The 72,089-nt window shown below is 37.4% G+C and overlaps 2 protein-coding genes across 4 annotated transcripts in view; one reads left to right on the forward strand and one right to left on the reverse strand.

Moving 5' to 3' along the window:
• Positions 1-4,296: 4,296 nt before the first annotated feature.
• LOC134541702 (EH domain-containing protein 1-like) lies at positions 4,297-55,598 on the forward strand. Of its 3 annotated transcripts, none has more exons than XM_063385345.1 (8): positions 4,297-4,578; positions 8,435-9,220; positions 11,704-11,812; positions 23,471-23,635; positions 29,120-29,273; positions 35,177-35,347; positions 39,342-39,580; positions 50,780-52,700. In XM_063385345.1, the coding sequence occupies exons 1-7, from the start codon at positions 4,514-4,516 to the stop codon at positions 39,569-39,571; spliced, it is 1,680 nt and encodes a 559-aa protein (XP_063241415.1). In that variant the 5' UTR covers positions 4,297-4,513; the 3' UTR covers positions 39,572-39,580; positions 50,780-52,700. The 3 variants fall into 3 exon arrangements, with proteins under 3 accessions (XP_063241415.1, XP_063241414.1, XP_063241413.1); XM_063385344.1 differs by lacking the exon at positions 50,780-52,700 and adding an exon at positions 52,708-55,598 and having other exon boundaries at positions 4,298-4,578; XM_063385343.1 differs by lacking the exon at positions 50,780-52,700 and having other exon boundaries at positions 4,298-4,578; positions 39,342-49,553.
• Positions 55,599-68,169: 12,571 nt separating this feature from the next.
• Positions 68,170-72,089, reverse strand: part of LOC134541701 (nuclear pore membrane glycoprotein 210-like) — a 125,489-nt gene continuing 121,569 nt past the window's right edge. Inside the window, exon 15 of the mRNA XM_063385342.1 lies at positions 68,170-70,268. Within this exon, the coding sequence (XP_063241412.1) occupies positions 70,123-70,268 (146 nt within the window). The 3' untranslated portion in view covers positions 68,170-70,122. The remainder of the gene's footprint in view (positions 70,269-72,089) is intronic.

Consider the following 72,089-nt stretch of genomic DNA (forward strand, 5'->3'; position numbering starts at 1 on the left):
ATCCAGTCAGTCTCCTACGTCTCACTCAGATCACTCACCCCCTAATAGTCGTCCCATGTCCCCATCTGACCATCAGACACCTACAACTCATCCCACATCTTGTTCGGGCTGCACGACACTCGAGAGTCTGATGGAATGGCTGGACCCTTCGGAGGTGTCAGTAAGGCCATACGATAGGAACGACCCCACTATGCCCGGTTCCAGGTCGAACCATAGGCGTGCGCAGGACTTCAGTAGTGGTGGTGCCAGATTATACAACAGTCATATCATTCACGGACCCCGAGACTAAAGTGGGGGGCCCGTGGGTCCTCCCCTGGAAAAATTTGGATTTGAAAGTGCAAAATGGTGCTATTTAAGGTGTTTCAGAACAAAAACATTAAATACACAGATGTAAAATTTTTAACATTTTTTATGACAAGTTATGGCTTTGAATGTTATAATCGCCAGGAAAACTACTAAACTATTTACAGTTTTAAGCTTTGTTGAGCCATAAAGAAAATTGCACAAATTGTTTGCACGGAATTCATTTTGGTGGCTTTGAAAAACTGTACTTACATGTTTTCTGAAGACGCCAAATAAAAGCTAGAAAAAACATTCTCAAATGTTAAGTTTTTAAATCAACAAAACAAGGGAGTTTTTGTAACATACCTTAAATATGTAAAATATTAAAATAATAAAAATACACAAATAAAAGTGGGCAAAAGTTTTAACTTTTGGAATACAACAAAAATGTTTTGTCGGCGACTGCATATAAGTCATCGAGTAAGCCTATCATTTGAACTAACTAAATTCTCTCTCTTTTTTTAAATAAACCCTGGCGGACGGCTGCTATTATTCCGTGCGCCTGCCGAGTGGAGTGAACAGTGGACACCGAGCGCGCATTCTATGTAATTGGAGGAGAACTAAGAGACGTTTCGTAGCCGCGACCCGCGTGTACAACACAAGTAATTGCACCTGGCTTGTTTCCGTGTGTATAGTTGGTTCGATTGATAAATGATATAGCCTACTGATAGTGTTATGAGCATAAATCTGTAACTCGACACGATTGGTAAACATATTTTTTTTTTGGAAAAAATACGGTTTTTTGTAAGTATGTATTATTTCTGCTTGTAAAAAACAAAATAACGTTAACCCTAATGGTGGTGCCAAGGCACCTGTGGCACCTACCGTGCGCACGCCTATGGGTCAGACCCCATCATCACATTCCCTGATAAGACAGGCAACTCCCAGTCCAGCTCGCCAGGGTGGCCAGGCTGAGAATAACCACAGTGGCCATTGGACCTAAGCCTAAACAGCGTGTCGTTTATAATAAGCGTGGAGGAACAAGAGGAACCTGAGACTGAACCACCTCAGCTGGCAAACTCGATCATCTCCCCAGGTGCAGGTCAGCCTGAAGGACTAAGATGCTCTGCCCAATCCCATGTAGCCCTACGCCACCTTGGAGACTACAAGTGGCGATGCCTACCTGGGAATGCGAACCGAACACTGAACCCCAATGCACCCCACCTGGACTTCTCCTCTCTCGAGGGGAGTGCATCGCGACGAATACCAGCCATCGTTGGCTAGTCGATTGTCGCCCGCACGAAAATCGACTGTGTGACGATGTTCGCCAGTTGATCATCAGCACTCGAGAGGGAAGAGTGGAGCGGAGGATGCAACCTGAATTATACCAGCGTGAGTGCTTCGCGGATCCCTTCATCTCCATAAGATAGCAACCATCACTCCTGCCATCTGCTGCAGCCATGCAGCGACATCACGCCCTGAAACGAATCTGTGCTCACCCTGTGGACTGGCCCGCAAGTACAAAATCAAGGTCAGTTGGTGCTCCTAAAGAAACCATTTTAAATGGCAGAGGCAGTATGACAACGATATGGAGCCGAACACCATCTGTGAATAAAAAAATTTGTCATTTGAAACTAGATTTATTTGAGGCTTTCCACTGGCTTATTGAAAATCCCATACAAGCCGAATTAAACTTGCAACATTTTTCCTTAAATTTCTTCAAAACTTAAGTTATTCCACATCAGCTGGTTCTGATAATGCAGACATTTTGAATTCTTTTCCCGAGTCGAGTTTGAGTTTACTTGGAGCCTAGTATCAGGTATTTTCTAACTATGCTCAGAGAATATTTCGGTTTTACTCGGCTCCAACTTAACTCACAACTATGCAATGAAAAAAACTCCGCTTTGACACCAAGATTGCTCCGAGTTTTCTCGGCACGACTCTGCAAGCGGGCTTAAGGATGGGATGCGCAATAATTCTTTCCAGAACATCTCCGGATCATAGCCCGAATTCGCGGATTTAGCACTTCTAGAGCGCAGCACTGCATATAACAAAATGGAGGGCAAAGACGGCATTGAGATTGTTGATTTGTAATGGATATTTGTGTTATCGTGTGTCTGTAGGTGATAATTATAAAATGTTTGAACCCGTAGTTGAAATACACGAAATCATGAACTATGTACTTAAGCTGGGTTTATAATTGAAAATTAAGAATTATGAATTATGAATCGTAATTAGTTGTGTACTTAATATGACTCAATGCATGGTAGTGGAATGGTTTATGATTTTTGTGTAGGAATTTTGACGGGTCGTGTGCAAACCACATGATGACTTAAGATTTAACAGAAATGGTTATATTTTATATTTTTTTCTTAATACTTATGATAAGTGCTAATAGAGCACAGTAGAAGGTGGTGTTGGTGTGAAAAATGATTTGCTGGGAAAACAGGTTACAATGTAGTGCAAAAGGAGTTCAAAATACAGAATTATTAGTATCCTGTGAGAAATGAGAAGATACTTGAGAATAAAACATGTTCCTACAAAAAATTAAAATAATTAAAAATAAATAAACATCTTTAGTATTAAATTTCCTATATAGATTATTCTTAAGTGTTTTAAGTTCGCTTTTATACGAGTCTTTAAAAATATATATTTAAAATGTCATGAATGCTTACAGTTTTTAAATGTAAAGCCATTTTATGGTGGCCTGGATTAGATGATATTATCATTTAAAAACTACTTTCTATTTTATATATGTACCTATATTCAAGTTAAATATCTCATTTTTATGATTTGAGTATGAATTATAGGTTACGAGCTGTAGTATGGTAATTATTTAGTTTTGCCCCTCTTCTTTAAAACAAAAGTAAAAAATTCTGTAAAAATTGTAGTTATTAATATAAACCTTTTTGAATTTATTGCAAAAGGCGGAGATAAGGAATTCCTTACCATTTTGGTGAAATTGCTGTTTATAGTACCCACTATTGATAAGAGCCTAGTAAGTAAGAAGAAAAACAACAATTACCTACCTCTATAAAAGATATCCTCTTTCGTAAAATGATGTTGACATACATACATATAGTTGGTTACTGGTTTGCCTATTCTTAAAACATGCGCCCATCGTCTTCTCAACTTCGCGTCCTTAGGAAAACGATGCATTGAAACATTTTTTCCTGAATAAACTCTACAGTCCGGAACTGAGCAATACATTACACAAATTTCTTGTATCTTCCGAACTTAAAACATATATCATACACTGCTTAATTCAAAAAAATTTACTCAAACCACGAATCCAAAACATCTTGCCATCCTTTAACGCTCCTTGAAACCAAGCATACGCTCCCTTTGTTTATACCATCTTCGGTGATTCAAAATCAAACCACCAGATGTCAGCCACTTTGCCTGAATGTGCGAATGGCCTGTCATCCTGCGTCATTAGTTTGAGGCTTTTCTACAATGATCTGGCACCAGGCAAAACCTACTTTCCGCACTGTTTTTCAAAGTGGAAAAAATGTTCTCAATACATTCAACCTTTTCAAACTTTTGTTTGAAAATTGGTGTTGTTTTTATAGTTTTGAGGGAACTTTTTTTTAAATCTAGTTGAAACTATTACACAATTACTTTTATTGTGATTTATTTTGCAATATTACTGTGTCTGTTGTGGTATTTGGTATTTGATAGTGATTTATTTTTACTTTATCATTTTTGTGTTTTATTTTAAAAATTTTGTGTAAACAGATTAATAATTTAGTGGAATGCATGAAGCTAATAGTGACTGGCTGCTGAAAATATATTCCCATATCAAGTCATTAACGTTTATTATATAATTATTTTTTGGCAATGATGAAGACAGTAAAAACAATGTTACTAGATACTATATTATGATATTTAAGGTCTACTTTTGTGTGATCCCCGCTTAAAAAGGTACATTTATAAAATCAAACTTTGAAATATGCTATAGCATAGAACCTTTCGAAACAAATATGAAGTATTTTGCTTTCTATTTCCCTCCAACATTTCATGGGATCGATCTAATATTGTCGGTCAAGTAGGTAAATTTTGGTTTGGAGTAATGTGTAATTGGTGTATCTGTTTTCGTCTGGACATGCAATAACTTGTAAATTTTGTAAACAGAGAGTTCGTTTATTACAATAGTCAATCCTGAAAATGGTGCTAATATTTTAGGAATTTATTTATTTTAAACTCAAACGGAAAACATTTCTGCCGAAATATGTTTTCGAAAAGAATTTATTTTAAACCGTTGCTTGTAACTAGACTAGACAGATTTATCAGTGGGTAGGTTTATTTATTTATCTATCTATTTATTTTTGTGTGGAATGTATTTTCGCGCATGCGTGGACTTTAATTAAATTAAAATTTATTCTAATACTTGGATAATGGCTCTGTACCAATACATTTTTGAGGTTATCTTATTTAGTAGAGAGTCCATGGTAAGTTTCCAAAGGCCCTGTCACATTCGCGCAAACGAGTATATCTAATGTTTCGGAGCTGATGGTGCAGTTGCAAATATGGAATTTTATTGGTTCACGTGACCTATGATGTCAGGTGTTGATGTTTCAGTCGCGCTGAGGGGATGTGTGACTAGAACTAACGAACTTGAACTATCGATGTCAGACAGATCAAACAGCACCATCTGCATGAATAATATTCACTAATTATAAGACATGAGTAGAAACAAAGGGAAAGAATTGTGTGAAAAAAATAATTTCCAAACAAATATTTTTATTATATACATATTTTTATTGTCTTATTGAGCACTATTTTGTTGCATTTGTTTTCTGTTAAGTAACTATGAAACGGAAAATGAAGTACTGTAGGCCCAGTAATCTTTCGGACTGGGGGCACAATTTTGGGACAGAGAGTAATTTCTAGCTTTCGAATTTCCGAGCAGTGTTATTTATTTTGAATTGGTGCACAATCACTGCTTCCATATTCACTGTTATGTGCTGCTACCTGGTAGCATTCATTTGAAGCTGTAGTTGCACTTGGATAAAGGCATTTAATTTGTTTTCAACCACGTGTTGCTAAGTTTTTGGTTTTTTTGGTAAACTTTTGTATGCCTTTTAGAAAGGCAAATACTTAAATAAAGACAGGTATGCATTTTGAGAAATACATGCTTTGACATCTATTTACGTAATGTGATTGTAATGTTTTTAATACGTACATTTTATTTTATTCCTCAACATAGTAAATTTTCAGCACTTGGTGGGGTAACATTAGGACTGCCCCAAAGTTGCCTCAAAGTTGACCTTGAAAGTTTTACCATATTTTTTCCTCATATTTTTAAGAATCTAAGCAACCTTCCATTTTGAGGAATTCTAAACGTGCTCTTGGTACACTGCCATATAAAAATTTCACAGAGGAAAGTTTGAATGAAGCTCTGCAAGCTGTATGAAACAAATCATTGTCGATTCACAAAGCTTCATCAAAATATGGCATTCCGAAAAACACCTTAACAAATGAAAAGCTGCAGTTCATAGGTGGTAAGGTTCTATTGCAGCCTGCCTTGTCCTGAAGCTCATGTTTCTGGAGGCATTGTAGGCACCTTCGATTTCCAGGGCATGAACAATAGCATTGTGGATTTTTTTTGGGTGGCCCAGACAAAGCGTTTGTTGAATACCTGCATTTCTGAGTCGGTCTATAAATGCACTGGTGGCTAGCTGCTGTCGAAACTCTGCAGGAGCTTCTGGGGGGGCAAGGTGCATGAGTGGCTCAATGTCAGCTCGCCTTTCACCTTGATTTCCCCGAAGAAACTCTTCCGATTCGTAGCCGTAGAAGCTTCTTTGATCATCCGTTGACACTCCTTGGTTACAGCTTCTACACGTCGTTCAGTGTCCTGTTTGAGCTGAGTTAGATGTTCCTGTTGTGTGAGATGCTGCTCCAAACACTAATTTACCCTTGAGCTGAATTCTGATTTCATCACTTCTCTTCTTCATTTCTTCTTGGGCAGCAACTATTTCATTTTGCATCTCTTTTTAAACCTTTTTCATTTCTTCTTGGTTCTTCTTCATGTCCTCAATCTCAGTCTTCACAGCATTTTTCACCTCTTCTTGGCTGATCTTTACTTTATTCATCTCTTCTTTGCAGTTCTTCATTTCAAGCATCTCCTCTTGGCCAAACGTTATCTACTCTTGACCACACTTCAGTCTCCTGATTTCATCCTTTATTTCGGCCAAGACAGCCAGAATGTTTTCAAGTTCTTCGGCCACCATCTTCCTCGTCCACATACACTTTTAATCTGTCACTATCACTACTGTCTTATTACTGCACTATAATTTCACCTACGAGCTAATCTGAAGTTCTACTCTAAACTAATACTAACTTTACTACCACTACACTCAAAACTAACTACAATTCCTAAAACTAATTTGAATCTGAAAAATATATTTTCTAGTTTTTTTTAATGATTTTTTTATTTCACTGTAAATTAAAACTAAATTCTTTAATTAGGGCTAGCTCACTTCTGACACCAAATGTTACGAGAGGGGAAAATGTGTTCGTAAGGATAGCACAATTAATTTTTATACAGTTTTATTTATTACTAATATTAACATTACTAATTAAAACACCACACTTAATGTCTGTTCACAAATCACTAAGTATCTGTCCAGTCCACAGTTCACACTCCTCACTGGAGCTAGTTATCTGTCCGCGCACACTGTCTCATGCCACTCGGTCACACTCGTACAGTCCCGTCACTGTGTCATGCTGCTCTCAAAGGGGGTCTCTCATCCTCCTCACTGAACTCTCACTTCACTCCACTCGCCTGACTCCACTCACCTGTTGAACTCACGGAAGCCGGCATCGCTGCTTTTGTACCCTTGGTAGTCTTTCTGGAACTGACTGGAGTGGTTTTGATGTATTGCGTTATCCCGGGCCGACCTGACGCTCAAAGCATCCAGAACAATGTCATATCATTTACACCACTTAATGCAGTAGCCCGCGCCATTCCCAGGCCGCTAAGGCATAGACAACAGTGCTGAGGAAGTAGGGCGCAGGGGAAAGAGGGGTAGCAATGCCAGGCCTCTATAATCCCAGAAGGAATGTGTGTGATGTCAGTTAACATATGGGACTGCCAAGCAGCAAAAGTAACTTATGCGCATCGCTGTCTTGTCTCCCATGTTTGTAACAATATATTCGAGGATAGTTTTGCTATCACAAAGATCTATTTGGCACACACATACGCTTGGAATGTCCCTTGATGTTCATATAAACAAATATATACAGGTTAATACCGGCACACGCGGTTGGCTATCTAGACGACTTTGGCTCATGCACAAACACATTATAGATTTCACCACGTCTAATCTTTGATGCACACGCTAATATTTCTATTTTCATTTAATGCTAAAATTTCACCCTTAATCCACCTTGGGAAATATAACTTCAAAAACTATTTGTTTTTTTTCAGAACCAATAACCAACATTACCATCATCCAATACATTAATATATAAACTCTATAACTACCCAATAATATTCTTTCAAATTAAAGGATATGTGCATGATGTAACGGATCACTGAATTAAATTCAGTATCATATTCATATTAAATAAATCTTATCACTGAAGTATTTGAGTACACCAGTGCATTCCAATATAAAAACTTCTGGAAGTACACATTTACAGTTTATGATCTAGAAATAACACTTAAAGGTCTTTGCTTTGGAATGTTTGGGTTTACTGCCGTACCAGATTAGTGACTTAGATTACCTAGTGATTATGCTGGATTATTGAACGCAAACATTGTTTTTTAACAGGATTACCAAAGAAAAGTAACATTATTTAAAAAATACAACCCGCAAGCAAACAGGAAACAATGAACTGAAATGAAAACTGACATTAAGGATAAACTCTGAGAGAACTCAAAATGCCGGCAGCGCAGTAATGCGGCAGGCAGTCCAGTTCAACTCGAGTAATCTAAATGCAAACTGTGTGATTGGTGCTAGACTACAGTGTGTGCTGTATCATAATCCTGGATTTAAAACCTTTCTCTGTACTGCAATTACATGATGAAAAAATTTTCAACTCAATAAACCTAACCATCGAAATTGTAAAATAAAGAATAACCACTTTGTAAGGATAGAATATTTTCATACTACAATTTTTACTACTGTTTTTTTTTTTTTTTCAGTTGGTTCAAGAGAAGTAGAGAGCTTGATGTATATGAAAATGTAACTGAAGGCTTGAAGAAAGTTTACAAAACAAAACTTCTTCCTATTGAGAAAATGTATTTTTTCCATGATTTCCACTCCCCGGAACTGAACGACCAAGACTTTGAAGCAAAGCCTCTAATATTGCTGATGGGACAGTACTCCACAGGGAAGACCACACTGATAAAGTACTTATTGGATTGTGACTTCCCCGGGGGCAGAATCGGGCCGGAACCGACCACAGACCGGTTCATCGCGGTGATGCACGGGGAACGAGAGCAGGTGATTCCGGGAAACGCGGTCGTAGTAGATCCGAAGAGGCAGTTCCGGTTTCTGACAAAGTTCGGCAATGCTTTCCTCAACCGTTTCCAGTGTTCGCTTGTGAGTTCGCCCGTCTTGAAGTCAATCTCGATAGTCGACACCCCCGGGATTCTCTCGGGAGAGAAGCAGCGCATCGACCGCGGGTACGACTTCTCGGGGGTGCTGGAGTGGTTCGCGGAGCGTGTGGATCGAATCATCCTGCTGTTCGATGCACACAAACTGGACATCTCGGACGAGTTCCGGCGCTCGATAGAGACCATGCGCCGGCACGACGACAAGATCCGGATAGTGCTGAACAAGGCGGACATGGTGGACCACCAGCAGCTGATGAGGGTGTACGGGGCCCTCATGTGGTCGCTGGGGAAGATCCTCAACACCCCCGAGGTCGCTCGGGTGTACATCGGCTCCTACTGGGACCAGCCCCTGCGCTTCGATGTCAACAGGAGGTGAGTCCACTTACCCAGTACAACACACAACCACTGTAGCTTCCATAGGTCACCAGGCTATCCTCCAGATATTATCAAAGAAGCTGAGGAAGCATCATTTCTGTAGATATGATATATGCATGCAGAACAAGCTGTGCTCGTAAAATGGTTACATACAATATTTTGTAAATTTAATACTGTAATACGTACCTATTTAATTCATAATGCATCCAAGAATCTGATAAGTTTAGACTTGATAGAATCCATTTTCCTAGAGGTTTTTATGAATCCAGTTATAATTATTCATAAACACATATTTATAGCTTGACAATAATGTATCTAGTTGCTTGGTTTCCGCATAATTTATTAGCTGTCAGTTATTTTTTAAATGTGACTACAATGCATTTTTAATTAAGGTTGGAAGAGTTTAGAACTTCTTATGGTGTTTAGAACATGTAAAAATTTAGTGTGATAAATAAAAATTTAATAAAAATATAATACCTAATATTTATAACATCTGTGGTATCCTTAAATTGATTGATTTACTCAATATATTTTTTAAATTTAATTTGTTGCATTTATTAGACACTATAGGATGTCACTATGCAATAAAATTACTTTATACAAAATAGTGAAAATTAGCACAACCAAATGCAAAGAATAATCATAATTATTATAGGTACTGCAACGTGGGAAATAAAATACGTAATAAATTTTTATTATTATGAATAACTCAGTTGAGTATTACTTGCACTCACAGAACTGTATCTCTCTCTGATTATTACATACCTGGCAAATTATTACATCAGCCAGCTTTCAAACAAAGAAGTACTTATGGCAAAAAAAATACAAAAGAAAATTACGTGAACACACATAAAGGGTTTGTCTGTAAAGTAATGAGACTGGCCGCTCCACGGAGGGTGGATCTCGGCGGAGGGATGTGTGGTGGGGGGTCTGATCTAAGCCAGTCGCGTCCGAGCTCTGACGCAGTGAGGATCATGCGTGGCGCACAATATGTATTTGAGTTTTTGTCACGGCAGAAAACGTCCCAAATGGAGCGTTCACTGGAGCAGCGCTACGCAATTAAATTTTGCTTTCACCTGGGCAAAACCGCTTCCGAGACACTTGTCAAGGGCCCAGGTTTTCCGGTGGTTCAGTGAGTTGAAGAATGGGACAGGAGACAGTTGAAGACATGAAGTGATCTGGACGCCCTTCAGCGAGTGCTTTGGACTAAAGTGTGGCCGAGGTAAAAAGTCTCCTGGACTCGGATTGTTGTTCGAGTATAATATTAATTGCCAAAGACCTAAACATGTGCAAAACAACAATTCACAAAATTATTTCTGAAAATTTGAATATGTGGAAGGTTTGTGTGAAATTGGTGCCAAAAGTGTTGTCTCATGAACCAAAATAATGAGTTAATGTTTCCAATGAGATGTTGGAGCAGTTAGAAAGTGAACCAGACTTTGTAGACAACGTAATAACAGACGATGAATCATGGGTGTTCCAGTACGACCCTAAAACCAAACGCCAAAGTTCAGAGTGACACACCTCGAACTAACTCCCCGTGCCCCAAGAATTGAGAATGTTGAAGTCCAAGGTAAAGACAAAGTTCATTAACTTTTTTGACAAGTGTGGGATGGTCCACAAAGAATTTGTACTTCCGGGACATACCATCAACACTGTTTTCTACTAAGAAGTCCTTGCATGCATGCACAGGGCTGTCAAACGGAAACGACCGGAGATGGCAGATTGCTGGAAGCTCCACCATGACAACGTTATGAGCGCCAACCTGGCCCGGATAGGGATTGTAACCTTGCCACAGCCACCGTACAGCTTGGATCTGAGCCCGCCAGATGTTTTCCTGTTCCCAAAGCTCAAGAGAATCAAGATGTTCCCACCATCCAATGGGCTGTCACGGAGTCTCTGAAAGAGGTTACGGCAGCTGACTTCCAGGGAACATTTTCTGCATGGGAAACACATTGCCAATGGTGTATCGACGCCCAAGTAGACTTTTTTGAAGAATTTTAACAATATGTACCGATCAGATCAATAAATTCATTTTACCAGACATAGTGTCATTTCTTTATGGACAAACCCTGTAAAACTTAACCAACCAGTAAAACTTAAATAAAAAGAACTACTAATGACCTTTTCACAATAAAGTAAGCAAATGATCAGGAACAACTGCAACATGAAATAATTTAAATTATAATCATACAAAATGCTGCATATGTACAAATACTTCCAAGCGAACAATCAGCTGGTATTTAAATATCAAAATCCTAACCATAGTACTGTATATGATCTGAAAACATAATAACTTGTTAATTAAACTGTTTAACAAGAGGGAAGTGAAGTTGTCTGGGATGTTACAAGATGAACTTTAATCATTTCAAACTAACAGAAATAGTATATGTAATTTAACAGTAAAATAATTATATATAGCATAAAAATGCTGCAGTTTCCTAAGATGGCATGAATATATGTGAATTTTCTCTTAACAGATTATTTGAGGACGAAGAACAAGACTTATTTGCAGATTTGAAATCCCTCCCCCGAAATGCAGTACTTAGAAAATTGACAGACCTTAGTAAAAGGGCACGCCTAGCAAAGGTAGGATAAATTGATTGCATCACATTTACTTTAGTTATCAAGATGAAGTAGTTTTAAAAAATACTGGGCTATAACACATAAATCTGTCCACATACTGTGGCATATAAACAGGTGTTACAGATATTTATTTGTTGTTTTAATTTTAACTCTAGTTTGTAAAAACATACCGAAAGATATTTTATGTGCTCACCTGTAATTTTGTCAAGTTACAATTTTATTTTATTACTATAAACTTTTTTCGACAAAGCTGGAATGTATACTAGGCCTTTAAGGATTATCATTGCTACATATTAACATAAATTTTTGTGTAATTTATACTTATTATTTCATCATTTATTCTCATAACTTTTTAAATGTCTGTTTGTTGGTAACAGTATGTTGAATTTGAGGCAAATTAGAACATACATGATAATAATGGGCTTGTAATAAAAACTCAAAAACTATTTTCTGTAAACGGAAAGACTAGTGGTTGAATAAAAATAATTTATTTCCTGGATATTCTGGGTTTACTGTTTGAGACATGTCATGTGATGACAAATGACATGTCACTGGATTTATGGATGAGAACCTACTCATATAAAATCTAAGGTTGATCTAATTAATTAATTAATCAATAAGGTGTAATGTCTCGTTGACATGGGGGTCATTGTGACAATGAGGGGTGAAGTGATGTGGATGGAGCGAGCAGTGAGAAACCCCACGGGCTCATTGCAACATCCACCACGTTTCGCACTTGAGAAAAATTTAAAGTCAACATTGCAGTGTACATATCACTAATATATTATATAAATCTGAATCACTGCTTTAATTACTCAACCGATTTAGATTAAATTTGAAACAGAGTTAGCCCATATAGCCTACTGGATTAATATTAATACATTCAATACTAATTATGAATGAACTTGAAATTTTGAATGTCTGGATGCTTGTTACGTAATCACTTATTTATTTTTGAACCAACTTAAACTAATTTTAAATAGAGGTAGCAGATATTGATTAAAACACTCGGTACATTTATCTCAAAAAAGGCACAGTTTCTAAGGGAAAGCTATTGAAATTCATTTGAAAATATAACACGCAACGATATAGGCTGCAGTAGCAGTATGGATAAGCCTATTATAATATGTTTAAAGTTCCAATATTATATTCATTTAGATTATATTCACCTTAAATTTTATATTAATTAGATATATGTGAAAAAAAAATGTTTTCCTATCACTATATAGTGTTGGATATCAGTTATTATAATAGTGATGTAACAGATGTCAAACCTGTACCACACAGTTACCACAGCTAGTATTTTATATTACAAAAACAGGATATTACATCAAATATGCCAACTGTAGAGTAGTTTTATGACAGTAGAAACAGACTTTGTACATATTAACTACGAAAAATTATGAATTAGACCAAACAAAAATTAATAATTAATGCTTAGTGAAATTAATTCCACTTGATCTTACTGAAACTGTATTAAAGTATCTAGGCCATAACTAAATATTTAGTTCAGATCTTCCAAACAATAACTTCCCAAATGATTTTCTTGAGATGAACTTGTTACTTTATCGTGTCCCTTACAAACAGGCTAAAGAGAGCACCAAATATAACTATTCATGTGTTTTATATTTTAAGATATATTTTTTGTGTTTTATTTGTTTCATGGTCAGTGGTTTTTAAGAAACTTTTAACTGTAGTATTTTTTTTTTTCCAGTATGCATAAAAATTTTGGTGTTTAGTTTTGTTATATTTACATATTTTACTTTAGAATAAATTATAATTTTTAAAACATATAAAAAAACCCAGTTGGTTATTTTCAGTAATCGGTAACTATGCTTTTTGTAAAAGTTAGCAGCTACCTAACAGTTTTTAGTGTGAGAACTCGGTATGTGTCCGGATAACCTTGAACGGAGCACCCTGGAGGCGGAGTTTGTAGCTGGGGACGTCACCGTTCTGGGCTCGCCGCGTATCTACAGTAGGTAGGGAGGGGATGACGGCGCGTTACCCCCCCTCTCACGCGGACAGTCGTCTGTACGCGCCATAGAGGAAGGAGGGCTGGTCTCCACCGCCAGTTCTGAGAATGTACCTGTGTTTGGCTTTCGTCCCAGCACAGTCGTATTCTACTACGTATGCTATGCACATTAGACCTAGCCCAGGAATATAGGCAAATGACTCTAACCTATGGCAAATTTGTTGAAAGCTTAACTATTGCACAGCTGTACAATTTAATTTGTCTAACAACATATCAAAAATTTACCGCTTAAAACTGAGTGCGTAATGTCAAAAACGTGCAATGAAGACATTGTTGAAATTTGTACGCAGTGTACTGAAAAATTATTTCCTGCTCACACAATTTCTGTCACAGAAATTGAACAACAATAATAATACAAATTGAAAACGTCATGATAAGGACGTATACATAAATTGACCGTAATTTTTATCTAACGCTACTCTGTAAAGCGATAAATTCCTTAAATTAAAGTTTTTTGTAATGGTTACTGGAAATTAAATATTATTTGAAAATATTTGTACGTCCTTGCAAAATACATGCAAAAGACACACTTCTAAAACTGTTTTTGAGATTTTCCTCTGCTTTACCTTTGTGTGACATGTAGCTGACCTTGCATTATATTAAAAATATTCATGTTTCTTATTTATAACGACAGAATTCATTTTATCATCGGAAAACGTCAGGTACTTCAGTTTTCCTTCTTTCGTGGTTTCTCTTAGATCCTTTTCGTATGCTGATGCTGGGCACTTTATTTTCACTATTGTATTACTTCCAATGAGGCCATCAGGTGCAGCACCGATGAAGGGGTGATTTTACTCTGCTTCAATTAATTAAAACTATTATGTGGAAACAACAGAAACAATAGGTGAATATTCACTAATTCATTTGTGAAATATTGACACTTTTAAACGAAATCTGTTAATATTCACTGTTTTAACATATATTATTTTCACAGATTCAAATAGTTGAAACTGCTTCATCCATCTTTGTGAATTAGTGAATTTTCACTAATTCAGATTTAGAGCATATGCTGTCAAAATCATACTGGTGCAAAATTAGAACTGTCAAAAATTAGCGTTTTTTTGAAACTGATGCAGAGGTAATACATATATTTTTGGATGTCTGTGTTCTGGCCATCACATCTATATCCATGCTGATAAATTGAAACTGAGATAGACGCAATTGGATATTTAGGTATGTTAACTTATACGAATAGATTACAATACGAAGAATAAAAACGGATATAGAACAAATGTTACACTACTGTTACAGAATGATAGTAGTGAAATGTAGGCCTATATTTACTTAGCTACCTACTGAAAGTGAGGGAGGGTAAAAATGTCACAGTGAAAGTATGGGACGTGGTCAGGAGGAAAGGCTAATAAAAAAGAAAGCAAGTTAATGATATGATTATCTGTGCTCCTGCGAAACTTACTTATTACGAGAGGTTACTTTTGCCTGTGCATACTCAGTCAAGTAAGATATATAAAATTTAATTTGTATATGTAATTTGGTAAATTAGGAAGTTATTTTTTAATTTTATTAAATAGTTTCAGATATCATAAATCTGTTACAAATAACCAAGGTAAAAAAGGATTTAGTTTATGATGAATTAATATGTTCAGATTTTTGTAAATTTCTGATTTTTCTGCAATTATGTAATTTGCAGAAACTTTATATTTTATGCCTTACTTCATTTTTATGTGTGTGTATATATATATATATATATATATATATATATATATATATATATATATATATATATATATATATATATTTATACAGTAGAATCACGCTAATCCGGACGCCGCTAGTCCGGACATCCAGTTAATCCAGACGAATATTTAAAAAAAAGTGTTGTGACACAGAAAAATGAGAAAATACAATTCTAAGAGAGGGTCCGCTTGCTCTCAGTCGCCTGAAGTCTTATATACATATGTAGGTACTTTATAATGAATAAATGTTAGTTTCATCAATAACATATATATATATATTCCTTTTGGCTATAAAGATTGTTTTTTAAACATTTTAAAGTGGTTTTCGTTTCATCCGGACATTTGGTGATCCAGACAGGGTCCGGTTCCAACAAGTCCGTATTAGCGAGACTCTACTGTATATACTAATATTTTTTTTGTTATGGAAGTTGTACTACCTGCGATTAATCTGAGACTACATAGTTTTAAAACGTGGACACACGCTTTTTTTTTTTTTCCAGAAGAGAGCAGATTTGTTTTCAGAACTAGAATTATATCATAGGTTATGAGCATGTTATAGATAACATCAATATTATGAAATACTTCATTTTGAATTATGCCCTGAAGTTTTTGACGAGTTACAAAAACACGTTTTAATGGATTTCTGGCATACTGCAAACTTTAAGGTTTTGGTTACATCAGATTTCGGTAAAAGTTTTAGGTGTACTAACGGCCCTGAGTAACAGGGAAGGTATATTACAAGTATTTACCAGTGATAATTCCAGTTGTTTACAATATAAAATAGCTGAACAAAAACATTGCATTTTTTTAGCGACTGAAATTAATTGCAGTAGGTTATTGCAAAACCACATTCTAACTCAAATTATGTAGGAAGAAGGTATGCACAGAAGCTTATATTTTTGCAACTTCAGTTTTTATTTGGTTTGAGAAATACTTTAAAATGTGTTTGAAAACAAATAAGAAAAAAAGGTTGGCAATTATATGTAATGTGCCAAGTCCAGCAGGCTGTGGTGGAATTCTACCACGCCATCACATGGGGAATAATCATTGAGAGAAATGTTTACCAAAATTAATGGCAATCCTAAACAGAACAAACATGAGACGTAATATTTTCATCCTAAAATATCACGAGGAACATTTTCATAAGACCTTGTTTTAAAAAATTCATAGGCCTACCTATATACATAGTTCTCTTATTGTTGCTGATAATAACTACCCCATCGCCACGAGCACTGTTCCATTAACTGCTCATGTGCTGACCAAATAATTAGCCAAAACATTGAAATTGTTATTGCAACTACGGTAAAAGGATTATTTTATATGGTAGTTAATTTTTTAGATTCCCCATTTTTGCTTTTGAATAGCTATGGTAGGCAGAGAAGATGTTTAACAGACAATTATGTCCCATGGCCTCTTTAAATACTTATCCACATGTAAATAGTAGGCCTTACATACTCTACACGGTTGATGGTCGAGAAGTTACACATCAGTTTCCATATTTTTTCCCCCTTATAAATTATCATCATTTAAAATGCAACAAGTCAGTACAAAGATGTAGGTACGCAAAGTAAAACAACAAAAGGGTAATGTGGTGATAAGTCAGCAAGAATTAGGCCTGCAACTGCATAAAACTTCCACTTTATGTTTATACAGTAATTAAATCTTCACTATTTCTGAAACTGTGTGACACAATAATTCCAATAAACAACAATACCTCATCTTACAATATGAGATGCAGACAAAGTTTTAGAATACACATTGTACTACTTATCACACAATAACAACACTAAATGTCTGCATAGTTACAGCACTATCGCACATAAATTGGCATACTATTGATAAATTACAATATTAACTTAGCCTCCTAATGCTAACGCTTTGTAACAGATTATTTTGCGTTCGGCTTCTCTCTTATCACAACACTTGAATACATGGTTATTTATTCATATCCGTAGGCCTATTCCTATAGCAAATGTAGCCAAATTGAAGAAACATTTCTTTCTGGCCTGCATATTCAAGGAACATGATTCTTTTTCTCTGAGCGTTAATTTAACTTTAATGATTTGTTTGAAGTTAAATTCAAAGTAGTTTTAATTATATGCATAAGCTTTTGCAGAGATGTTATGCTGACTTATTGTGCCAACATATAATGCTTACAGAATGCCCTGAAACGGCAGTATAATAAGCACACCACGATATTCCTGGATAAAATTGGAGACAAAAATGTTAGTGGCAAAATGTTGTAGGGCAACATTTTTTGAACACAAAGTGACAACACAGCATGCCGGTTATTCCTCTCTTGCGCTCAACAAATATAATACAACTACCGTTCTAGCGAAAGATAAGTTTTTGACTGACCATAATTTGAACCCGCGTACATCAGTTAGTATGAAACCTATTGAGTGCAAGAGGCGACAAACCGCATGCTGTGTTGCCACATTGTGTGTAAAAAAACAGAAAAAATTGGTTGTCTGTAAAGTCGGTTTACGGACGATAGTTTAACGTGACATCATAACAAAACATTGATGAAATGATTGATCCAGAAGAAAATGAAATATCATATTCGGCCTGAGACTGAGCCGTAATAGGTTTTTGCATCCAAACCATTTAGGCATTAAAAATATTATATCCTTTGAGGAAGAAATTTATTTTTAAATTTTTCTATCTTTTGTATGATAAATTCTACCTCTGCATACTTTTATGAATAAAATTGAATCATTTTTATTGAATTATCACTATTTTGTATGGATACAAAGAAGGAGTGAAATGTAATGTACAATTTAATTAATAAATTTACTTTTATTTGCATTCATTAATTCAAATATATTTATTACTTTTGAAGTGTCGTGCGCACCGTATTTATTTTTACAAGAACAAAAAAAAATTCAGGATGCTAACCGCACAGCTACGAGGCCATATTGGAAACAATTGTTTCAGATGTTATAGATCAATAATATTCCACGCACGATATTTGTTTGAATTTCTTTTAACTAGCATATTCTCTGTTGGACTCGAAATATTTACACGCTCGTGGGCTCATAACTATAATACGGTGTGTGATTTAGTTGATCAAATAATAACTCATGACAAATAATTACCAATGTCAAACTAAAGCGTGTAAAGTATCATACCAGCAATAAATATTTAGTTACACAGCTAAAACAATACTCATACAACACTGTTTAAATATACTGATTTACACTAGTAATTAAAATAATACGTACTTGTAAGAACGCCATTTCCTTGCGAATATACTCCCGTGGCGCGGTCGCCTGAGACGCACTTAGGTCCCTCCCTAACCCGGACCCTTCCCAAACACACTTAGTTTTTAGTTAGGTTAGGAAAAAAAAAAAAAATAGGATACATCTGTAGTGGGACAATTTTTCGTGCGTGCTGCCAGCGTTCATCGATTTATTAGACGTCACGTCAAAAATGTTGTCATTCCCCATTTAGCCACTAAAATTGTCGTCTGCAATTTTGCCCACAATTCACGTGTGGTGTGCGTAATTTACGGCCGTTTCAGGACATCCTGTACATAGTCTATAGTTTCTATATAGTCTATAATTATTAATTCACACAAAATATAGCCTAGCCTACTCATTTATGAACATGTAATCATACAATTGATAGTTATAGCCACCTAATACTATAATCCAGTTTAGAATACTGATTAATGCATCACAGGATTTGCATCAAAATGCAAAATTAAAAAACTAATTGATATATTTGGAGGAAGGATAAATTACTCTTGTTACATGACATCGGTGAACAACATTCAAAATCCAACAATATTGATTAATAAACATTTACTCCTTAGAAACACAGTTCTGTTAAGGCAGTTGTTTGTGATCCACAAATAATGTAATATTATAAACTTAATCAAGTAAAATGACTTATATGTCAGTCTACTACTTTTCCTATGCGCAGCATGTTGTTGCAGTCCCGCAGACTGTTACGGACTTGTTTGCATAATTTATTTCTTGTTGAAAAATGGGTCCCTAATCTCCATATTTCGTGTATGTCTGGGGTCGACAAGTTCTGGGAGCAAACATTCTTCATAGAACTTGAACAATTTAGGTTCCATTTCATTCTTCCAGAATATATCATCTATTTCTATTCTTATAATAACCATTTCTTGTTCTTTTGATGTCCAGATACCGAAAAGGCATACATTTCGATCTGTTATGTGGAGCTGTCCTTGTATTTGGTAATAATATTCGTTACATTTTTTCAATTGTAATTCGTCTCCAACAAGTGACAGATATTTTATTTTCCCTTCGGCAACTGATTCCGCAACGTTTCTGCCAGCTGCTGAAGAAGGAAATTTAATTTCTACAAGCCCATATTGTCCTTCTAGGGCGTCAGGTGTTGTTCCTAAAAAGATTCGTCCCAAGCCGAACGCTCCGCACCCTCGCTTGCACGCTCGGCTCAGGCGGAACGTGACAATGAGTCATGCTTTTTCGTGCGTGCAGCCGGCGTTCATCGATTTATAAGACGTTATCACGTCAAAAACATGTAAGCAAATATTTATTTTTTATTTTTATTTTCAAAAGAAAAGTTATATCAATATTTAAACCCAGTTTAGCACAGTTTAGTTAGTTATTCGGAGATAAAAGCATATTTTATTTATAAAAATTGGTTTGCGTTATAAAAAAAGGCCTATGTCTTGACAATGCCCGTTTGTAACATCAAGTGTATCCCTAAAGTTACTCTTCTTTTTAGGAGTGGGTACACTTATTTTCTTCACAAATTCAATACGTGAATTCATACCTTTCAGTGTTTAAATTTGTGCTTTTATTTTACCTTTTTTTTAAACTAGTTTTCCACAGATTCCCGATGAAGAAGTTTTGGACAAATTAAATGGGTGAAAAATCAGTCAATCTCTGAATGTTCAATGGTTCCGATTTGGAGTGTAGCATCAAATATTTTTTTTAAATAATACAGGTACTCACATACATGTAACAGTTTAGAAGTAAATGCCATACCTTGCTTTCCTTTCGAAAAGATATAGCTGCTGTTTCATCTACTGTATTTGAGCTGATATCAGCGCAATTTTCGTCTATTACTTTGTTGTCAGTAACATGTGTGGACCAGTACAAAGCGCCTTCCTCTGTCTCCAGTAGCTGCAGGGGTGACTGAAGTAACGCGAAGGATTTAGGAGATGTCATGTACACACATTAAATAGTGATCTGAAGATGGGAATTTATTTCAGATTAAAAGGTTTGAATAAAAACCAGTTTTAAGTTGATTTAACCAGTTAGAATGTCCAACATATGATATGAAAAGTATTTGAAGAAGATACATGCTGAATTGTTTGTTTAAAACAGACAAAATTATTTTAAAAAATTTAAACAATATCAAACCTTACTTTCCATGCGACAGATTTTGTAAAATTTTGATTACAGCCAAAGTTGCTATTTGTTTCGAAAATAAAAATGCTGTAACTTCATTCAGTTCATAGATGTCAAAGTTGCATGGTTTTTTAATTGGGAAAATTACTGATGATAAAATGAAAGCCAAAAATAACAAAGGCGAAAAACAGCACCTCTAAACAGTGTTAACTTATAGTTTATCAACTATTTTGAATCTCATTGCATATTAGATTTAAAGAAAGTTAAATTAAAAATTAACCTTGGTTTTTATTTGTTTGCTCAACTCACCATTCAAGGCATAGTATATATCATTTAATGTCTGCATGCTATTGCTCCACATTTATGATAGTATTCATAAGTGAAATTAAATGTACTGTACAATTTTTATGTACAGTTCAATTTGGTTGTTCATAATACGGGAAAATCTAATTACCTACCTACTTGCGGATTTTGAATCAATTTTTTGTTTTTCAAATGTCTAAATAAACCCAAATTTTAAACTTTCATTAAAATTTTTATAGTTGAACGAGTATTGGAGAATACATTTTTTAACAGGAAACTTCTTATCCGTTTTTTGTGCCTGTATTTCGTTCTCTGTATAACTTGTTCCTGGTCGTGAACCTAACTGAATTTCTTCGTGCTCCTCAGTCAAACATTTTTCAGCATTCTGCCAAGTATCCTCTGTTACTGTCAGATTTTCTGGTATTTTTTTGCACTTCCTGAGCAGAGAAATATTATTTTTCATGTAAAAAACCTATAATTACCATATATTACAAATTACAGTTTTATCCAGACGTAGACGTACACACTAACCTTTGCTTTTGATATGCAATCAAAGCAGTTGCTTTTCGTTTTCTTCGGTGTGCACTCAAATTCAATTGGCCCCATTTCCCCTTCCTTTTATCACATTTCTGTTCCATAGTCATTCTTCTACTTACATTCAAGGAACACCAATGCGAACTATTTGTATAACAGCAAGCATTTCAAAATTACTTACTATTTTTTCGAGCTAAACCATAACCATTAGTCGGACACATCACGTCAATGGAATTCATTCGCTCTAGCATAGGCAGACAGAAGCCTTGAGCACTGAAGATACCGGGGGTTTCCCGGAAAGCCACACGCTTCCCCCTTTCACCCTCCCCCCTTGCCAAGCTCCCCAAACATCACTTCCCCTACAGCGGCTTCAGGCTTCCCCCACCAACCTTGGTTTCTTGGAAGCTTCATGCCTTCTCCCGCACAGGCAGCACAAAGCAGGCCCTAGCAGCACGAAAAATGACCATCTGCGATTAAGAATTTCTAAACTATTGACGCGGTAACCATATACTTTTAATATACCATTTTATTCGCAATAATGCGAACTTTAGTCCTATAGTTTTACTTTTGTAAAAATAATAATAAGTTACTCGTAAATTGAAGTTATTGTTTCTTACTTTTATTATTTTTTTAATATTTTAATAAGAACATATACACAATTTTGAAACTGTAGGTGGAATTTTATAAGTATCTTCTTGTGGCATAAAATCATTGAACTCTGTGTCTTGCATGGTTTACGAAAAAAGCTTTAGAAAAAAAATATATGTTCTTAGAGTTATTATGGGCCGTAGATACAGCCCTTAACCTCTACGGAACTGAAAAAGGGTGAGCACGCAAAATGGGTCCTTGGTCGCTGTGATCGCTGAAGCGTCATGGTTACGTGTAGATGGTCGTGGGTTTTAAACTACCTCTTGGCATGAATCAACTTATGAGCACCAAGTCTGTATCAAACATTGTTCACACAAAAACTTCCAAAGTCTTAAAAAATACCGAAAAGGAAAAGTTATGTGATGTCCCTTGGAAGTCCAGGCTTCCCTGAGAGTCTGAGACCTCAACTCCCAAGGGCCATTTTAGGGCCTTGGGAGCTTTCTTTTTCCCTCACCCAATTTTCAGAGAAATATGAAAAACAAAGTGTTCTGTGGAGTCGAGGTCTTTCCTAGGTTGGGACATCTGTAAAAGTTTCTCTGCCACATTGATTTTTTCTCCTCTGTCAAAGGGTCCAGGACTTTGAAAATGCAGTGTTCAAACCACTGTAATTACCTACAAAGATTCCATCTGCACATAGCGAACTGTGCGACGTAAAACATTATTTCATTCCATAGCTTGGTAGATAAGAAATTTAATCTCGCTTCTAAGAGTTGTGCGGCTGGCTAGAGCTCAGCGGTGACATAGTTCGTGGATACAAAGTATTAGTGTCATGGCCAACCCTTATTTGTTATTTCTCTACCCCTCCTCTTCATTATTGGCTTGAAGGTTTAAAGTATCACAGCAGTGTAATCAATATTAATGTATATCATAATTCATACCATTTTTCATCATACATTTTTCACATTTTATTTAATTTGGAAGATACCTAAAAAAAAATTTAGGTTCAATATTGTGGGAGACAAAATGAAATATTTAATTATTGGGGGTAGGGGGGTTGTGTTCCCCCTGTTCTCTCCCCCCCTCCCTTTGGCACCCTTGTAATAAGTTATGTAACACTTATTTGACCATATCCCCAAAGTACCTCTAATCTATTTTGCAGGTTCACGCTTGTGTTGTCGGAACCTTGGCCAGTCAAATGCCATCTCTTTTTGGCAAAGAAGCCAAGAAAATGAAGCTTTTGGCAGAGTTTGACCCATTATGCAGAGATGTCCAGCATAAATATCACATATCTTCTGGAGATTTCCCGGAGATAGAGAAGATGAAGGTAGTTGATCAATTTATGACCTGCATGTCAGATTGTTGTGAAAGGGCTGTGTTGTATCCCATTTCCAATATTGCTTTGGCACATGCTTACCATATTGATGTGAAATAATGCCCAGCTTTATCATATTTAAAAGAAGGATGTTTAATGTATGCAGCAAGTTCAATTTGTACTTCATCTGACAGAAAATCCAAAATGATGGGTGAAACAGAGCCTTAAAGAATAAGACTCACCAAAAGGGTTCAATAAGATCCTATTGTTGGGAGCATATGTCAGACTTCTGGTTCATAACTGGGATGAGAATGACATTGGAAATGTCCCCAGATTATGTATTGGACTAACCCAAAACTGCAACAAAGCCCTTGAATGTTTTATACAATTTTTTTTATTGTGTGGACTCCATGTAGCTACCAGGGTATCCTGGGTATCAACATTATAGTATAGAGCTCAGTATTTTCAAAAACATGGCTGTTTTTTATTTATGAAGTATGATGACTTGAGAGGTCAGCTAAGTTGTAAGCCATCTTTATTTAGACCATTTTGTTATTGCTTTAATTATAAACAGGTGGTAGCATAAAATATAGATTTCCTGTCACATGGTGTAGTACACATACATATAAAATAAGTTAAGCACTCATAATAACATACAATATGATATACAGTATGATCATTAGTAGAACAATTTATAACAATAGCAGGCATTTATTTTCATAGCATCAGTCAGTCAGAGACCACAGAGAGGGAAGCCCACAACATAGATTATGCTTGGTAGATGCTTTAAACAACATTACTAGCACTTGACAGAGTTTTATGAGCTGCATAGTGAGTTCGTGGTCATATCATGCAATTGGCTGGCATAAGGTTCATTCAACTGTCAGTGTCGTTATTTTGCAACCAATGGGTATGTGGGGGCTCTCACATAGGTCGTGATGGTGACAGTCGACCAAGAAAGATCATAAAGGGAGTATCACTTTATTGTTTGTTAAGCATCGTGCAACAGCAACACATCTGCCACCTGCCAACTGGGCATAGTTACTGAAGTCTCCACCACTCCCTGCATCAACCTGCACCAAGTCTCTATGACTGACATCCGCCAGGCTGTGTGTTTGCCATCCCACAACTATAAGTAGGTTACTGTTAACATCGGAGCATAAGCAGCAATGTTGGTGATGGTCTTGTAACTGAAACATGGACTATAAGAGTGGTGTGATGCAGGATCATGTTCAACTATGGGTCTCACTTCTGCACTCCTTCAAATGACTGCCACCCTGAGACACTTCATCTGTGCATGAACATCTGGATTTGGAGGTAAGGATTAGAACATGGAAATTAATACAGACCTTTCTTGTTGCTGATATCACCGATGAGGTAATTTTAGTAGTGGACATCTGAATCGATACGGAATCGTTATTGACATGGAAGGACAGGTACTGCGTATTAAAGATGAAGAGGTGGCCTTGTTTACCCCTGACCAATTAGAAGTTCCTATAATGCAAGTGGTAGTTAGTGAATCTGTTTCAATTACAGCAAACAATGAGCAGATATTAGCAGCAGCTAGGATTATAGGAGACCCTAGGGCCACATGAGCTGCCTGATAGAGCCAGTTATGACATTAGGATTGAAGACACTCCTGGTCGCACGAAGCATTGCAAGGTTCGGCAATGTTTTACCAGTCAGGGTGGCCAACCTCGACTCTCAAACAAGGGTTCTTAAACAGGGAGACCCAATAGCTAGCTGCGAACTAGTCTCTTGGGTAGCCCAGTGTGAGTTTTCCTCACCTTTTAGATTTGATGCACAACCACTGAAACCAAATCTAGAACATCTACTAAGGCGATGCCAAAATAATCTAACAGATGAAGAAATAGAAGAAGTCACAGCTTTTCTTGTATGCAACCAGGATGTCTTTTCCCTAGGGTATACCTTGGGAGAACAAGCCTGATCTACTATCTCATCAACACAGGTGGTGCAGAACCAATACATCAAGCACCACCTTCGTTGCCTCTAGCAAAACGGGAAGAAGCATAGAATTTGATCACAGATATGATGAGGATGGTGTAATAGAACCATCAGCTAGTTGGGTTTCCCCAGTTGTTTTAGTGGCGAAGGACGGCCAACTGAGGTTCTGTGTGGACTACCAGAAGCTGAATGACATCACAAAAAAAGAACACATATCTCCTCCCGCATATCAGTGACACACTTGATACACGTTCTGGCACCAGATGGTTTTCTACACTGGACCTGAAGAGTGGTTACTGGCAAGTAGAGTTGTACCCCGAGGATAATGAGAAGACCGCTTTCACGACAGGTAGTGGGCTGTTCCAGTTCAATGTGTTACCATTCGGGTTATTTAATGCTCCTGCAACTTTTGAGAGATTGATGGATTTTGTCTCGCATGACTTGAATTGGAAAATACGTCTAGTATACCTGGATGACATTATTGTGGTAGGGAATACAGTGAAGGAAAATTAGCAAAATCTTTAGGTTGTATTCGACAGTCTTCGCCATGCCCAACATAAGTTAAGTCCTAAGAAGTGCTTCTTGTTCCAGCATCAGGTAACATTCCTGGGGCATATTGTTTCATAGAATGGAGTGCGAACAGATCCTGAGAATATCTGGTCTGTTAAGGAGTGACCTTAACCTAAGAATAAGCACAATGTAAGAATTTTCTTGGGACTCTGTACCTATTATAGACAGTTTGTGCCTGGGTTCTGAACAATCGCAAAATCGTTGCATCAGTTGACCGAGGACAAGAGACAATTTTGCATGTGAGACTGCCTTTCAAGGTTTCAAGGAATCCCTGTGTACTAACCCCATACCTGCCTACCCTCGTAAATATGGAGAGAATATTCTCGACACTGATGCAAGCAGAGATGGGTTGGGTGCTGTACTCTGCAATGGTCAAGATGGAAATGAATGAGTAGTAGCATACTACAGCAAAGTCTTGTCTAAGCCTGAGCACATCTATTGTGTCACATGACAAGAACTGTTGGCTGTAGTGAAGTCTCTGCAACATTTCCACAAATATTTGTATGGGAGAGAATTCCTTTTACGCACTGACCATGCCACACTTAAGTGGCTACTACAGTTCAAGAATCCAGAGGGACAACTTGCTAGGTGGATTGAACAGATACAGCAATATGATTGTCTGATAGAACACAAGAAAGGCCGTATTCACAGCAATGCCGATGCCCTCTTCGGAAGACCTTGCAAAGTAGACTGTAATCATTGCAATAGAGCAGAGAAATATGAGGGGATCGAAGATGTTAGGCGAACTAAAATAACTAACAGGGAAAATAAGTGGAATAATGCCAGCTTGAAAGCAGCGCAGCAGCAAGATCCTGACCTAGCACCCATTATATGCTTACGTTAGAGAATGGTACTGGACGTCCAATATGGCATGAGATCTCCAGTGACCGAAGGACTGTGAAAGCCTACTGGGCACAGTGGGATTCCTTGAGGATGGTAGATGGGCTGCTAATGAGGGCATGGGAGAGTCCAAATGGAAAAGTAGTTACAATGCAACTACTCCTTCCAAAGAGCCTAGTGGCAGAGGTGTTGGTACCATGATGGTACCTCTGGTGGTCATCTAGGGCTGAGCAAACCTCTAGCCAAGACCAGTCTGGACCATTTACCAAGACTAAAGATGGTGACCGGTATATTCTGGTCGCAATGGATTACTTCAGTAAGTGGCCAGATGATTATGCACTTCCTAACCAAGAAGCCACTACCATTGCAGATGCAATAGTCAACAACTTTATTTGTAGACGTGGGGTACCAATGGAGCTCCACTCAGACCAAGGCCGAAATTTCGAGTCGACAATATTTCAGGAGGTGTGTCGGTTACTGGGAATAAATAAAACCAGGACTACATCCCTACATCCTCAGTCCGATGGCATGGTGGAGATGTTCAACAGAACTCTGGAGGAACACCTTGCCAAGGTTGTGGCCGAGCATAAACAGGATTGGGATCAACACATCCAGTTGTTCCTAATGGCATATAGGTCTGCCATTCATGACTCTACTGGGCAGACCCCTGTGAGTATTGTGTTTGGACAGGAGTTGAGGCTGCCCTGTGATGTCAGGTTTGGTCATCCTTGCAGGGAGCTGACCAGCACCACTGATTATGTGAATCGTCTAGTGTAGCGAATGGCGCTTATAAATGAAGAAGCCTGCAAAAATCTTTGATTAGGCGATGAATCAAATTAAGACGAGGTATGACCTGAAGGCTAACTCAACTAGATTTCAGGAGGGCGATTTGGTGTGGCTGTACAACCCGCAACGAAGGAAGAGAAGGTGCCCTAAACTTCAAGCAGCATGGGAAAACCCATATGAAGTTTTGAAGTGCCTAAATGATGTGGTATACCGGATACAGAGAGGAAAGAGGGGATGGATGAAAGTGGTACATTTGGATCGGTTGAGGGAATATGCTGGAAGGGATGCGTTACCTGTTCGAACAATTTTAAGGAGGGGGCAGTGTTACGAACACAGAACCGCGACATGTGCCAGGTTAGGCGTTGGCTGGCGGCCCTGCAGTCAAATGCCGTATTACGTGCCGTACACTGACATAAGGCATGCTACGCGTGCCTGGCCGAATTACAAGGGTCGTCGCTACTCCCTTCCCCCCTTTGCGCTCTACACATCGTGATGCCTCTTTGCTGTTATCTGTCGCTGTTGACCCAGGATGACGCAACTCTGCACAGCCGCTCTCGTCAGTTTGAGAAGGGCGCCTTAAGAACTTAAGCAGCGACGCCGGCCTCCGCGAGTGTTCCGAGCAGATTCCAAGCAAAGGGAAGTGTGACCGGCGATAAGGGTGAGAGAGAGAACCCCTTCCCCCCACCCGAAAGTGGCGCGACGCGGAGTTTGACTGGATCATGAGAGTGCGGCGACTGAGTGGCGCGAGACTGTGTGGACAGGCGGGTGAAAGGGAGCGAACCACTGTTGAGCCTAGCTCCAGTGAGGACTGCGAACTGCGGAACTTGACAGACAGTGAGTGACTTGAGGATTAACATTTTTAAGTGACAGTGATTTGTGATGGGACATTTTTAAGTACAATTATTTATTTTTAATCTAAATATTAGTAATCAATAAAACTGTAATAAAACTTAAGTGAGTTATCCCTTACGAACCCATTTCTCCCCACATTATAAATCGTAACAATGTTATACGAATTTATACAAATTTTTAACTGCAGCAATTTTTGACACTTACTGTATATCATTTTGGAATTTGTTTTGTTTTGCTATGGATTTCTTTTTAACCTAAAGTTTAAAATGTGTGTTATGTTCAAATAATGTTATGATTAAAGTACATTTTTTTATTCCTCTAGTTTAGACTTTCCTGTTCAAAACCAGTTTTCTTATACACAAACATACTTTATTGTAATTCCCTGCATGAATAGTGAAAGAAAATATTCATTGTTATAAATACTTAAATGGCCATCTTATATTATTATTATTATTATTATTATTATTATTATTATTATTTTAGAGGCAGTTGCTGAAGTACGACTTCTCCAAGTTCAAGCCAGTGAACACCGGCATGCTGGAAGTAGTCGATGAGATGCTAGCCAATGACATTGCACGTCTCATGGCCATGATGCCACATGAGGAGGCTGCAACTTCATCGGAGCCACTCGTTAAAGGTCTGAAGTCATTTATTTAGACATTAAATTACTTTAATTCTCTCATTGACTGCTGAACACTGCAGGTATTTTATTTAGTGATGGCATTGTTTAATACAAGGCTTCATTAAATAGATTAAAACTACAAAGGGAACAATTCCAGTTTTTCTGCATGCTCATTACTATTTAGTAATTAATATAATTATTTACAAACATGTATACTCCCTGTTGTAGTAAAAAAATATATGTACCAGCTGATTTACCATTATATTCAAAATTAATGTTTTTACTTAACAAGCCACAGAAAAACAACCTTGTTTCTTAACTATATTCTTAGCGATTATGAACCTTATCAAACAAGCTTATTTTACGGAAAGTCAATTTAATTTTTTATACAAAAATATTTTTAGTTCGCAAATACTAAATTTTACTTCAAGTTTTTTGCTAGATTATTTACTACTTAAAAAACTTGAACACGGTATAATCCTTCTGATAACTTATTTAAATAGTTATTTTTAGAGGTTGCTAAATTAAATTTTTTTGTTAATTAATTTTTTGGAGATTTTTAGTATTTTTTAACATATTTCAGGTTGTGTTTATTAGGCATCAGTGTGTGAGCCAATGTTCATTGAAATTCATTTTCTAGTACGAACATATTAAAAAACATGCAAATATTTTATTCATCTTAACTGCCAGTCTGATTCAACTGAACCCTTCAACGAGGGCAGGCCCAACTTTCTTAATTTCTTCCCGGGCCACAGACATTTACCCCTAATTTGTGGTATATAACCCTGATTTTAAGTTTCTGAACTTGAAATTAACTATGTCAAATATTATGTGTATGTAAAATGGAGAATGCATGAAATGATACAAGTCACTTGGAAAGTTAATTATCAATTCATGTCAGGGCAGTTGTATATATTTGATACAAAAAGTAAAACCATCTTTCATTAATTTAACAAAGCACCAAAACATTTTGGGGTTGGTCTTTATGTTATTAATAGTCCTTCTCCAATTAGTTTAATCACGCTTGATTAAGGTCTTAACCTGCTTCCGGTAGAAAGAAGTAGTAGTACATGTTATTATTTCTTTTGTAAAATTTATAAATATGTTTCTTAGATTTTAGAGCTTTGGAAAAACCAGAAGGGATCATTAGAGGCCTTTTTTGTAATCACCGGAACAAAAATATTAATTTTATTACATACACAAGTAGTCAACTCACTGCTTCAGTTCTGGGGTAATTGAAAGTATTAATGAGTTGAAATAAAGAAAATTTAATTTATTGACTGCCGTCAAAACACTGCCGCCACATTCTTTCATTGTCAGAAGAGCGTCTCTATCATTTCTAAAGATAAGATAATGGTCCGTAAAATGTGAATTTCAACTATGGTTATGAAACCAGGTTTCAGTTAAGCAGATGTTATCATAATTGGTGTTGAGAGATTATCGAAAAATAGTCGCTCGAATAATGCTTGAAGAACCCCCTCCACTTTCTGGTGCGCTAATTACTTGACCACCCGTTAACAGTGGGGTTTGTGCAGATTCTTTTATCTCTTATCATGTTATAATAATTGAATTACTGATATTGAATATTAATTTATCTCTTTCTAATGTTCTTGTAGTGTCCCAAGACTACACAAGTCCCGACAGAAATTCGCTCTCCATGGTGATAATTTGCACAGAAGAAATTTAAGGTGCTCTTCCAGACACTTGAGGTGCAGTATTCAATACTGATAGGTGATCAGGGCTTGTCTTAGCTGAGTGATCAAGATTAAGTGAGGAAGAATCATTGCTGACAATTTTTTCAGGGTGAAGTTTACTTACTGCAAAAGATGCTTATTAAACATCCACTTGGCCAGAACACAATGTTATTGATTCTACTAAAATCTTCTAGGACAGATACATGCAATGAAGCATAATAATTGAATTTTGCTACTTTTACATGGGGTAGATTGAGCTCATTGGCTATAATTATGTTCAGCAATTTCTTGTTCTTGCACAGAAAAGATCCAGACGGGTAACAAACAGGGCCTTAGCTTTTTTAAATGCTGGTTTGGCAACCATTTTCAGGGTGGGAATGTTTCTGATTCCCATTTGCATTGGCATTTTCTTCTGTTTTTAATCACGTTTTTTGTCGGGATTACATACATCGTGGACTTACCCTTGTGTTGCGCAAAAGTGAACCCGTCACACAAGCTTTGTATAATATTTCTTGATGCTTGTTCGATCTCTGCAACTATATATCTTAAATCGATGAATAAGGTCTCGAGAATCATATTGTCATTCTTCAGATCATTAACCTTAGAACAGTGCATCACAACAGATTTAAGTAAATTGTCCATTTTGAACACTTCTAGCATGAGAGATTCCGTCTGAGGTTGTTCCAAACTGGCAGCTGTTTCGGGCACCATTTTTTTGGTAGGTGATTTAAACATATAAATAACTTGTAGTTTATCTATAGATAAAGCATTATACTGGGGTAGCGGAAACCCCTAGAAATCCGGTTGACTAATAATGAAGAAAATGGTGAAAATTCATAATACAAATAAAAACAAAAACAGAATATGTTCAAGTAGGCCAAGGACTGCGCGCGACACGTCCATTGGCCCTGAACACACGGCCGTGACTGATGTGACGCCAGTTTTTATATTTGAGTGCTGACACAAAAATTACGCTATGTTTTTGTCAGTTTTAAGACTCCAAACAGGTATTCCAGGCTTTTCAACCAAAATATTTCTCTTCGATTTGACATTTTTCCCAGCAAAATGCTAGCAACTAATTTCTCAAGTATTTCTCTCCAAGTTAAATAACTGTCTTCTTGCAAAGTCTTATTTTTTTTTTTTTATAATGTTGGGACTGATTTTCGTACAGAATACAACTAGCTGATTTTCTCTGTGTTCTTTAATTACTTTTCTGTGCTCTGTTTATTTTACCTGAGAATGTTAAAAAAGTCTAACTGGAATTGCTCTTTTCCTTTCCCTTGGTCAGAATTTGTTATATTGTTCATATTAAAACACTTATTGTAATTCTAGTTGTTTCAATGGCAGCGAACTTCAAAATATTACTGAAATGTGTCGCAGCATTGTAAACTATATCTCCCGTGCATGTCCTCACAGTGATGTACCTAATTTTATTTGCAATTTAAATTACAATGCAGAAGACATTCTGTAAGTCAGATTGTTTAACTGGGACCACACGCGACCAATGTTCTCAGCTTGCAGGCAGTGAATAACCACCTCCGCTTTCTGGTGCGTTAATCACTTGACCACCCGATAACAATGGGGTTTGCGCAGGTTCTTTTGTCTCTTATCATGTTATAATAATTAAATTACTGATATTGAATATTAATTTATCTCTTTATAATGTACTTGTAGTGTCCCAGGACTACACGAGTCCCAACATACTACAAAACTGCGCCGAGTGTTGAGATAAGGTCCGGGTTCTGTTACCAAGTAGTGCAGACACCAGTTAGTGTGTGTTAATTCAGAAGGAACAAGAAATAAACGTAAAAACAACTTTTTAAATATATTGCTTATTTTGGCAAGTTTTATGAGAGAATACGTAAAACATTAAAGAACGTGCTTGCAAAATGCACATAAATGCAGTTACAAAAAAATTATATATTAAATACATAAGAAAAAATAATAAGTTAAATAATATGTAGGTTCAATACATAAATAGAAAGAGCAAGTACTAAAGTTGCAAATAGAAAAATCTTAAGCAAGCTTTTAAAAAATTAACACAATGTAAATAAATATCTTAACTTTATGGAAGATGTTAATTACAAGTTAATACTCACAGCTACATACAGTACGCAATGTTTTTAATGTATCCCCCACTGAAAAGAGTTAAGTTTGTGCGACAGTGAAGCATAAAACGCCCCATGTGCGGGGCGGGAGTGGAGCTGCGAGACTGGCCTGTTCACTTCCGCATGGCAGGATGTGTACCATTCAACAGAAGGCTCAGTTTGTGTTGTGTGCCGAACTGGAATTGTTGGTCGCAGTGCAATAGAAGTGGTAGTGTTTACATCCACGAGAAAAACCCTCAGAAGACAAAGTTATGAATCTGTGGTTGTGACATGCACAGTACTGAGAAAAGAAAATCTTCTGACGAATAACAACGGCGGAAGAAGTGGAACACTTATGCCAAAGAAATCAATTGTTTGCAGAAGTTAAGCATTAGGAATTCCAAAAATTGACATGTTTTGCACAAACACTTAATGCATACATAATTCAGCTGCTATATGAAATTCAACCGAACAACAAAACAAAAGTACGTAAATTTTTGTGAAATGATTCAGCCACAGATTGATAGCTGTTTCTTCTGGAGATTTGTTTGTGGATGCAAACGTTGCCACTTTCATTGCACTGTGACAACCAGTTTCACTCCGGCACATCACAACACAGACTGAGCCTTCTGCTGAATGAACCTCACGTTGTTACACGCCACCTCACACTGGTCTTACAGCCCTACTCCTGCTCCCTGAGTATGTGAGTTTGAAGCTTCACTTTCACACAAGGTTCAAACCAAAACTTTACTGTTTTCAGTGGGGATAGATTAAAAACATCGCATCCATCACATCCATTGAGAATATAACGAACCTCCAGCACCTTAACAATAGGACAGCAGCAATTGCCACTCTAACTGTGGACACGATTCGGAATACACATAGAAGATTGAATATTATCTAGATGTTTACCAGAGCTAAAATGGCGCTCATATCGAAGTGTACTAAGCTCATTCTAAAACTTAATTATTTCCTGCACATTTTAAGATGCCACTCGCATATGTTCATTAAATACTTTTTACAATAACATTTTAGAATCCTGGCAATCATTCTCAATGACCCTGTTGTAACTGAGTATATGTCAGGTCCAAAAGCACAGAACAGGTTTTACAAATGCCCTTTTTCAACATTGCAGTTCTCAACATGAAAGGATAAGGCTAAAATTGTACCTTTCCAAAATTTACTATGCTCGAACATGTAGTGCTTTAAATGGTCCACAAAACTCTGCACAGTTTCAAAAATTTAAAACCCTTAATTGGTGGTATAGTTTATGTGCAAAAGTAAAACCACAAAAAATTAAACAGTTTGTACTTGTGCACTTGTAATGGATTGTGCCGAAGCATGTAATCGTGCCATTTTAATGCTCAATTTTAACACACCTTTCATAGTCCAGAAAATAGCAGTATAAAGCCATGCAACATGCCAGGACCCATAAGCTCTTGAACAAAAGTTTTGCTTTAACTTGAAACGTGTTTATAAAAAGTTACTGCATCCAAAATGTAAATCTTGCTAGTTAATTAATTAATTAATCAAACATTATTATCTATTAATATTGTAAGGCAGATCACTTACAGTAACGTATCAAGCAGCTGTAGTTGCTTGTCCTTCAGTGTCGTGCCCTGTAGCTATGTCCGTGCCACACATCGTCAGGCCCGTGCTCCATGTTGTGCTGTGCGAGATACTCGTGTGCTCACACACTGTCACGAACAGCTCACTTCTCGTCACACCAACTTACACTCGTTCTTCGCCATCAGCGCTCCAAGCGGTGATTGCATGCAGCACAGTCTAGATATTCCAACAGCACGCAGCTCGCACACTCAATGGAAACCAAAAACACATTAACATTGCAGTGTAGCAGAAACTTTTAAATATAAAAAATAATTATTTTGCTGTGGTTTAACCAAATAAAAAGCTAAACATATAATAGATCCTTAAAAAGATTCAAAATAATTTACGTATTATTGAGATGTGTTTAGAAAATATAAATACCAACAAAAATTAACTTTTAAAATCATTTAAAATAAATATTGAGTGATGAAACTGCCACAAGTATTGTCCCATGAGCGAGAGATAAAACTGTAGGTAAAGGCATTCAAAAGTGTGTGTTCATCTCAAACAGTTGTTATATGTTCTTAAGGTGGAGCTTTTGAAGTGGTGTCTGATCAGTCGAGCCCCTTCGGCTACAGGCGAGGGGAGGGAATCGACGAAGGAGCAGGTGACCCGGAGTGGGTGGTGGCCAAGAAACAAGATGAGTACGAAACAATATTTCAAAAGCTGGATCCAGTGGATGGAAAAATTACAAGATCAGGTATGTTGAGAGATGAATATAAATGTTTTTTTTCCACTTAATTTTTGTGTATGGCGACTTTATGTAGTCTGCTGTGCTTTATGTTTATGCAATATTTTTTTCCAATAGCAAGGTAATTAAAAACATTCACATAATTTAGATTTTCCAACTTACTATGTCATTACAGCAAACTCATCCCATGTTATTTTGTTTTTCATTTTTAGTATGTATATTTTGATTCAATTTTTATCGTATTTTGCCATAGCTGGAATAAGTTTTTAAATAACTGAAACATGGTTTATTTAATATGAATATATTCTCCAATCACCAAGACGTTTTGTCAGGATACCATGCCAGTTAACCTGAATCACGAGCTTGCCGAAAGTAGGGTCACTCAATTACGATCTCTTTAAGCAGCTAGCCTGTCTTGGATAAAAACTAAATAATAAACATGCATTTATTTTCCTTCATAATTTATCTTTTTCCGCTCTTGCATGGCTCCCACATTCAATTACGGGCCCTGCACCCAGGATCGGAGACGCCCCCCCCCCCCCCCCCTCCAATTTTACTGTCATGTGCTACATTATAATTGAATGGTTATTTCTGATCTTATTTCTGATTTTTAGAATGTTATTTAACCTGAAAATACAGGGTATAATTATGGTTACTATTTTATAAGTCCAAACTAAGCTTTATTTATAAAATATTCATTATGTCTTTCTAGTTTGTAAAAAATTATAATAGTTAAATATTTGAAAATAAACAGGGCTGGGTCCAGGGGTCCACCCAGCCCCACCCTTGTGGGGGCCATGTGCTCTTGACAAAATGGTTCCTTCAACACAGTATAAGAATCTTTCTTGACCCTTGTTTACAACAAAGTTAGGTTATTTTTGTCTGGCATTTCTTTAATATCCACATAACTTATTGTCAACTGTCCATATCGTAAACACAAAAAACCACTAGTAAATGTCCAACATAAACAATGTAAACATCATTACTTTTTTTCAAATTGATATCAAAATTCAATCTTACCCTGTTACATTATCTCTGTGAATATTAATGAAAAAAATATGTACATTGGTTTACACGTGTAGTTTCACTGGCTGCACCAACACACAAAATTCTGTCTCAGTGGCCTCTGTGTACAATATATTTATAACATTTATCCTGTACAGGCGTAACTTTTACTACCTCTCGACTTTACATTCTTTCTGCACATCACAAGCCCATATTTTGTAACAAAAAAACCTCTCAATAGAGTCTACATCTGCCTACATTTTCTGCTTCAATCATTTATAGACATAGTTAACAAAAGTACCCTGTTTAATAAACACAACAAAATTGCTATTATTCTATAACTTCTGGTTTTCCTCCAGTTGTGATATCTCAGGAAAATTTTCCTGCAAGCTTGATTTACAACGGAAACATTTTACTTCCCATTAATACTTTCCGCTTCACCTGTTCCTACTTTATTTGCAAACTGAATTCCCAACCTTACAGATACTATGTGACTTGCAAGAGTTTGCGTCATTTATCAAAAATATTAAATTATCAATATCATCATCTGCCCTCACTCTTTTCACATTGACCTCCATCATGTCTGCAACTTCTTGGTATTTCCTTTTGTTAACATATATACTCCTAGCATTTCCATTAACCTTTACCTGTAGTTCTGCAATTTAATTTTCCGAACACAAAACAATTTCTGTTTCTAAACTGCCTTTTCTATTATTTTAAAATTATCAATTTTATTTTTGACTCCAGCCACTCCGTGCTGTACCTGTGTTGATATTTATCTCCTAACCTGTAAAATTTCCTGCAGAATTTCATGCTGTCCCTGTTCCAACAACTGTGACAGTTCCTGTTACCCCTATTTCATGTCTTCATTGTTTTGCTCCATTTTTGTTGCCCAAAACATCTCTATGTTGCAACCCCTCAACTTTCGCATGTTTTGCAGGATGTTCCATGTTGTCGTAAATTTCTTGAACACATGAAAGTTCATGACCTTCCAACAACTCCATATTTATATTGGGCTGTTCTTCCAAATTTTCTGAAATTTTTGAAAAACCCGAAAAAATTGTCATTATTACTCCCAAAACTACTAATACTGCCATAGGAAATGTATTGCAAATTTTTACACAAAACATACATACGTAATGATCCCAACCAGTTTTACAAATTTACTAAAAATTAAGACTTTTTTCACTTGCTGCGTTAACAGTGACAACAGTATCTGTCCCACATAGTCCCACAATGTGAAGTTCCCTGGTGATCTGCATTGTTAGGCGCTGTTGCTATCCTGCGAAGTCCCACGTTACTCTCAAACTGGGTGCTGGATACTAGATCTCGCCAACACCACTTCTCGATGCGTAAAACTCTCGTAGATACTCATAGCTCAGAGAAAACAGCATTCACTCATTCAGCAACACAGTGTCACCCATGATTTCATATGAATGTTCAAGATTTGTTTTCCAAAATGTTCACTTGATGACTATGTACTATCTTCTCAGGGTGTGTTAGATTCGTACTCATGACCACTTGACCATCCAAACCTCTGGCTAGCTCAAAATTGGTCTAGATTGCACATATAAAAAAAAACTTTCAGAATTGGTCGGGTTCGAAAATACATTCAAGATCCAAAAACAAAAAATGTTACCGATGATGATTGATTATAGAAATAATGTCTCTCGGACACAGTTAAATTTTTACTGTTTTTTTTTAATCCTTCAGGGAAAACTAACAAGTCACAATGGCCACCATCTTACAACCACAAACCAAGTACATAACGAAGAAAAAAACCAAACTCGCAGAAACAATACAATTCCACTTACGCAAACAACTCAGTTCATTACTTAGGCGTGCTATTAAATACTGTTCGTTGATTGAATCCCGTGGTTGCTTATGATGCACAGTACCAGTGGGAGAGACCATTGTCAGCTCGATGTGGCTACCAATTTATTAAAAGGCTCCACTCTAGTCGTCACCCAACACATCTACTCTCACAGGTGCCCAAGTACCGACCAATATGGTCGCCCCAACACCATCAAAAACCAATCACAGTGTAGCTTACAATCATGACTAATGACAAAACACTTTACAGCCTTGAAAACGGCTCATCATCTTTTGCGACTTCACCCACACATCACAAGTCTCTCTCTACTGCATATGTAACTGGTCTGCTTGCAGACAATGAACAATAAAAATAATACAAAATTTTTGTAAAATTACATAAAAACTTAAATGAGTTACCAAATGAAGTAAAAAATATATTCAAATGACTTTTTCACAATACAGAAAACAAACTATCAGAAATATTAAAATGTTAAACTAAGAGAATTTATGTTCTTAAAATATGTTCAAAATGCACATATACCTCTCAAAAGATAAATCACTGTTAGTTACAAAATGATAGACAACCTAACAAAAATTACAAAAAATAATAAATCTTTAATAAACTTATTTAGAAATTTGGGAGGGCAAGTAACTTAGGTTGTTACAAGTCTTACATCCAATATGTATTTTAATGATAAATTCATGTGCAGTTGATATTAACATTTATCAAAAATAAAAGATACAATTAACCATGAATCGTTTAGAAGTATGTACAATTAAATACGTACATAGTGGAGGTCATTCACCTGGTTACAATCAATTCTGTATTGTTTAAAAGTTTGGTCAGATAAAGTAATTTTCTATCTTATTTTGGCAATGGTGGTTACTTAGTGTTGATGTAAATGATGACAGTGCAAGGTTTCTTGGCTAGTGGGTTTTGGTACCGTCAAAAATAAAGGATCCACTGACATTTCAGTCGACATTTTGTTGCCATCATCCGGTGGAACAGTCTCCCATTGAGTAGGATGATACCCTGATGATGGCAACAGCAATGTCCACCGAGACTTTGGTTGACTCTTCGCTTCTGACATGGCTCAAAACCACAAGCCTAGAAACCTCAGGCAGATAAGGAACACTCTGAGTCACTGGGACCCTGTTGCATGGCTGTGTACCGTTCCCCCAGCTGCGAAGACAGAGATGATGAAGTCGAAGCTGCCCAACACGGTGCTGGGGAAGGTGTACTTGCTGGCGGACGTCGACGAGGATGGCTTCCTAGATGCGGACGAGTTTGCGCTGATGATGCACCTGGTCAGCATCAAGCTCAGAGGCTACGAACTGCCGCCGGAGCTGCCCCCTCACCTCGTGCCACCTTCAAAGAGGCACTTGTTCGATAGTTCCTCGCCCAACAGCTGATGAGCACCTGTAGGTAGTGCTTCCGTGCAGAGTAGAGCTCTGTTGTGTTACGTGGACAGGAGATGGTTGTTACGTGGATTTGAAATCTCCCAGGGGAATACATAATGTCTAAAAATTAAAATATGTTGCCAGTTCAGTTCAAGTACACACATAACATAAACACCTAGGAAGGTCTGTTTCATTTGAAGCTGTGACATTTTGATATGATGTCTATTACTAGCTTGGTTTGTATTGTATTTGATGAAGTTTACCAAAAAAAAAAGGTAACGTAGTACTTCTTGAAGAGCCCAGTCTCAAAGTCACATAGTTTGCATGTGAGGATGATCATATATTATTTTACATACTGGATGACTTTTTGTAAGTTTTATTTATTTAATAATTTATTTTTAATTATTTATTAATTAATAAATTATTTAATTTAAGTTGTAACATTCCCACTAACAGTCTTTAGACTTTTATGGTGAGCAAGACACATATAGACAAATACAAGGTTGTCACTCAAATATATGGACTCCCACCCAGTGGCGGATTCATTAGGGGGGCGCAGGGGGCGCCCCCCCCCTCCTTGACCAGGGCAGCCCAGCACCAAGCATGGTTCTTGGCAAGGGGAGGGCGCGCACTCGGCCGCCGATGTTATACAATACACATTCATACACTTACCTTTAACGACTTCATGTCTTGGAAACAGTTTGAATAAATAAATAAATAAATAAATAAATAAATAAATAAATAAAGCTTTGCATGTGACTTGATTTGTTTTACACCAATAGCTCAAGATGTCTTTTAGCGGCGAGATAAATACGTGTGTCAAATTTACGTGTGCATACGGGTTGAAGACAAATGGAAAACTCCTCACAGTAATTTATCTGTGGCATGCGACACTTGGATATTTCCTTTCAGAAACCGCATCAGCTTACGCAGGGAGAATGTAGACGCCTCTTCCCTTCTTCCTTCCCACCCTCCTTTATTTTCCTTTCTCCACTCCACTTGAGCGGCGACGGTGACAGCCGTTATCTTCACTGCATATCGGATATCGATCATGTATCGGACCGTTTTATTCGCGATTAAAACAAAAACAGTTGCCGACCTGCGCATGGTTTCACCTCCTCTTCCACGCACCACGCCGCCGCCCGCTTATCTATCTACACACAATTTATTCGTCACCTCAGTCGAGTAGTTGTACTTGCATAGGTACTACCTGTGATGATGCGGATGTTAGCATGTTCGAGAAAAGTTGCGAACATTCTTTCTTGTGATTTCGATACGTCATGCTGTCTGGCATATGTTCGAGGAATTTCGCGAACATTCTACTGATAATTGTACCGAGAACTCTCAATACGTAGTGGTATAAAAACGGGTTGTTTGCCAAGTAGGAACAGGAAGTTAAGTTATAATCCGAAGCCGACGTGTTAAGACTTATGACCTTATGAGTGAATCGTTCATCGTTCTAGTGGTTGCAAGTGTGAAGATTATTCAATACAAGAGTGATCAGTATCAAGTATTTCAAGTAGTGATTCAGTACAATATAATTGTATTAATTAATATATACTAATTTCTCAGTAATAATATAATAGTGCCAATCCACAATCTTCAACCAAACTCTGACAGTTATTTATTCAGAATTTAGTTTAAATAAATATTTCATACTGTCCGCACATACTCATAATGAAAGTAAAGTTCTAGAGAATATTTGAAATGGATCGTTTTATAATAAGGAAACGAAAAGTGGAAATACTGAAGATCCCGGTCATGTTTTAGCCGCAAAAAAACCACCAGAAGACCCAGATATACAGGCAGAATCCAGCACTTCGTTAAAACCTCTGCAACAGAGTTCATCGAATATTGGTACCGATTGCTGTAATCCCATGGATATTGGAAATTACATAGATATATTATCGTGAGGAAAACTTAGTGATGATATAATATACAAGCTTCTCACAGCTCCAAGGAAACCTGAAAAAGGTTATATCTTTCCTACTTCTGAGCACCACAAGAGAGGACGGGTTGAACGCAGACAGGTGCACGATAATCATTTTGAACAGTATCCTTGGCTGGTTTTCTCACAAGTTAAAAAAGGACTTTTTTGCATTAACTGTTCAATTTTTGTCAATAATAAAATGGTCGGAGGAAAGAAGGCCAGCATCGCTAAGAAACTTGTGACTGAACCTCTTACAAAGTATGCCAAACTTACTGGAAAAGATGGTGACCTTGAAACTCATTCTCATCTCATGTACCACATTGAAGGATCAACAGATGCAAAAAAAATTTTAACGACACAAGACAACCGCGAACTTGAGGTCATAAATCAATTGTCAACACAGAGAATGGAAAGTATTAAAGAAAACAGAACCCGTCTGGTACCTATAATAAAAACAATAATATTTCATGGAAGGCAAAATATTCCTCTGCGGGGACATAGAGATGATGGGAGACTATTAGAAAACGAAACAAATGATCGTGAAAATATAGTGAGTGATGAGGGAAACTTTAGAGCTCTTCTAAGATTTAGAATCGATGCTGGAGACTTGCAACTAAAACAGCACCTCGAGACCACTAAAGCAAACGCCACTTACATAAGTAAAACAACGTGTAACGAACTTATTACATGCTGTGAAACAGTGATGTTATCAAGAATACTGGAGAAAATTAAAGAATCTCGTTATTACAGCATCATCTTCGATGAGACTACGGACATAGCGCACATCGCCCAACTGAGTTTAGCTGCAAGATATGTCAATGGTGTTGGCCAATTACACAAAAGATTTTTGGGTTTTGTTGAGATCCATAAAGACAATGATTTTAGTAGCAACACAGATAATGAACCTGAAGAGTGCAGCATTACTGGTGAGATATTGGGTACTACGATTCTAAGGAGAATGGAAAGCCTTTCTCTGTCACTGGAGAACTGTGTGGGTATAGGCTGTGATGGTTGCTCAGTTAATATGTCAGAATTGAAAGTAGTTACTACAATAAAAAAGAAAGCTATCAACGCACAAGTAGCACCGTGTCGTAGTCACCAGCTCAACCTCGCTGTCTCTCGCAGTTTCAGAGTTACAAGTGTGAGAAACGCACTTGGTACTATTGAAGAAGTAGTAGCGTTCTTCACAGCGTCTAGCAAGCGATTCGCAACATTGAAGAGTAACCTAAAACACTCGGTGCAGTCACATTGTCAAACGAGATGGGTTGAGCGTCATGATGCTGTTATTCAATTCGCAGCTGATCTCGGACCAGTATGTAAAGTTCTTAAAGAAATACATAATTGGAGGGACAGAACAACGGCAACCAAAGCCAATATTCTCCTTCGAGCTCTCTCTAATTGCGAGTTTATTATCACACTATTTTCACTGAGTGAGATTATGAGCATAACATATCCAGTCAGCAAAATCTTGCAAGACCCTAGTTTGGACGTTGCGTTGGCAAAAGTAAAATTAGATTCGACGCTCAAGGTTTACGACGATATGAGAGCTAATGCTGATAGCCACTTTGCTCGTATTGTTCAGGAAGCGAAGACAGTTATGGAAGAGTTGGATGTGGAGATAAGTGTTCCTCGTCTTACAGGCAGGCAAAGCCACAGGGCAAACTGCGATCACAATGATGATGCTATCACATATTGGAAAATAACTGTTTTTATTCCAACACTGGACCATGTTACTGCTGACATGAGAGAACGTTTTACTGAAGAAAATATTTATCATTTTCAATTCAACATACTTTTGCCCTCTCAACTACTAAAACATGATGGTAATGATCTGGCAAATAAACTTAAACAGTGCTTAACTGAAATTTCGTTATTCGAAGAATTACCCTTCGTGATTGAAAAGAGACTAATGGCAGAGATTCTTCATTACAAGAAAACGAGCTTAAACGCCCTTGATGATCTTAATTCTGTTCTGCAAGCGTTGGCTGTATGTCCCAGAAGTGACTATCCTACTTTGCACACACTGTACAAAATATTTGCTTGTCTACCGATATCTATTGCTACAGTAGAGAGAAGTTTTTCAACATTGCGGCGTACAAAGACATGGCTGAGGTCGACAATGAGAGAGGATAGACTTAATGGCTTAGCTCTGTTGAACACTCACCTTGATGTTGATTGTCCTATTGATGATGTAATTAACCAATTTGCCAGGAAGAATAGGCGCATGGAATTCATCGTTTAAAGAAGAGAATACGAATTATGTATTGTTTGGTATCTTCATACCAACATAATCTGCCTTGTTGTACTACGTCTATATATCACACCATTTGAATAAAGTTTTCTAAGCTTTGCATGTGAATTGATTTGTTTTACACCCATAGTTAAAGATGTATTTTAGCACCGCCCCCAACCCCCCTGAGATTTTATCTGTAATCATCCCTGTATTTCGCTAATGTAGGTAATTAATTCTGTGAAATGAACAGATACTTTTTGTATTGCCAATTTCACTAACTCTACAATAATACCTAAGATGTATACAGTAGATCACTTTGTATGTCAGCCTTCTTATACAGTATACATCCTGCACTCCGGAAGTTATTTCTTTTTTGATTCATGCTTGAAGGCTGCCTTGGGTTGTTGATAGACTCTGGTTTTCCATTTCTTTATCGACATTGTTTGCAATGGTTTAGTTTTCTTATTGCATATTAATTGATTGATTATTCAGTACCAAATACAAATCCTACATGTATGTTTTAACAATTTTAAAAATAAATACTTTTGATAGTTAGATATGTAATCTAATATTTCCCACGAAAACTGCATTAATGTAGCTCCTTCCAGCCTACAGATTTTTAATAAACCTTTCAATATGCGACTGTGTATATGTAAGGTAACTCAACATAATGTAGAGGAGGTGGTTGGAGGGAAGGTATCACAAGGTAAATTACGACTAAGCAAGCTTATTAATGTCATCTGTATGTTGCACAATTGCGGATACATGCGCCTTCCCCCCCCTCCCCCCCCACCCCCTGAAACATTTTATACAATGCACATTCGAACACGTTCATACACTTACACTGAACAACTTCATTAGTATAAATAAAAACTTAATATTTTGCTCGAAATATATCCATTGATATAAATATAACGTATAGTTGATCATACACAAAATATTGAAAATAAATACTTTAAAACACTCTTCATTCTTAGGGAAAGAGAAATATTATATTCCAGAATCTTTAGTTTTTCTGTAGTGATTTTGACATTTGTATACTGCACAATTGGCCATTTTAACTACATATAGCACACAATTATGCACCAACAACAGCAAATATTCGGGCGAGACGTAAATGAAATGGATAGAGCTTGGAAAAAGATCTCTGGCTGTATCGAAGCAACCAAGGTGACGTAACAAGGGAGTGTGTGGAAGAAGTAGACCTATGCCCCCCCCTCCCCTTGAGATATTTCTATATCCACCACTGCTTCCACCCCCATCGGTATCATAGCAGCCAAAACATCCACAAATGGCCAACACATGAGAACGAGATTACGACACATTAAGAGTAAATTTATCATAGTAATTAAATTTTTTATCATTATTATATTATTTGTTGACATGAGTTCTAAAACATATAATTATTTTTATTTTATATGTTCATTTCAAACTCAATCTCACATGTCATGTTGAAATTTTTAATTTTTCGTCATTACCGTATTTACCCGCAGAAGTGTCCCCCCTACCTATCGATCGCACTTGTAATTTTGGGCAAAAATATCTTAACATTTTTACGGTAAGGGTCGCACGTCAATATGAGTCATGCCATAAAACTGTCTCCAGTAGATTAAAAGTCTTTATGGCCTGTGTCTTAGCTTAATTGTCACATAAGAAATGACACTGATGTCCTTCGTCTTTCTCCTATTTATCCTTTACGGCCCTTCCTCACCTCTCCCCATTTACTCCTAGCACTATCTAACAAAAAATACATAGGAAAATAATGTTATTTTTTACACCCATGTTTCCCTTCCCGTCTTCTCCGAGAGAGAAAAGACCGCAGGCTATTTCCTTGTCAATTTTTTTTGTCAGTTTCTTCAAATAAAAGCAATCATGCCATTTACATCAGTTTTGTCATGAATTAAATGTTGCAGTAGAAAGCACAGGAAATCTCACGCAAAAACAGATAGTGTCACAAAAACTTGCCGAGATAGACGTGACAATTGTGTACGGTGCCAGTTCACGACGTATAGAGGGGGAAGGAGAACCATAAACACTGCTGCATGGCCACACACACTCCCTTCCCCTCTTTTTCTGTCTCTCTCTCTCTCTCTCTGGCTGGTTTATTATTGAATTGCCCCTCTGGTCTAGTGTCCGCCTGGTGGCAGACAGTCACGCCACATGCGGGAGCCAGCCGGGTGGCCGCACGACAGGCGGCAGACGTAGCTTAACGACGCAGTTGATGATGCTTTACATTCACCATTTAGATATTTTAACTAAATAATTTATATTTACTCGTGACATATATTAAAAACTAACACAGGCTAGTTATTTAAGCATATAGTCAACAACAACAGAGCTATGTTAATTTTTTTTTACCCAAAATGGCAATTTGCGCATATGAATTTGCAGTAAATTTTATTTTAAAAAAAATCAGCATAAAATCTGCAATACATATGCGGGTAAATACAGTATTTAAGGACTGTTTCTGTAAATTTAAACAAGATATTTATCTTGCATTTATTGTTCTGCGATAAATATTTTAACCAGATGCTCACTAAGTGTAATATAATGGGTTTAAAAAGCTGTGTAAATAATAATAATAATAATAATAATTACAAACACACGTCTTATTACACCAATTGGAACTTAAAAATTTTCATTCAAATAAATTTGTTTTAGTTAATATTTAATGTAAGTTTAAATAAAATTTAAGTTAAATAAAATACTATGCTTGATGCATGTATAAACAATCAAATCCTCCAATCCTCAAATACCATCAAATCCTGAGTATTAAAAGAATTTTATATTTGAATTTGAGGAAAAAGATTTGAATAAAAATGTTAGAGGAAATAAAAGTAAAATAAAAATTCAACACTGATAACCCAAAAATGTACTGAATCAGTTTTAAAATTAATTAGGGATAAGGCCACCGAATCCAATATCCGCCGAATCCTAGGGATTCGAAGGTTCGGCGGGTCTGATATAGGATTCGTCAAAGGATTCGGTTTTTACTATTTACGGGGAAAAAATACAGTAAAACTCGCTTACGAGGTCCCGCATGGTAGGTATTTCCGTATAAAGCGTTTAAATTGCCCGAGGCCTCGTCATTTACGCCATTAAATGTGTGATATAATGTCCGTTAAAATTTTTTCTGAAACTTCTTGTCTCAAATAATGGCACACGTAAATATGAAGAAAAGACAAATGAACAACAACATACGAAGAAATATGGATGATGTACCATAACTACAGTACAAACCCAATAGTTATTTTAAGATAATTACCATAAAAAGAACTAAAGATTCTTTGTAGAATACCATAATTACTACAGAAGCATGATAGCTACCATATTTGCACTATAGTTACCGTAACAACTGAGATGTATATTTACCGTGATAGTAATGTATTATTTATTTATGACGTATTAAATTAAAGAACATTGTTAAAAAAAAAAAGATGTTAAACTTTGTTATGTACGGTTGGCACATGTTGCTAAGAAATAATGCGATCTGAAAGAATGCAGTACTACTACGAAAAGTGAAAATGGTACTCGTGGATTTTTAGGTTATAGCAGTCTCTTTCGTTTTTCAGTAATATCGGCCGAAAATTAACGAGCGTACTGTATCGGAAGTCGGCAGAAATGCCGATTCAACTAAATATTGGCAAAATCGGCTTCTTCAATACAGGTCTACATTTAATGACATGAGTAAACATATTTCAGACTTCAGGATATTGAAAAAGACTTTAATTTCCATGTAGGTTTATTGTGTGTATGTTTTTTTTGCAAGTGTAAATTGAATGAAGTAAAATGTTTTTATTTTTATTACTTTCAATTGATTAAACTTTAATGACCAGTTACAGATATTTATGACACTAATTTTGAGGTTAAGCAATTTTACTAAAGCATTCCAGCCAAGCAGGTTGCCAGCGAGAGACACTTCTCTTTTGCTGGAAACACTATCTCCAATCGTAGAGCTAATTTAACTCCTGAACGTGCAGAACAAATTATTGTTCTGAATGATAGATTAAAGAATAGAATTTAATACTCTGTGACAATCTCTCTCAGAATTATTGTGCTGAAAAGTGGAAATGTTGAAACAATGTGAATGTACTTTTCAAACAACATGATTTTTGGTGCTAAGTTTGTTGAAGCTCAGTAAGGACTCCAGAAAAATTGACAAGGGTGAAATTTTTCCAAAGATATGTTACATTTACACAAACATATACTTGGTTATGTTAGTTGGATGATATCAGTTACTAATGAACCAATGGAAACAGGTAAGATTCAATGAAAAAAAATGTTATTTTTTTTCTAGCAGTGCAAAATGTAAACACACTCTGTAAATAGTTACCCAAAATTAATAAGCCCACTTCATTTTAATACTTTATTCAAACATGATATTAAGTTTAAGATAAAAATAATTTCCCAAAAGTGTAACTGTACCACAAAAGCTCGAGCTCGGCTCGAAGTAAAATTCTTAGGCTCGCAGACCTCTAGCTTATTTATAGAAAAAATTCCTAACCTATAATCTGTACTAAAACTGAAATTTCTCAAGAAAAAATTGTTGTCTATATATACACTTATACCAGAAATGTACCAATCTACATGTGATAAAGTCAAGGGACTTTTAGTGCAAGCAGAATACATCTCACTTACATTAGATATGTGGACATCATCTATTAAAAGATTCGGGTTTGGGTTCGAGATTCGGCAATTCCAGTCGAGGATTCGAGTTAGGATTCAGATTCGAGGAAATCAGGATTCGCCCCATCCCTAAAAATTATACTTCTTATATGACGTTCTCTCGTTTAACATTTGCATTACTTTCAAATGCTGCCATGGAGAAGAAAGAGAGAGTGATTGTTTGATAGATGTCATGGTTTACTGATGGCAGCAACAGCATATAATTGTAAATACTTTTGTAAATTTTTGCATACTTTCGTATGACAATATGTAAGGACTTTTCCAATATGGTTATTAATCATATTTTTATCTATCATAAACCCTTAGATTAATTCTTATATTCCATTGAAGACAAGGACAGACACTAGTAAAAATCTACGTTATTACAAGTGTTTCAAATTTTAGACTACCGTAAAGGTTTCCTATCCCTCTTGTGCACTGAAGTTGCATGGCGGCCACGCATCAATGTATTTTTAGAATTTAAATCAAAGAAGGTCATTTTTCACAAATGATCTAATTGCTATGATAATATATAGCAAAGTAATTTACATTTCCTCGGTACACACACTTAAGGTGAACTGTAACTAATCATCCATCACTTGGTAAACACACCTACTAAGTCCAGATAGCTAACATAAAGTTGCACTCTGGGTTTAGCTGGTGATGAGCACAACAAATTGCAATACAAATGTCTATATTGCATTTAACATTAACTGCCATCTATTGGCATTAAGCGCAACTACCCTAGTCCATCGACTATAATGGCTACACATTTGAACACCATAGTTAATATTTTTTAATATTTTTTAATTTCTTGTACATTGTTTTATTTTGGTTCCTTGTGACCTAAATTTGGATTTGACGGGTATATTCAAAGTTCTCTTTGAGATTCAAATTTGGGATTTGGATTCAAAAAAATTTAAATTTAACCCATCACTAGTATAAGCTAGTTATTTGATAATATTTGTGTATGCTACTTGGAGATTTCAAGTCCAGTTAAGTACCTGTGACATTTCTCAGGAACTGGCTTGACACAGATATCCTGTGCAATGTCTGTTGATTGTTTAACTGTGATAAGAGCAGGTACTATAAACACTGCCATTTGTTAGACATTGTATTAGTATTAAGTTATTACTGCAATAAAAAAAGGTGCTTTTGAAAGTAAAGATTGTTTTTGTTGGAAAACTTATGTTAGTTAGGTTTTGAGTGTTTAGTTGGTTTCCCCTCATTTTACCATAATATTTTTAACGATTTCTGTTCTCTTATGCCAGATTCCTTCAGCTCTAATATCCCCACCCATTGTCACTTTATACTTCTTTAGTGGCTTCTAGCTATAGTATCAATGTAGTACTTATTTTTGAAGCATTAATTACTTCAAAAGAGATCTCCCAAATAAAATTATATGCTTGATTGGCATGTTTGGTAGTCTTATCACTTTTAAAAAAGCATTATCATTAAACACAAAGTAAAAGTTACTTAAATGCAGTTATAGTATTTAGTTTAAGAGAATTTAATCATATAGTGATTATTTTTGTTAGTAGACACATTTTTGGGATAAAAGTACATGCAAATCAATGGGTATGTATGACCTCTGTATACTACCATATGTATTTATGAACTTAATGGATGTGACTAGCTTAGTGTGATAGGTAAAGTTGTACCTCAAGTCTGAAACCTGCTTTATTCTGCCTGATTAATTATTTTACTCTTCGAATTTCACAAGTACCTAAAATTATAGTAAAAATAATTTAATTCTAGATGTACTTGACTAACCAAATATGTTCCTTAAAATTTAAGTCTATTTTATAGTCTTATAATAATAATATTACATTTCAATAAAGTATTTATAGATATAGGGATATATACAAGTACTATATAGATAGAGACCCCCCCAGAAAATTCTTACAGCAGACCAAAAGCTGGATTATAATGGGACAAAAGCTGTGCAAAAAAAAATAGGATTTTTGCAAAACTTGTATGGAAAAAATGTTTAATATACTAAAATTTGGTACTAAAGTAAATTTTTACCTTTTTGTGTTAAAATTTTTATTCAAAAGCATAGGCATTAAAACTTAAAGTAGGTGCTTTTTTAAAACAAAACAAAAATCTGTTTATGTTAAATTTGAGCACTGTTAATTTGATGACCACGATATACCAGATTACAATGCCAGGTTCGGAGCTGGCTGGCAGCCCTGTACGGCAACTGACATCACGTGCCATCCATTGACGTAAGACATGCCATGCGTGCCTGGCTGGTTTACAAGAATCGTCGCAACCCCCTTCCCCACCTCCACTCCCCGCGCATTGTCTTGCCTTGGCGCCATTGGCTATTGCTGAGCGGCCTTGGGAATTCCGCGGACCGTCACGTGAGCTAATGATGCCCTTCTCGAAGGTTCGGGCGTCGGGTCGGCCTGGGATGATGCGGCTCGTCACCAGCCCCTCTCGTCCCTTCAAGAAGGACGCCCATAGGTACTTAAGCTGGGACGCCGGCCTCCACGACCGTTTTTGGGGCGGCGAGGGTATCGCGATAGAGAGTGATGAGAGTGCCGCAGGTGTGGCGGCAGTTCCGAGCGAAGGGAAGTGTGACAGCAGCAAAGAGGGTGAGAGACCACCCCTGAGAGTGGCGCAACAGGTGCCGCGTGAGTCCCGCGAAGAGTCCCACGACGGTGATTGCCGCGAGTGTTCGGCGACGGAGTTTTGGTGACCAAGTCCCGCGACGGTGATTGCCGTGAGGAGTGCGAACTGCGGAACTTGCAAACATTGAGTGACTTGAGGAACATTTTTAAGTGCCAGTGATTTGTGTTTAGTGTAAATATTAGTAATCAATAAAACTGTAATAAATCTTAATTGGTCTGCATTACAAACCCAGTTCTCCCCAAATTTTTGATGTCAGAAGTGGGATAGACCTAATTAATAGATTTAGGATTCAGTTATATTATTAAAGTAAAATATAAAAAATATATAATTGATTTTTTCCCGAATATAGTTAGTGTTAAGAACTTTAGTTAATTTCAAATGTTACAAAGTTAATTTGAATGTAATAGAGTTATTGTTAGTTTGGATTAGAAGTTTAGGCTAGGTTTTTAAAATTAATATAAGTAACAGGAATAAATAATTATTTGGGTTATTTAATTAGTGAAAGTTGAGACAGAGATGGCAGCTGAAGAGGTAAGTGTTGAAAATAGGAAGATAAGGGTTGCCCCAGAAAATTTTTTAACCAGTATGGAGAACTTTGTGGAAGAAATGAAGAAAAGAAGAGTGAGACAAATACTAGCCTAGAGGAGACGAAGGTTGGTCAGAAAGAGATGAAGAGTAACCAGGCGTCCATTCAGAATGAAATTAAAAGTGAAATAATAGACCACCAAGAAGAGGCTAGTACGGCCATGAAGAGTATATGCAACCAAGTAGAGGGGAAGAATGAAATGACAAACAAGAGGAGCCGAATGCCATGATACTCAATACTGATGAAGTGAAGATAAGCCAAGAGGAAAACAGCCAGGAAATGAAGATCAAAGAACTTAAGAAAAGCACAGAAGTGATGAAGATGGGTCACAAAGTCATGAAAAGTGAACATGAAGAGATGGGGAAAAGGCCAAGAAGAGCCAATAAGAACACAAGGAGTCATGAAGATGGTACTAGGAGAAACTAAGTGCGGTCCAGACGAGATTCAGAAGAACCAAGAAGAAATGAGGAACCAAGAAGAGATGAATAAGGTCCGGGAAGAAATGCTGTGTAAACAAGTAGCTACGACAGAAGGAATATGGAGGAAAAGGGAAGAATCAAGCAAACTGTTTTAGGGTAATGAGCAATACGCTCAAGAATATCGGGCCCGTTCAAGGCAACGGTCGGCCCGGCTCGGGCAGCTAACTGAACGAATGCGGTATCTACGACGCAGAAATGTCACCGGGTGACAAGAGAAGCTACATCTACTGCGAGAGAGGGATATCTGGTGAGGCTGTACAGTCCGCGATGGAGGAAAGGCAGGCGCACTAAACTTCGAGTAGCATGGGGACACCCAGGAGGAGATGCGGTACCTGTTTAGGACGAACAGGTTTAAGGAGGGGGCAATGTTACAACTGCGAGATACCAGACCACGATGCAAGGTTCGTAGCTAGCTGGTGGCCATGTATGGCGACTGACGTCATGCGCCATCCATTGATGTAAGTGTGCCTGGCTGGTTTACAAAGGTCGTTGCTACCCCCTTCCCCCCACTCTCCGCTCCAAACGCATCCTGCCTCGGCATTGTTATCTATTGCTGAGTGGCCTTGGAATTTTGCGGGTCGCCACAGCGAATTGACGCTGCTTTTCTTGTCTGTTCAGAGGTCGGGTCGGTCTGGGAAAAAGCGACACATCACAACTGCGTTCGTCAGTTCTGGAAAGACGACCCATGACTTCTTAAGCTGCGACGTTGGTCTCCATGGGAATTCCGAGCAGATTCTGAGTGAAGGGAAATGTGAAATCAGCGAAGAGGGCGAGAGACCTCCTCTCAAGAGTGATACGGAGCGACGGGATCGAGAGTGCGACTGAGTGGCGCTAGGTAAGGGACGGACCACTGTTGAGCCTAGCTGCAGTGAGGAGTGCGAACTGTGGAACTTGAGAGATATTGAATTGAGTAACTTGAGAATAAACATTTAAGTATTATTGACAATTATTTATTATTAATGTAAATATTAGTAATCAATAAAAATGTAATAAAACTTAATTGGGTTAACCTGTACAAACCCAGTCCTGCCCCCAATATAAATCGTAAAATTTTTGGTGTCGGAAGTGCGATAGCTTTAATTAAAGTATTTTTTAGAATATCGAGATTGCAATTAGTGTTAGGAAATATAGTTTGAGTGTAATTGTAGTGAAGTTAGTGTAAGTTTTCAGTTTAAGTTTAGGTTAGCTCTTATGTCAAATTATATTGTAGATCATAGGGGAATAGTGATAATGAGACTGCTAGTGTATGTGGACAAGAAAGATGGCTGCCGAAATGAAGAATGAAATGAAGAGTTACCAGGAGAGAATGGAGAGTAGGGTTAACAAAATGAAGAGTATCCAGAATGAAATGAACTGCCAAGAAAAGAGAAAGAATGAAAAAGAGGACATCAAGAAGAATCAAGAAGAAATGAATGATGAAACCAGCACCCAGTTGCTAGGCAAAGTGCAGAGTTTGGAGCAGCACTTTACACATCAAGAACAGAAACTCGTACAAGAACAGCAGTTACAGTGTTTTATCGCATAACGGTCGCGCGCGCGTAATTGTCGCAACCATATTTTAGGCTGTCAAAATTGGGATAAAAAAACTTCTCGCGTAAACGTCGCATGATGTTTTTGGTCCCGCTAGTAGATGCCGAGAGCTTTGTGTAGGTATCTTTTCCGTGTAAAACGATGTATTTTAAAGTAGAAATCTAATATTTATTCGGTCATTAACACTTAATAAATTAACGGAAAAATACGAAGTTGTTTGACGTGTAAATTTTCTTATAAAGACTTTTTTTTTAAAACGTTATTTCCTTTATCTGATCGTCTGCGTCGCCGCGATGTAGGTATAATCTAAAATTTAATTTCGGTCATTACCACTTATTTATTTAATTAACGGAAATACAAAGTTGTCTGACGTGTAAATTTTCTTTTAAAGACTTTTTAAACTGTATTTCCTTTATCTGATTGTCTGCGTTACCGCGGCGTACCGCTTATAAAAATGTAGCCAGCGCATCATTCGTGTTTGGTTATGTTACTTCTCGTATAGAGCGCGCGCACGTAGTCGAATATCGATATCTCGCCGAGTGCATACAACACGCACTCTTTGTCAGGTGCCGAGTTAACTACATTTGATAGCCCGCATTCTTTCGTGGCAAGTGTGTACTACGACACGTTAGTTCACGTCAGATTCAAGTGGCTTGCGTTCGCGTTAGAGTTTTGGATTTTCTATTTAAATTTGAAGAAAGGTTTTTGTTTAAGGAATTATTAATATACATTGTTTGGTGTGCTATTGTATATTCCACCTTTTTTTTAAATTGACGTACTTTCCATGAACAGGTTTTGATTTTATGAATAACTTTACCTAACAAAAAATTTTTTCCCCGCACAATCGTAGCACCCCTACTTTTCAAACTTGATTTTAGAATAAAATGTGCGACGATTATATGAGAAAACACGGTAATTCTACTTGAAACTGCAACCAAATAGCGAGTAGCAGGTGTAACTAAGGTGTGCCATCTGCTATGAAATGGAGTAGTTATTATAGCAGAAAGTTGGTCGTGTGCATGGGAGCGAGGTCGTGCGCATAGGAGTGAAATGAATATATTTTATTTGGTTCGCGTATGAATGGCACAACAGCCAATGTGAGAAGAGCAGGGTGCTTTTTTTGGCAGGACTAGAAATATGATTATATTTATTAACCATATTGTGGTAAGAAAATGTCGAGATAATAATAGTATTATCGTTATTTTGAAAGTTAATATGTTTATTTACTAACACTGCTAACAGATGTCGCATAGTTCGCGAAATTTCATTGGCTGAAATTAACAGTAAGAATTCAATTGTGAACCGATTTTGCAGTTTGCACAGGTCGTGTGCATGGCTTGCTATGCACTCGCTTAATTTTTTTAATTGTGAACCCAGCCTTAGCATCTGTAAATCACACAGACATTGTAAATATTGAAAAGCTGAAGAGAACACCCATTCCACATAGACTCTAGACAGCCACCAGACACACCTCACCTGTGCATGGACAGTTCGATTTAGAGGTAAAAATTGGAACTTTGATATTCACAGATTTTTCTTGTTGCTGATATCACCGATTAGGTAATTTTAATAGTGGACATCATGCAACGATACGGTTTCGTTATTGACATGAAAGGACAGGTACTGTGTATTAAAGATAAAGAGGTGGCCTTGTTTACCCCACACCAATTATATGTTCCTGTAATGCATTGGTAGTTAGCGAAGCTGTTTAAATTCCTGCAAAAAATGAGCAGATAATAGCAGCTGCCAGATAAGAGCCAAATATTAGGATTTAAGACAATCCTGGTCGCCCGAAGCATTGTTAGAGTAGCCAACCTAGACTCTCAAACAAGGGTTCTTAAACAGGGAGACCCAATAGCTAGCTGCGAACTAGTCTCTTGGGTAGGCCAGTGTGAGTCTTCCTCAGCTATTAGATGTGATGCCAAAATAATCTAACAGAGGGAGGAATAGAAGTCACAGCTTTTCTTGTATGCAACCAGTATGTCTTTTCCCTAGGGTATACCTTGGGAGAACAAGCCTGGTCTATCTCATCAACACAGGTGATGCAGAACCAATACATCAAGCACCACCTTATTTGCCTCTAGCAAAACGGGAAGAAGCAGAGAAATTGTTTGCAGGTATGATGGAGGGTGGTGTAATAGAACCATCAGCTAGTTGGGTTTCCCCAGTGTTTTAGTGGCGAAGGACGGCCAACTGAGGTTCTGTGTGGACGGAAGCTGAATGACATCACCAAAAAGGATAACTAGGTACTCCCTCCCACGTATTGATGACACACTTGATACACTCTCTGGCACCAGATGGTTCTCTACACTGGACCTGAAGAGTGGTTACTGGCAAGTGGAGTTGCACCCCGAGGATAAGGAGAAGACTGCTTTCACGACAGGTAGTGGGCTGTTCCAGTTCAATGTGTTACCATTCGGGTTATGTAATGCTCCTGCAACTTTTGAGATTGATGGAGCTTGTCCTGCATGGCTTGACTTGGAAAACATGCCTAGTGTACATGGACGACATTATTGTGGTGGGAAATACAGTGAAGAAACATTTGCAAAATCTCCAGGATGTATTCGACAGGCTTCGCCATGCCCAACATAAGTTAAGTTGTATGAAGTGCTTCTTGTTCCAGCATGATGTAATATTCCTGGGGCATATCGTATCACAGGATGGATTGCAAACAAATCCTGAGAAGATCCGTTCTGTTCAGGAATGGCCTGAACCTAAGAATAAGCATAAAATAATAAGTTTCTTGGGACTCTGTACCTACTATAGGTGGTTTGTGCTTGGGTTCTCGACAATCGCAAAACCATTGCACCTGCTGACCGAGGCTGGCACGGTTAATCTACAAACTGGATAACCCACACCTGGATAATTGGGTGTCTACTCAGGGTGGCCACACAAAATTTCCAACTTTTACAGGTTTTCCCTGGCCCTCATTTTGCACTGTTACATTACTTCACTTTTAAAAATTAACCAAAATTCTTTTTTCAAACTGCAAGTATTAAACATACAAATGAATAAACAAAGGTTGAACTTAATTTTATTCATGGCAGGGGCGGATCCAGGGCCGGGCGACCTGGGCAATCGCCCAGGGCCCCGCGCCTAGTGGGGCCCCGCGTCTGCCCTCACCCTAGCACCTGTCATGTAATGATTATTAGAACCTCTTTTATATGTATTACCCGCAACATGCAGGGGACGAGTGTCAGATAATCGGGTTGGCAATATGGGACACTTGCCAGCCGGCGATGCTGATTAGTGTTTGCTTCAGGTTACAGTTATCACAGATACGGCGACAACAAGGCTTTGCTCTGAGTGTCTTTTTCCTCTGATATATCTCTGGGGAAGGGCGGTGAAAAGTACACACAGTAGTGCTTTTTTTTTTTGTTATATGTTTATATTACTGCTGCCAGTTATCAAAGGAATTAAAAGTATAGGATGCTATGTATACCATAAACTTCCTCTCAACATTCTCAATTTACGTGACTGTAGTCAGCGGCTGATAATTAGCCTTCCCTTCCCTTTTACGATATTCAAACGTGGAAGGGGTGTGAACGTACGCGTTACAGACCAATGTTGTTACTGCAGTGTCGCCAGATCAGTGGAAATATTAAGTCATCTCTATTCGTTCGTCCTGTTATTTTGTTGTAACTACTTTCAATGATATTTATTAATAGGGCTAGTTATTTTTAATTAGACAGTTTCATAATCAAGGCTGAAATTTTTATTTGTTAGTTTCAGTCAGATTAATATACAATGACCTCTCGTGATCGTGACTTTGGTAGGAAATATGATTCTGGCAGTTCCAAATGGAAAAAAAAAATAATTTAAAAACGCAAAGAACTTGAAAAAAAAATTAAGTGGTTCTTTAACAAAATATTTAAAGACTGATAAAATTACTGTAGATAAGGAACAGTTGTGCGTTCAAGATTCAATACCAAGACATAAAAATACCCAGTAGCCAAAGTGAATCTCCCCTGAAAAACAATGAAGTGTTGTGTTCCGAGTGTATGTCTGCGTCATCTGAACATCTGTGCGTGCGAGATTCAACGATGGCAGAGGAAGAAGTTACTGTCGGTGCAGAGGTAGGACTCTGTAGCCAGGGGCGTAGCCGGGGGGGGGGGGGGGTTTAGGAGTTCAACACCCCCCCCCCCCCCCCCTTAGCGCCATATCTTTAATTAATTTCTTATTCATCACTCAAACAAAATTCATTTTAAAATTAATAAAATTTTTATCATTAGAATATTTAAATTTAAGTAACGAAAACTGCTAGAATAGCACTATTTTAGACCTTAAAATCCAAATTTTCCCGGGGGAGGATCCCCGGACCCCCCGCTTTAATACGGGGGGAGGGGGGAAATGCTTCTTAACACCCCCCATACACAAATCCTGGCTACGCCACTGTCAGTAGCCACAGTTATACACCTTTCGGAAGCAACGAGGTGATGTATCCTGAGTCGACGTCATCATCATCTGCACATGTGCCATTAGAGGATAACGATGCGGTATTCGACATCCGTGAGGAAATCGATATCTTACCTACCAATGTAACTGTGAGTGACCCTTTTTATGGCCTAAACAATTAAGTGTCTTACAAATAACTAGTATAGTTCAAAACGGCCCTGTGAGGGTATGCAATAAATCTTACCCCAAAAATGAAAGTGGTCGACATTTTACAGACACACATTATATAAAAACACTTATAAATGGTGAAGAGCAAGATAGGCGATGGTTAGTTAAGTTAGAAGGTTTGAGGTGCTCAAGTCTCACGAAAAGAGCAAGTGTCACAAAGAATGCATGGTAAAATGGCTTAGTTTAAAAAAAGGCCTTTCTTATGAAAAAAAAAATATTGATTCACAAACCCAGGCCCAGATTCGAGCTGAACAAGAACGCCGGAGAGACATTTTAGAAAGGCTATTAGACATCGTACAGTTTTTGGCTAATCATAAGTTGGCTTTCAGAGGGCATTCAGAGGGGTTGTCCAATTCGAATAACAGTGTAAATTTTTTGGATTTGATTAATTTGATTGCACGATTTAAACCAACATTGCGAGAGCATTTGCACCAAACTATAAACAAGACAGTTGCCAGAAACCACTACCTGAGTAAAACTATTCAGAATGAATTTATCGACATAATGGCCAATCATGTTAGAGCTAAAATAATAGATAAAGTATTAAAGAATAAGTACTTTGCAATCATTTTGGACTGCACTCGAGATATAGCTCGGATTGAACAATTGTCCATAATTCTAAGAATAACAAACCATGACACTGTAGAAATTGAGGAAAATTTAGTAGAATTTGTAGCTGTACAAAAACTACTGGTGAAAAGCTGGCCGATTACATAATAAACAAATTGGAGGAGTTAGGCTTGTCCATTGTCAACTGTAGGGGTCAAGGCTATGACAATAGTGCTTACATGCGTGGGGAAAAGAGTGGTTTACAAAGAATGCTACTTAACATTAATCCTCTTGCATTCTTTGTACAGTGTGGAAGCCACAGATGGAACTTAAAATTGGGAGACGCTGCTTCATATTGTGCTCAAGCGTAGACATTTTTTGGTCTTTTGCGAAGACTGTACACCATTTTCTCTTGCTCAAGTGAACGATGGGATATTCTGAAGTCGTATGTCAACATTTCTCTCAAACCTCTTTCCGAAACCCGATGGGAGTCCAGAATTGAATCTGTAAAAGCTGTGAGGTATCAGCTAAGCAATGTTTGTGATGCTTTGTCAAGTCTTCGTAAGAGTAACACAGACTGTGGTTTAATAAGTAAGTGTCAATCGTTAGAAAACTAAATTACTACATACGAGTTTGTTGCATCTCTTGTGATGTGGTACGATATTCTTGTCAAAATAAACACCATCAGTAAGTTATGACAAAACGTAAATGTGCATTTAGGTGTGGCAGTTAAGCACTTAGAAACATTTTTTCAAGTGGTTAGATAAATATCGTCTGAGTGGCTTCAACACGGCATTGGTAACAGCAAGAGAAGTAGCAAAAGAAGTTGGCATCAATAGCGTGCTTAAGAACAGCAGAAGACGGCATTAAAAGAAAATGTTCTTCTATGAAAGAGAAGATGAAGCTCCTGAAGCTTCCACCTGAAGATAATTTCAAAATAAACTATTTTCTGGTGGTAGTAGATTCAACACGAATGAGCTGTCAGCCAAGATTTGCAGCTTTGAAGATATATAAAAGCAAGTTTGGCTTTATGTATCAAATCAAGGGCCTACAGAACATGAGTGATGAAGATCTGATGAATAATTGTCAAGAGCTACAAATTTCATTGAGCGCCAGAGATAAAAGTGATATTGACGCTGTGGAACTCTATGAGGAATTAAAAATGTTGGCCCTTGTCTACGATGGAGAACAAGACGATGTATTTTCAGTTCTTAAGTACATTGTACAAAATAGCTTGATACATGTATACCTACCCAAACATTTTTGTAGCATTGAGAATAATAGGTACAATTCCTGTGACAGTAGCATCTGCAGAAAGGAGTTTCTCCAAGTTAAAGCTTACTAAGACTTATATAAGAAACTCCATGACACAAGATTGACTATCATCTTTAGCCCTCCTATCCATTGAAAACGAGTTGGCAAAGTCTAGATTACACTGATCTCATAGAAGACTTCAGCCGGAAAAAATGTTGCAGGGTTACGTTTTAATGCAATGCAATGAAAGCAAAAAGTCACAAGAGCTTGTATTGTGAGATGAGTTGGTGTTGTAATATTTTGCCTTGGAATGTTGTAGTTGGGTTTTTTTTCTTCCCTAAAACCATTTTTTTTTCATAAGTGAGGTAAAAAAAATTTACCCATGTGATTTTTGTACCAAATTATTTTACGATTAATTTACATAATTATATAGCCTAAACAGCTAAGTACATATATAAATTAGCCCTCATTTACATGTGGCATATATTTGAGTATTTGTACAAAAACAATTAAAATTTATTTTCGTATTTTTATTTTTCTTCTTTGTATAATTTTATTTCATGTGAAAAAATATCGTATGTATGTAAATGAAAAAAAGGAAATATTTTTTTTTGTTTTTGCTTTTGATTTTTTATATTTTTTTTATGATTTCACTTTCAAAAATATTGACAGCTTTTATAGACTTATAAAATGACCAGATTTCACCAGAATTAAATTGTATGCATTAATAAAACTAACCCAATTACAATTAACCACGAAAAAAAATTCTTTACCATCGTCGAAATTTAGGTTTCATATAGGCTCAAAAGTTTAATTTTCTAATTTTCCGGGAGAGTGACCACAAATCCCTTTTTTTCCAGTGGTATTCCATACTCCAGTCTGATAAGACCCCCCCCCCCCCACCCAAGGGGTTCCAAAGGCCCCCCCCCTGAAATAAATTGTCCAGGGCCCCGCAGAGTCTAGGTCCGCCACTGATTCATGGTAGGGGGGGCAATATAAATGTGATATATAATTCTAATTGTTTACTATCAAGTACAAAACTCACAGAGTAAAAACATTATGAGATTATATAACTAACCCCAACAAATTGTAACAGACGATTAAGTTACCAAAAGAAGAGCCACTTTTCCGCAAATATAATAAAAATTCCAAAAAACTTATTTCTTTACTTCTTGGCATGTTTCCCAATTATTATCTAATAGGGCATTGTGATACTACAAATAGTTTACCAGTAATTGACCATTTTAAAGAGGGGTTATGTAATTTACTTTAAACTGTGTTAACTGTTAGTTAGCTTCATTATATTGGTAATTCCTAACTAATTATTGAAACAATATTTCACAATTTTTTATGTAGCTAATTGGGGTGTGCGGGAAAGGAAATTGAGCATGTGGAAAAATTTGGGAGGGGAAATCAGGAAAAATCGGGAAAATACATTATAAGCTATATATAGAGAATGAGAGCAAACTTATAATATTTGTAATATTTTTACCACAACATTAAGTTCTAAAAATAAAAATAAAATACCACATTAACTACTAATAAAATACTAATAAAATACCACATTAACTACTAATCCCTAAAGAAACTAAACAATGTTCATAACATTCTTTACACTTTTGAGTTGCATCATCTTCTGAGGAAATGTTTGTGATCTCTTTGGAAGACAAGCTTTTAGTATAATGTTAAAGAACGTGAGCAGGGTCGCGGCGCGTGCAGGTTCAGAGCTGGCTGGTGGCCCCACACGGCCACTACCGTCACGTGGCTGCCGCGACGTTAGACGTGCCGTGTGCGCCTGGTAGATTACAAGGGTCGTTGCTTCCCCCCCTCCTTCCCTCCGCTCTCCTAGTGAGCCTCTGCCGTTGACACGTTAACCTTACACCTGACACCTGGCAGCTGGGGAGTTCTGGCGCCGCCATGCGATCTGCAGACGCCTTTCTAGAGATGTCTGGCGTCGGGTTGGCGCGGAATGACGCGACAGGCTCCAGCCGCGCCTGCGACTTCTAGAAGTGGCGCCTGGGCCTATATAAGCTCAGGACGTCGGCCTCCGAGGCAGTTGGGAGTTCAGTTCCGGGGCAAGTGTCTGGGCGATAGTGCCGCGGGTGCGGCAGAGTTCCTGGGCGAGGAGTTTCTCGGTGATAGTTGGGTGGCGAGAGTGCCGCGGGTACAGCGAGAGTCCCGAGCGAAGTTCTGAGCAGAGCCTCAAGTGGATCCTCGGCGAAGGAAAGTGCGACGGCGGTGGCAGAGTGCGGCAACAGAGTTCCGTAATGGAAGTCCACGAGGGGTGCTGCGGCGAGAGTTGTGCCAGAGGTGCGGCTCAGCGAGGTGTGTAAAAACCGAGTGACAGGGAAATAAACATTTTTAAGGGTAATTGGTTATTAGAAGATTATTTGTTAGTGATGTAAATATTGGCAATCAATAAAACTGTGTAGTAAAATCTTTAATTGGGCTATCCATTTCGAACCCAGTAGTTTCCCACATGACAAATTATTATTTTCATTTTAATAATTCGTAACAGTATAATGTTTTGTTTTCATACAAGAAAACCAGTTCTTCAAGCTAGGTGGGTAAAGATTCTCGCTTTGAAGACATCATATTTCCAGCGGATGAGAAAACCCTTTCACAGGTAGTTTCAATTGCTGGTATTCCCAGATATGCCTCTGCTAACTTGCATAAATTTGGCAGTACCTATCATCTAATTTTGTTCCCACCACTTCAGTGGGTCTCCAGTTCTCTCTAGGCGGCATATTTAAATATGTTGTCACCTCCTCTGTGTTTGGATTAGCATCTAATAGAGACTTTGCAGCTAAATTATCATTTTCATGCCACAAGGAGGACCGATTCAGTTTTTTGAGTGCCTGCAAAATAAAGAAAAAAATACCTTAAACCTTTAACAAACATCTGGGATGCTAACTAAAAGTAAGAAACCAGGTTGTTGGTCTATTTATTGCAGAAAATAATAAAAGCCATACTGTAGGCCTATTAACTGCTATGGACTGTAGAATACCACCCAATAAATTTTACATCCAAATTATATTAAATTTAGCTAAAGCTGGCCACAGTAAGAATTTACTCCTGTTATGATTTTGTGAGATGTACCAAGTTGTTTACAAATTATGATTAAGTTGATGTGTTAATATTAACACATTGACTGCCATGGCAGTTTCGGTAATAGGAAAACCCAGGGCCAAACATGTTTTATCCTTTGGACATATAAATTTTATTAAAAAGAACAATCGTATGCACAATTGACCTTGTTATCGTTTATATTTTTGCAATAGTAAATAATCAAATGTGTCAGCACTTTACCTGATTCAGTGTCTTCTTTTAGGAAGCTGTCAAGTTTTTTCCGTAAAGTGTTAACAGCAAGATGTTCTTCATTGACAGACACAACAGCTTTGAAGCGTGGGTCTAAAAACTTTCCTGTAAAATATGGCTCTTGCCTTTGATATAAAGGAAAGCATGCCTTCAATCCAAAATGTAATGCCCTACAAAATGTGACACCAGACCAAATTTCACTAGAACGAGTTTCAGTGTAGTTATTAAAAAATGTCTCAATTGAAAACAAAACTGGAATAACCATTGAAGCTGTAGGTATCCTTTCTCCAGAAAGTTCTTCTGTGGCTTCATGCAGTGGTTTAAGAATGTTTACGTAACCTTCAAAAAGTCGCCACTCACTCACACTAAGATTGTCAACATTTGTCTCTGCCAGATCTTGAGAGAACAAGTTTGTTTTTAAGTTGCCTGTCAAGCATGAAGTACTCCAAATTCCATCTAGTCACACAGACTTGAATTAATTCTAAACTGTCTAGTTCCATTTTTTTTTTAATATTTGTGAATGGCAGAAGTTGCTGATGCACTGGGCTTGTAATGACCTACAATGCCACGAGCCTTTATTTTTTTCATATGTCCCATTCCTTCGTAAGATTTTTTAACATCACTAAGAGCAAGCTGTAAGTTATGAGCAAAACAATGCAAGTGTGTCAGAGGTGCTTAGCAAAGACTAGACCCCAGCTTGATGTTTGTCGCATTGTTAGTAATAATAAACAGTGGAATACGTGTACTGATGTTATTTATGATGTTACACTCATTCAAAATGTCAGTAATTTTGTTGCCTATTGGTAATGTTTCGAAGCTCTCTGAAAAAATAACACAGCCGAGACAGTACTTTGTAAGAGTGAAGTTGATGAAATGACAAGTTAATGCCAAGAAAGGATCCTCACTGCATGATGTCCATTAAGTCACAAGAAAATGACATTGACTGAACATTGACAATGGCTTAAAAAATTACTCGGAGATTCTCGTTTTCACAGAAGCATGTAGATTTGGAATTTCCTTCCTGGAGAATGTGGTTATGGATGGTACTGTATACAACGGTTGAGCTGAATGCATGAGTTTCTGGAAATTTTTATTTTCTACTACACTGCCAATTAGCATTTTTTGGCACAATTGTAAATTTGGATTTTGAACTATAATTTTACCAGTAATTTTATAACTAAAACTTAAACTTTTTCCGCTCTCTGTACACTCCCACTTAATCTTTGTCAGGCTAGACTCCCCAATCTGTTCCCAGCGATAGATCTGATTTATGCTGAGTCTTTGCGAGCCTGCCTGTGCCTCGTCTTATCCCCGCTTTAATGCATGCCCGTCACCCGTAATTCCCCTCCGAGTCGTGATCAAGATGGCTTATCCCTGCGTTTTCCCAGGGCCCTGTTTTTCTTGGAGATCTCCTGAGGCAAGCACCTCAAAGCAGATTCGCGAGTCGTTTTACCAAACACTCAGTCACGTCTCCGGGCTCAGTAACCTTGTTCCCACTGTCATCGTAGTTTCCCCCCCCCCTTTTTTCCCCCCCAGGCTTTCCAGAGCACTGACTGGTCCTTAACCCTGGGCAGGGGCGACCTGTCTCAAGGTCTGAACACCAGTGTCCTGACGTACCGACTCTGCCTTCTTGTGGCGAAATTAGCAACTCCTCCGATCAGTGGTCAAGCTCAGCCTGCCACCTGGCGACTCATGCCACAAGCAGTGCCCTGTACTTTTGCGAGCCGCCAGTTAGCTACACCAGTCTCTTCCATAAGCCTCCTTGTTTTAGCAGTGCACTCGTGCGAGCTGCACCAAGTCGATTTGTGTTCTGTTTCTGCCACCACCCAAGAGATGACGCCCCGCTCGAGCTTCTAACAACAACATTGAGATATCGATACAGGTGTTTATATGCCATACACTCGGAAATCTTTGGAACCTCTTTCGGCCCGGAAGCCGGAACCCCCCCCCCCCCCCCCCCCCCCTTTCGTACGAAATCAAGCTCGTGTTTTTAATTAAGCGTTGTTTCCGCCACGAAGGGACTCCGCACCGCGCTAGCAGACTGACCATTTTGAATCCTCGGCCTGCACACAGCAAGATTTCGGTCGTCGTACGAAAATGTAGTCGGCTAGTCAAGGGATATTTTCCCTAATTTTTATCTTAACCAGTAATTAGTCTGTGTGCCTAGTATAAATTGTTATACTTTGCTAAATTCCCAATTATCCTAATTTATGGAAGCGTCCTCGGCAACCGCAAGCGCGTATTTGGCGTTTGTCTTCGCCTCGCATCCTGGCGTGCTACCTTCCTGAGCGCTACGAGCTACTCCCTGTTTGGCAGGGTTCAAGAGCCTGGAGCGGGCATGATGACCGCATCCTCGTTCCCTTCCTCAGGGACCCAGGACAGCTAAGGTGCCCTGGTAGCCCGTAACACATCACTTTCGGCCAGCTAATTTCAAATATCCATACCAACAAATTCTCAGTGATGTCTACAGCGTGACAATTAGATTACTACTTTGAAGAGACTGTAACATCCAAAACTATTACTTAGAGGACTTTAATAGCTCTAAGCACTTAAAATTAAAACTCTGGGATTGTTTATCTTGACCTTTTATTGTTTCTTATTCTGTTTAACTATGCCAAATGTAACCTAATAATAATATTCTAATTAGGGCCGGCCCATACATCAAATGTTATAGTTTTAATATATTTGGCAACCCATATAGCAAATGTTATAATTTTAATATATTTGGCAAAACATATATGTAAGTTAAGTTGATTTTTAACCTGTTTACTGTGATCATGTTTTGTTCTATGTTCACTTAATTAAAAGTAAAATAGATATAGAGGCACAGATATATAGACAAAATCACATTTGTTATTTTTTTATTTGAAAGTTTTTTTAAGGGGACATTTACGTTACACCAGAAATGTGTGTGACAACGGCAGCATAGAATCAGACAACCATTCAGCAATGTTTCTCATCATGAGTTTTGCCTTTGGATGATGAGAAGACCAATGGTATGTATCTTCAATACATATTTATTTTGATGGACCTGGTGGTGAAGCATAAGTATTTACAAGCAGTGGTCGTAACAGTTCTTGCTGCGTCTCATATTCTTTCTTCACATTTGGGTGTTGCATCAAATGCCTTATGACTTATGAGACATGTGTGCTAGCGTAGCTTGTTTCAATACTTTTACTGCATGTATTGCATTTGGCACTTAGTTTATCGTTGCTTCTTGCAAAATAGTTCCAAATATGTGTATTTTCATCAGCCCTGTTAAACATTAACTAAACAAATGAAACCATAATACGGAACGTCACCTACTGCCGCACGTAAAATTTTACAGAATTAGTGTGAGTAATAATACCTACTCATGTAAAACTCCCCTAATTTTGTAGACCTCAATTAACCTCAAAATAAAATTTAATCGTAATTTCCTTGTATGTGTGTGTGGAAAAAAACTATTGTGCTGCCATCTCTCGATATTAAATGTGCAATTTTTCATAAACATTTGTTGTCTGTTATTTTGTTGTAGGCCAAATGGCCCGCTGTTATTAATAGAAGCTCAAATTTTTTCGAACGTGAGCAATTTAGGTTCTTGCCGAAAATATCGGGAAAAATATTATTCCCTCCTGACGGGATAAAAAGTAATGCCCTCCCAAAGTTTTTCATGAAAGTTGAAATCCCGCACCCCACTAATAGCTAACCTAACTTAACTGATCATTTTCACAATATCACAGTAGTTGTAAAATGTAACCTAACCTCACTACTTGTATCACAACACCCTCTTGAGGAATGATTGTAATACACTCAAATAAGCCTCGCACCACATAAACAAAAATAATTGATTGGAATAAGTCTTGCATCAAACTTAAACATAGACCTTAGAATCATATTTCAACTTTCTATTTATCTTTTTATTCCAAACTTGCATAATCATTCCAATTATAACATGCCTTAAGGTTTCCTGTAAAAATAATATAACATTCTTGGTACCGTTATAGATGTCTACCAGTCATTTTTTTCACAGTATAGTCTTGCCGCACGAATACTATTAAAATTTCAATATTCCCACTAAAATTCTCTAAGTAAATTGTAAATACATGTCTCTAAAGATATTAGGCAGAATAAATTTTATTTATGTATTAACTGTGAAAGCTATGTTTATCTTGAAGAAAGAAAGGAAAAAATTGGTCATGAAGAAGTTTTGTTTATTGCAGTGAAGTGCCATTAAAAATATGGACGCAATATTATTTTTTCCTTTCAGTCATGTACACGCTAACTTTCTTTCATAACATGATTTCCCATTTTCTCATCAATTTGAATAGTTTTAGGGGTTTTCAGCCGCTGTAGATAATCACTGCAAACATTCAGTAATCATTGCAACGTCTTTTTCACAAATATAGGCACTTTCAAACTACATACATGCATGATGTCTGTTGTCATTAACCAACAAGAGGTTAACCAACATTGGAGCCTGAAGGAACTTTTGTTATGCAGTGTTGCCTTGAAAAATAAGCCACGCACCATGCTTTTAAACACACATTAAAAAAACTGGGTGGATTATTGAATGAATATAGTAATATGCACACACTATTCTGAAAATAATACGCTTACTCATATTTTTATAACGATTGGCCATGGAAGAAACCAAATTACAAACTCATCTCAAAAAATTCCCTGACCAATAAAAAAAAATCCTTGATTTTTTCAGGTTTTCCTTAATTTTTTCAAATTCCCTGATTTTTTTTCCCAATTTTCCTGGTCTGTAGCCACCCTGCTACTGTATTATTAATGAAAATTTTTTTGTCAAACATTAAAATCATCATTGGTCACTTTATGAGCATTCCTCTCAACCTAAAAAAATATTGTTTTATTTTTGAAGACAAGTCAAAGCAGCCTTTACCTCCACTCTGAGTTTTCAACTTTCATGGGCCAACATCCTGAGCTTGAAAAAGTTCTCTGTTTAACGGTGGGCATAGTATGTGAGAACTTTTCTCATCGTTGTGACCAGTTGCGTTTGTGAAACCAAAAAGGAGGGATGTGAATATTATCCCTGAAGTGACACTGCAGATGCAGTTTTTTTTGGCAGTGATTCTGGAACATACTTCCTGAAAATGAGATTTATTAATTTGTTTTTTGAAACAAAAATTTAAAAAAATGTGCAACATGTGGATCACCCATTTGCCTAAAAAATTGTACAACATGTGACCAATTACAGGTTAAATATATTTACATACAAAACCACATTTCTTTGTTTAACAAAAACTTTGACTGATTCCAAACACTACATCAAAATTTCCTACCAAAAATCATGAAACATTAAAATTGGAATAAGCTTACCATTACAAGCAATTACTAGATGTGTCTCTATACACACTACATAATAAAAGATAAACACATTACCTACTTAAGTTGACTACAGAATTTATAAACTTGGATACAAAAACTTTTTTTTAATGTAAGTACTAATAAAAAATACTTTTACATTAATTGGTACAAACTTTTATTAATTGCAGGTTTAATACAAAATGTCAATAAAGATACGAAAAATTCGCTTGTTTTCTATTTTTATGAAAATTATCCTACAACAAATTATCCTACACAAGAGGAATATTTTGACACATATGGTACAATAAAATTTTTTTGGACATACAGCTGCAATAGCTATTTGTTATAACATAAATAAATTACTTTTAACAACTCGAAACCAAATGAGAACAAAAAGTTTTTCAAAAAATGTGCGGTTCATCATGTCACAACCCAATGTTATTGACTAGAATTTGTCCTTTCCTTAGCTAAAAACAGCACTGACAACAAATTTAGGTAAGTCTGTGCTAACAATCATGCAACACCAATAACATCACTGCACCACCAATAACGTCACTGCACCGCAGTGCGCTAGTCACAAGAACCGCCTGCTGCGATGGAGCGTTGTGGGTGTCGCTGTCCCGTACTGAGAGGCACTGGTGTCGACACCTGCTCTATAACGTCACTGCACCGCAGTGCGCTAGTCACAAGAACCGCCTGCTGCGATGGAGCGTTGTGGGTGTCACTGTCCCGTACTGAGAGGCACTGGTGTCGACACTTGCTCTATAACGTCACTGCACTGCAGTGCGCTAGTCACAAGAACCGCCTGCTGCGATGGAGCGTTGTGGGTGTCGCTGTCCCGCACTGAGAGGCACTGGTGTCGACACCTGCTCTATAACGTCACTGCAGCACAGTGCGCTAGTCACAAGAACCGCCTGCTGCGATGGAGCGTTGTGGGTGTCGCTGTCCCGCACTGAGAGGCACTGGTGTTGACACCTGCTCTATAACGTCACTGCAGCACAGTGCGCTAGTCACAAGAACCGCCTGCTGCGATGGAGCGTTGTGGGTGTCGCTGTCCCGTACTGAGAGGCACTGGTGTCGACACCTGCTCTATAACGTCACTGCACCGCAGTGCGCTAGTCACAAGAACCGCCTGCTGCGATGGAGCATTGTGGGTGTTGCTGTCCCGTACTGAGAGGCACTGGTGTTGACACCTGCTCTATAACGTCACTGCACCGCAGTGCGCTAGTCACAAGAACCGCCTGCTGCGATGGAGCGTTGTGGGTGTCGCTGTCCCGTACTGAGAGGCACTGGTGTTGACACCTGCTCTATAACGTCACTGCACTGCAGTGCGCTAGTCACAAGAACCGCCTGCTGCGATGGAGCGTTGTGGGTGTCACTGTCCCGTACTGAGAGGCACTGGTGTCGACACCTGCTCTATAACGTCACTGCACTGCAGTGCGCTAGTCACAAGAACCGCCTGCTGCGATGGAGCGTTGTGGGTGTCACTGTCCCGTACTGAGAGGCACTGGTGTCGACACCTGCTCTGGAGCGCAGGAGTGACTGTGCCATGAGCGCCTGCGGAGTGTCTGCATAGTTGCTCTGGCCCGACACTGCAACATTACAACACATCATTCCTGAGTCTCCGAGGCTTCTGTGGTTGATGGAACTAAGCATGATCTCTGAATAACCATCACTAACAACTATCCATATCCACTATCTATTCTATATTGTTTCCAATACACCCTTTTGTTGTCATCTTTTCTTTCCCTATTTTTGCAGATGAAGAGGCCTTGTACTCTCAACTAGCTTAGTTTTCAACTTCTAAAAGATGAAAGTAAGTTGGTTTCAAGGAATGATGCCTCATTGACATTTAAAAAGTTCTGTTCTCTGGTGTGCGTAGTATGTGAGCATTTTCCTCGTCCCATTACTAGTTGCATTTATGATACTGCAGAAGACTTTTGTGAACATTATTAGTGTTAGCAACACTTTAAATTCTGTTTAGTTTCTGTGTAGTGATCCTGGAATGTATTTTGTGAAAATGAGTTGAGGGAGAAAAAATTGTAGTTAGCTTTACAGAAACTAGCTGGATCGGGAAAGAAGGTAACTAACAAATAATGTTATGTTTTTATCTTTAGCTATCATATGCGATAAATATATAATAGTATATATTTTCAACAAGTATAGAGTTTTCATCATATAATAACTAATAATCTCTCTTTTGGCTTCAGGATGATGTAATGCAGAAAAAACAAACAGTATTGTGGTAAGGACTCCAAAACCTAAGAGTATTAGGATATTCCTGCTGCTATTCTGCCTGTATATTTAGGAAAGGACAACAAACAGAGTGGTCAATACACCCTCCTCGTCCTAACATGCGAACAAGGAAACACTACATGTACTCCATCCTCTTGGACATGGTTCCTATTCTCTTGTGCAATCAAAAATTAAGGAGTGTTTAAGGACACCTTTACTTAATCACCTTCACCACTACCAAGAGTTAGAAAATAATTGTACCACCACCAAAATCCCTTAAGAAAATAACAATGTAATAATTATTTTTGGTCTATTAACTATTTGTTTGTAATTTCAATTCTTACAGATAAGCCCCTATTGTCTAGAATTATCACTGGAACACATATATAATCCAAGCATAGTGTCTATCTGAAATTTATATCTGTAACATTAAATTTGATACTATGTAATTTTAATTACAGTTATTTTGTAAGTTCAAAGTAAGACAGCAAAACACAAGTGTTATTTTAAAAGTGAGATACAAAATACGAAAAAAAAAGTTCAAATTTTTTTTACACACAAAATCTAATCACATGGCCTAAAATTCCCCAATTGTGCTGCATATGCACAAAGCTTTGTTTGCGGCCAAGTCAGAAACAAAAGCACAATAAAATACCCGTATTTATCCATTACTTGCACATGCTCAGTCTTAATTAAGGAGTTGTTACGGATTCTTAGTAAACTGTATTGAATAAAGGCCTTTGAAAGTCCTCCACGAAAAATTAAGAACTTTTTAAAGATATTAAGGAGGCAAACAAACCCTGCTGGGGTAAATTCTGTAGCAAAAAGTGCTAAAACTATTGTTGAGTGTTGGAAGCTCCTTTTCCAGTATGAAACATATTTTAAAAGTTTTTTTACAGTAAAGACAATTATTAAGTGGGTGAATACGCAGTTGACCAAATTCTGGAGGCATTCAGAGAATGCTGCAAGTTAAAACAGTATATTCTAAACAGATCAGCCAAGTATAGCATCCAAGAGTATGCTTTGGTTGATTCTCAGAGTTTTACAAGAGTAATTAATAAATATTAGCTAACAAGTAACCTGAAGGACCAATAAATGTAGCAACACTAGAGGCAGTGTAGTGAAGTTTATTATTTCTCCAGTAAAAACTAAAGAGACAAAATTTCACAATGGAACTA

This window comes from Bacillus rossius, assembly GCF_032445375.1.
Source record: "Bacillus rossius redtenbacheri isolate Brsri chromosome 4 unlocalized genomic scaffold, Brsri_v3 Brsri_v3_scf4_1, whole genome shotgun sequence".
Classification (NCBI taxonomy): domain Eukaryota; kingdom Metazoa; phylum Arthropoda; class Insecta; order Phasmatodea; family Bacillidae; genus Bacillus; species Bacillus rossius.

Coding starts and splice junctions, on each gene's coding strand:
- LOC134541702 (XM_063385345.1), top strand. CDS start 4,514: ATGTTTTCGAAAAGAATTTATTTTAAACCGTTGCTTGTAACTAGACTA. Junction 4,579..8,434: donor CTAGACAGATTTATCAGTGG/GTAGGTTTATTT, acceptor TTTTTTTTTCAG/TTGGTTCAAGAGAAGTAGAG. Junction 23,636..29,119: donor CGGAGATAGAGAAGATGAAG/GTAGTTGATCAA, acceptor TTATTATTTTAG/AGGCAGTTGCTGAAGTACGA.